This window comes from Chelonia mydas, chromosome 9 (assembly GCF_015237465.2).
Source record: "Chelonia mydas isolate rCheMyd1 chromosome 9, rCheMyd1.pri.v2, whole genome shotgun sequence".
Classification (NCBI taxonomy): domain Eukaryota; kingdom Metazoa; phylum Chordata; order Testudines; family Cheloniidae; genus Chelonia; species Chelonia mydas.
This window is the reverse complement of record NC_057855.1, coordinates 22,906,537-22,978,625: the sequence shown is the minus strand read 5'-3', so window position 1 is coordinate 22,978,625 and position 72,089 is coordinate 22,906,537. Positions and strand designations below refer to the sequence as shown.

The 72,089-nt window shown below is 40.8% G+C and overlaps 2 protein-coding genes across 4 annotated transcripts in view; both read left to right on the top strand.

The window, feature by feature from the left end:
- Positions 1-17,846, top strand: part of RSRC1 (arginine and serine rich coiled-coil 1) — a 348,720-nt gene extending 330,874 nt beyond the window's left edge. For both annotated transcript variants that reach the window (XM_037908129.2, XM_037908127.2), the window contains 3 exons: positions 6,471-6,577; positions 8,049-8,195; positions 14,172-17,846. In XM_037908129.2, the coding sequence (XP_037764057.1) occupies positions 6,471-6,577; positions 8,049-8,195; positions 14,172-14,264 (347 nt within the window). In that variant the 3' untranslated portion in view covers positions 14,265-17,846. The remainder of the gene's footprint in view (positions 1-6,470; positions 6,578-8,048; positions 8,196-14,171) is intronic.
- Positions 17,847-38,459: 20,613 nt separating this feature from the next.
- MLF1 (myeloid leukemia factor 1) lies at positions 38,460-71,732 on the top strand. 2 transcript variants are annotated; one of them, XM_037908834.2, is made up of 7 exons: positions 38,460-38,700; positions 55,387-55,549; positions 64,163-64,249; positions 66,159-66,287; positions 67,470-67,629; positions 67,990-68,122; positions 69,397-71,732. In XM_037908834.2, the coding sequence occupies exons 1-7, from the start codon at positions 38,648-38,650 to the stop codon at positions 69,506-69,508; spliced, it is 837 nt and encodes a 278-aa protein (XP_037764762.1). In that variant the 5' UTR covers positions 38,460-38,647; the 3' UTR covers positions 69,509-71,732. The 2 variants fall into 2 exon arrangements, with proteins under 2 accessions (XP_037764762.1, XP_043377581.1); XM_043521646.1 differs by lacking the exon at positions 38,460-38,700 and adding an exon at positions 39,632-39,783.
- The last annotated feature ends 357 nt before the right edge of the window (positions 71,733-72,089 follow it).

The following is a 72,089-nucleotide window of genomic DNA, read 5'->3' as shown; positions in this document are numbered from 1 at the left end:
ACATCAGTACTACCGTTGACACTTCATTCGGCACCAGAGCAACCAGTATGGACAAGATCTTTGTCCCCGTCCCCCCCGGTACCAACAGCAGCATCAAGTCAGTTGGCACTGCCAGAATTCTGACACTCTAGGGACCTCTGTGTATCGGACGTACCAGAGTCTCCTCCTGTTGGTGCCAGGACCTCCACACCAAGTGTTCAACCAGCATGGGAGTTTTTCCCACTGCCCTGTCATGCTTCCCTGCTCTCTAGTGAAGACTCAGATAGTGAACCTGAGAAGGTAGCATCACAGTACTCCTCTCAGGCTCCTTACTGTGCCCAGTATCAACAGGATCCTCAAGCATACCCTCAGATGGCCTCACCACCACCATCTTGGTACAGCTACCCTTGGGCACCACTGCCAACCTCTATGCCATCGTGGGGACCCCGGGGCTGCATTATCAACACCAGGCCTCTCAAGCTTCTAGCCCTACCCAAGAACTCTCAAGGCACACCCCTTTGGCTGCAGCGTCCAGAGCTTCAGAAACTTTGGAAAAAATTGTGGAGGAAAATGAGGGTGCAGTTGAGGCCCCTGAGGACCATATCCTCCTCCTCCCTGGATGAGCCTGTCATGCCTCCTCTGCCATTCCTGGCTGATGACTTTTGTCTCTTCTAGGACCTGGCAAAGAGTGTGGCGGACATGACCACGAGTGGAAGCTAGATCCAGCAGTACTTCACGATCTATTCAGGGGATTGGACAGACTTGTTTGCCACTCACCTGAACAAGAAATGTACATGCTACTGCTCCAAAGCAGGGATAGGACAACACTCCTTGGGAGATGCTCTCCTCCCATGAGACAGTGACCTTCTTTATGCTTTTCCTCCTTTTCCCCTGCTGTCAAGTGTCCTGCTGAAAATAAAAAGAGATGTCATTCTGATTGCCTCTACTTGGCCAAGACAGACCTGGTACCCTACCTGTCACAGCTTGCGATGTGCCCACTGATCTCTCTCCCAGTCACTCCGTACCTCCTCTCCCAGGACAGAGGACATATCCTACATCCCAGTTTGGTGGTTTTCCACCTAAAGGCATGGATCCTCTTGGTTCAAACACATAGAAAGCTCCTGTTCAAAGGAGGTGCAAGAGTTATTATTACACAGTAAAAAGTCCTCAACACAACATATCTACCTGCAAAAGTGCTCTAGGTTTCAGATTTGGTGTACTTCCCAACAAATCTCCCCGACATCCACGACTCTTACACTTTATCTTAGACTTATGCACTAGCCCTAAAAAGATCGGGGCTATCTTTAAGCGCTCTCAGAGTCCACCTAGTGGCTGTAATAGCCTTCCACCAACCAACAGAGGGATGCTTAGTGCTGTCACACCCGACTACTAAAAAGTTCCTCAAGGGTATAGCAAACCTCTTCCCACAACCTCGACTTCCTACTCTCACATGGGACCTAAACCTGGTACTGAAAGGACTGATTAGGCCTCCCTTTGAACCCATGGCCTTCCTGATAGCGATTACCTTGACTAGGAGAATAGGCGAAATAGCGACTCTAATGGAACACCCTCTCCCCCCATGTGTTATTCTTTTGGGATAAGGTTACACTTAGGTCATATCTAAAATTAATTCCTAAAGTAACCTCTCTGTTTCACATGAACCAAATTGATTCCTCTTCCACCCTTCTAACCCAAGCCTCACCGACTTGGTGACAACAGGGTGGCTATATTACACACACTGGATGTCAGGAGAGCCCTAGCCTTCTACGTGGACAGGATGAAGGTTTTCAGGAAGTCCCCCAAACTTTTCCTCTCCGTTTGCTCAGCAATATCAACCCAGGGAGGTCCAGAAAACCATTAAAGACCTTCCCTTCTTCCCTTCAATGAGACTCATCTGTTTAATCAGATGATGGATGAGTCCTTACACACTTCAGGAGACTCCACCCTCTTCTCCCTGGGAATACATTCAACTGACCTGAAGAGAAAAGTCTACTGGCAACAATAGAAGTCTAGACTGATGGCTCAACAGTTTTTCCACCAGAGACCTTATGACCACCTGGTAAGAGGCAGAGCACTCAGAAGACCTGTTTCCCCACACTTTCTGCAGCAAGGTTCCTCATTCCAATCCCAGCCCTTGCCTAAATATTTTGACTGCAGCTTGAGAGCTGAAAACCACTGAGTCCAACTCCTCCTGACTCCCACACACCCTTTGGGGGTTGTCTAGCACTCTTTTTCAACACCTGGAGTGCAATAACAGACAGATGAGTGCTCAGCATCATCCATTCTGGCTATACAATGGAGTTTGCATTTTTACCCTCTCCAAAAACCTCTTCTTCACCCCGTCTTGGGGTCCACCCTTGCAAGAATGTTCTCAATCAAGAAGAGGAATGTCTCTTACAGCACTGAATGATAAAGCAGGTGGTTCTTCAATTCCAAGGGAGTGGTTTTTACTCAACATATTTCCTAGTCCACAAAAAGAGAGGCAGTTGGAGACCCATTCTCAACCTCTGCCATCTCAACCACTTTTCAAATTTTTCATGATCATGTTGGCATCTATAATTCCATCCCTGCAGAAAGACATATAGTTCACAGCTCTCGACATGAAGGACATCTACATTCACCCAACTCACTGACGCTTTCTCAAATTCATAGTTTGCTCCAACCACTTCCAGTACAGAGTATGCCCTTTCAGCATTGCGGTTGCCCCCAGGGTCTTTACCAAGGTGTTTTCTGTAGTAGCAGCTTATATAGGATGCCGTGGTTTCACCATCTTCCCCTGCCTCAACGTTTGGCTCCTTGTCACCAGGTCATGTCAAGAGACTCAGGCGTCGACTTCAACAATGCTACAACTTCTCTCTGTGGGTCAACATAAATGCTGAAAAATCCGTTCTCACCCCTACACAGACTTTGGCTTTCATTGGGACATCCTTAAATTCCATCACGGAAAGGGTTACTTGCCAAGAGACAGGTTTCAGGCTATGAATGTTATTATAGACTAGATCATAAACCACCCCAGAGAATAGGGTTGCCAGACATCTGGTTTTCAACTGGAACGCCCAAAAAGGAATCCTGGCAGCTCCAGTCAGCACTGCTGACCAAGCCGCTAAAAGTCCGGTCAGCATCGCAATGGGGCTAAGGCAGGCTTCCTGCCTGCCCTGGCTCTGCATGGCTCCCGGAAACGACCAGCATGTCCGGCTCCTAGGTGTAGGGACAGCCAGGGGGCTCCACACACTGCCCCTGCTCCAAGTGCTGGCTCCGCAGTTCCCATTGGCTGGGAACCACACCCTCTCCCACACCCCAGCCCCCTGCCCAGCCCTGAGCCCCCTCCTACACCCAAACTCCCTCCGAAAGCCCGCACCCTCTTCTGCACTCTGAATGCCTCGGCACTACCCTGGAGCTCCTTCCTGAACCCCAAACTCCTCATCCCCACCCTGCACCCCAGAGTCTGCACCCCAAGCCAGAGCCCTCACCCCTTCCCACAACCCAACCCCCTGCCCAAGCCCGGTGAAAATGAGCGAGTGAGCAAGGGTGGGGGAGAGTGAGTGAGGGGGGATGGAGTCACCAGAGGGGGGCAGGACAGGGGCAGGGCAAGGGTGTTTGGTTTACAGCCCTACCAGAGAGCCTGTTGAGACCTCTCTCTCCCCCCACCAGGCCATGTGGCCTCATGCACTTGTCACACCTTTTCCAAGACTACACCTTTGTTGCCTACATGAGTGGCTTCAAACAGTGTACTTGCCAAACTGACAGTCCATGGCCACCACAGTGACTCTTCGCACCAAAGTGATATGGCCCCTGTCATGGTGAAAGAATCCCCATCGGGTTTGTGTCAGTATTCCCTTCCTTGCCTCTGCACCAGACAGGACAATCACTACTGACACATCTCTATTGGTTGCGGAGCTCGCATGGATAACAGTACACCTGGACACCTCGAGAGTCTAGGAAACACATCAATGTTCTAGAGCTACAAACAGTTCAAAGGGCTTGCAGAACCTTCCTCCCATTTATTTACCATGCCCTCATGATGTCAGACAAAATTACAACTGTCTTTTACATCAACAAACAAGGAGGAGTTAGATTCCACCCCACCTCCCTGTGCCCACAAGCACTCGGTCTGTGGAACTGGTGCATCAGCAATCAGATTACCCTGTCAGCAGTCAACCTCCCAGAAAACCAGAATGTGCTAGCGCTGAGTTTCCCAACCTTTTTGATACCAGGGACCAACTTGTTGCCTTCCTAAACTGTGTCAGGGAGATTTTAGGGACTAGTCGTTGAGAAACACTGTGCTAGCGGAGTCTCTCAGCAGACACTTTGCTGTCTATCACAAGCAGCAGCTTCAAGACTCTCTGGCAAACAATATTTTCACTCTTTGTGGGGGACCCCTGTTCACCTCCTTAGCAAACAGGAAGTGCAATCTATACTGTTCCAAAGGAGCCTGGGTCACCACTCACAGGGCGACACTCTATTCCTTCCATGGTCAGACCATCTGAACTATGCCTTACCTCCACTGCCACTCCTGCTTCAAGTTTTGTGCAAGATTCGGCAGGCCAGGGCATGAGTCATTCTCACTGCCCCCAAACGGCCCAGACAGTTATGGTTCCCAAACCTCCTACGCATGTCATCTTGGGCACCAATCATTATTCCTACATTTCCTGGTCTCGTGACTGAAGGGAATGGAAAGATCAGGCATCCTAACCCATGTCCACTTCATCTCAAAGCCTGGTTTTTGGATGGGCATTGTTCTCAGAGCAATTGTGTTCAGGAGCTGTACAGAACATCCTTTCTAATAGTAGGAAAGATTCCACTAGAAAATGTTACCTAGCCAAGTGGAAGTGTTACACTATGTGGATGCATCCAAGACATTTCTCCAGAAGCCACAGTTATTGCTTTCATTCTGGACTGTATTCTTTCCTTGAAGACTGCAGGTTTGTCTGTCAGTTCCTTTTGGGTCCACCTGGCAGCAGTCAGTGCATACCATCTGCCTTCACAGGACTACTCAATCTTTGCACACCCTCTGATGAGCAGATTCTGGAAAGCCCTAATCAGAACTTTTCTGCCTATTAAAAAAAAAAAAAAAAAAGCACCTATTCCTCCATGGGAATTTAACCTTGTTCTCTCCGTACTTACTAAGCCTCCTTTTGAACCATTAGCTTCTTGTTTCATGTGTTCCCTTTCAATGAAGGTCACATTTCCTGGTAGCCATCACCTCAGTTGGGAGGATTGATGAGCCTGGGCATTGATGGTGGATCCTCCTTAAGCTAGTCCATAAGGACAAGGTTTCATTGTGTTTACACCCTAAATTCACCCCCAAAATAGTCTGCGTTTCACCTGAACCAATCTATCCACTTACCTATGTTCATCTCAAAACCTCACACATCCTCAGAAGAAAGAAGGTTCCATTCCCTTGACATTCAGCAAGCCTTAGCCTTTTACCTGCAGAGAACGAACACAATAAGGAAATCCCCCTAGATTATTTGTTGCAGTAGTGAAAAGGGTCAGGCTATATCCTCTCAGAGAATCTCATAATGGATCTCGGTCTGTATTTTGCTCTGCTATCAGCTGTCTAATCTTCCCGCTCCTCCTTGGGTAAGAGCTCATTCCACAAGAGCACAAGCAACATCTATGGCATCATTTCAAGAGGTGCCTCTACTTGACATCTGCAAGCAGCTATGTGGAACTCAGTCCACACATTTGCTAGGCACTCACGCCTTGGTACAGGACTCCTCTGCTGATGCATCTGTTGGAACAGTGCTTTTGTTCGGCTCTGCCATTTATGACTTTGCATCCTCCTCCTATTTGAGTACTGTTTGTCAGTCACCCACACTGGACTTACATATAGGGACCAGCACTCGAAGAAGAGAGAATTACCTTATAGTAACTGGAGATCTATATTCCTATCTATATTCCACTACCCACCCTCCTTCTCTTCTGCTTCAGATCTTCTCTGATTCAAGGTGGAGAAGGAACTGGAGAGGTGGTTGGTCTGTCCTACCCTTTATCTCCTCAGTTAGAGGCATGAGGTGAACCAAGGTGCATCTGCAGACCAATGGACACTCCTTTCAAAATTCTTTGGCTCTGGGCGCATAGAGTATATGTATACCCATAGTGGAATACAGATAGGGACCACACATCTCAAAGAAGCTCCAGTTATTAAAAGGTAAGTAACTTTCTCTTTTAACGGACATTTGTTACAAATTCACACTATTCCAGAATCCCTGTTTTTTTCAATATATCCAAACACTGCAGTTCTGGCACTGTTAACGTGTAAGTAGCAAATTTTTATCTCAGCATCATGAATAAAGCAATTACAGCTTAATCACTCTTCTTGTTCTTAATAAAGCAGGAATGTTTCTTTGTAACAGAATATTTTAGCTTTCATTGAAGCTAGTACATATTTCATAAATAGTAAACTATCTAGAGATAGTATTGCTTAGGCACAGCACTGATCATAAGCTTACACTGAAATATACTGACATTATGACTCTCTTTTGTAGACCAAGCCACTTTGGTAGAACAAGTGAAACGAGTAAAAGAAATTGAAGCTATTGAAAGTGACTCTTTTGTTCCACAGACATTCAGATCAAGTAAAGAAGTCAAAAAGGTAAGTTGTCAATAGCCTATCTTTGTGTATAAGCCGCCTGGGGTGGCAGGTGGAAGCTGCAGCATTAATGCAATTTCCCTTGACACATCACATTGGCAATCCTCATTCCCAGTACCAGCGTTCAAACATGTCCATAGATACTTGAATTGATGCTGAAGTAAGGATGAGTGACAGGACTGGAAGTGCGTGAGAGCTTAGGATGAGGTGAAATACATTGTTGAAATGGCAAGATGGTCAAGGCCCTGCTTAGGAGTTTGGTTATTTTGAACATTTTTTTAAAAAGTCATTATGTCAGAACAGAAAGGTGTAAAGAAAAAGGGAGGGGCGAGGGCTAGACAAATCATCATGCAAAGGCAATAAAGTAGTTTATGTTCGTACTTATATAAAGGGTAAACAGTTTTAAAGCTAGACTCCTAAAAATATATGTATGCACCAAAATAAAAGTGGCCTGATATTCAGAGGGCTCCGCGACTCTGAAAGTCAGGCCACTTTTATTTCAGTGCCTAAATATGACTTAAGACATCCAGGTTTTAAAATTGTGACCTAACTCTGGCCATTGAAGCTATGTCTATACTACAAGTGCTACAGCGGCACAGCTGCAGCTATGCCTCTATAGCACATAGCGTAGATGGTTCCTACATCAAGGGGAAAACCCTGTCCATACTGAATCCACCTCTCTGAGAGGCGGTAGCTAGATCGACAGAAGAATTTTTCTGTCGACTTAACTGTCAACATTGGTGTTTATTTCAACCTAACTATGGTGCTCACAGTACAAAATTTTTCATAGCCCTACGCAACACAGGTCGATCTAATTTTTAAGTGTGGACCAGGCTTCTGTCTTTGTTCAGAAACCACACACTTTTCCCTTTATAAGAGGAAGTGCATAAGCAAATGAGTGTTCCATTGAGATAATGGAATGTTTTTAATTGTCACTGAGTGTTCCATTGAAAAGAGTAGCTCAGTGGCTTGAGCATTGGCCTGCTAAACCCAGGGTTGTGAGTTCAATCCTTGAGGGGGCCATTTAGGGATCTGGGGCAAAAATTGGGGATTGGTCCTGCTTTGAGCAGGGGGTTGGACTAGATGACCTCCTGAGGTCCCTTCCAACCCTAACCTTCTATGATTCTATGATTATTGTCGTTTCAAATATGTATTTACTTTAAAAGTTTCACACAATTTTTGAATAAGTGTGCTCTATGGAAAAAAACTGCGGCTCTGCTCTTTCACTTCCCTACTTGGCAGTGCTTCTCCCTCACTTCATATTACCAGTCTGACACGCACAGGCAGTTCCTGTTATCCATTTTGAAAAGTATGAAGATGATGATTATTGTTTTGTGGATTAGTTAGTTAATGGTTGTAATCTGAACATGTTAAGAAAGTTGAATACAAAGTTATATTACAATGCTTGGATGTTTATCAGGAATAATATTCTACATCCTTGATAGCATCCAAATGTGGGTTTTTTTCCTTTTAGTCAACAGAAGCTGGTGAACTAAAATGTGAACCTGCAACTGTCGGAGTGGGAACTGTCGATCTGTCTAATACTGAAAAAGAAATAGCGCCTGGCAACATTCCTACTGCCATAAAGTACCAAGATGATAACTCTTTAGCACATCCAAATGTAAGTGTGTTGATATTTATTGAACCCTTGAAATAACAAAGTCTACTAGGTGGAGTCAAGGTCACATGACCGAATACTTTTGCAGTGTTGCTTGTCAAAGATTCTAGGTTCCAAAGACTATTTACTGATGAGCTCACCATTGACTGGAAAAAGATTACACAACCCGCATAATCTAAAATAGTGAAGTGTTAGGAGATGGGCCCAACAAGGTTCTGAGTGAAAGTGAAATTTTAAAGTGAATGAGTGACAGTCTGCCCTAAAAAAAACAAAACATATCTTTTAACTTACCTTTATCCAGGATGTATATATTACTGTTGTGTTACATGAGATGCCTGAGCAGAGAATGGCAGAAGCTGCAGTAGCTTTAGAGAAAAAATCATAGAAAGGGTGTGATGAAAACATGGAAGTTTTAAGATTCCATAGAGAAAAGTATGACCCAATCCATTTGAAAAGTTACCGCTGTTGAATAATCTCAACCGGAATCTCTTTGGCCTGCTTCTTCATGAATCATTGATCATTTTTTTTAACCCATCAGATAATAATTATCCATTCTAAATTATGTGTCCAGTTAATATACAATATAAAATGAGAGCGAGAAATATACAGATTACACTGAATACAACCAATGGATGAATCAAATACTGTCCCGTAAAAATTCCTACATTTTCAGAGTTGTGTAGAGATTTCCTAAAGCCATTAATGCAATTTAAATCCCTGTGCAAATCTATGAAAAGTCAGTGGAAATTGTTTGCAAGTTTCTGTGGTTTGAGTTGGTGAACCAGTGTGATTCAGAGTATGCTTACACTGCAGTGTAACTCCAGCGTTAGTAGGACTAAAGTCCACAGACCCTGGGTTTGTAACCCCAGAGCTTGAGCATCTACATTAATTCTGACTCTAGGTTTACAATTTCTGGACCTGGGCCCCAAACTGGGCCCTCGCATCCACACTGCAGGACACAGACCCGAGTCAAACTACCATATTCCTGGCTTCCTTGTGACCTTTCCAACTGTGGCTGCTCTAGCCCTTGGTTCCTAGTGCAGTGTGGGAAAACTTGACTGTTCACCCTGCATGTTACAGAAAGCTGTCGCATCCCACCAACATCCCCTGCTGAGCCATCTTTTGAGTCTACATGCTCTCAGCAACCAGAACTAGCAACATGGAGGAGTCACCATTTGAAGAGCTTCTTTTGCTTGGGCTTTCACTCTTGTTTCGGGAAACTGGAAGAGCATCCATGAGATGCTAGTGGACATTCTGTGGACGTTTTCTGACTACTGAAGGCACCTGTTGGAAGAGGACGATGATACAGACATGGAAGTCTCAAACGGGCTGATGTTGCTCAGGACTCTTGGTATAGCTGCTGATCCCCCTACGTACACCTGTCTTTCTGGAGCAGGGCCACAAGTGCATACTGACATGGGATGACCAGTAGTGGCTCCCAAACTTTTGCATGAAGAAAGCTACATTTTTGGAGCTTTGTAAGTGGCTTGCTTTGATCTCCAGCATCAGGACACATACATGAGGGTGGCCATACTAGTCCAGAAGCAGGTTGCTATAACTCTCTGGGAGCTGGCTACTCCAGACTGCTAAAGATCAATTTGCTAACTGCGAACCAGTTTGGTGCTGGCAAGTCAACTGTGGATAAAGTGAGGGTGGAGGTTACTGAGGCAATGAGGCAAGTGATTTACCCAAAAGTGGTGTGTACAAACAATGTCCCTGAAGAAATTGCTGATTTTGAGAGAAAGGGGTTTTCAAACTGCATTGTGGCCATTAATTGGACTAGTGTGTCCATAGTTCACCCTCCTCAAGGAACACATGAGTACATAACCGCTAAGTGTACTACTCCATTGTTATGCAGGTCCTTGTGGACCACAGAGGCCGATTTATGGACACCAGTGTAGGCTGCACTGGAAAATTTCATGATGCCAGGGTTTTCTGCCTATCGGGAGTCTACCATCACGGACAGGCTGGGACACAATTCCCACCAATAGGGGGCATGTGGCAATAACTGTGGATTTACAGTATGGCTTGATGTAGATACAAGTTTTGAGATACAGTATTTGGATACGTCCCAGTTATCATGTGTCTATCTTTATTATTTGAAATACACTTTATATGATGTGATACAGTGATGGTAATAAACGTTGTTCACAAATAAAGGCTTTTATTTTATTAATGTGGATGTAAAAAAACCCAAAACCAATATTACACAGTTGCCAGGCAGACCAGCTACTATTAGCAAATCAAAGCACAGTAATAAACCAACACCAAAACCATTAATCAAACATAAGCCATGGATATAATGGTGAAAACAGTGAAAGCACTGCTAATAAATACATTCTCTTCTCTAATGTTGCATGTCTCCTGGGCCCCCGTTCTCCTTTTCCTTCCTTGCACATTTCGCTTGCATTGGCACTGCTGCACAGGATGGGGGCCTGCATGGGGTAGTTTTGGCCAGTCCACCCGCTGTTAAATTTCACTTCCATGGGCTACCCAAACCTGGAATTGTCTAAACTGTTCCTGGTTTGCAGCACATGATGCCATGGTGTACATGGGCACAGCAGGAGCCTGTCTTCTTACAGCCATAAGCAGTTTCTTGAACAGGTCTTTCTGCTGCATTGAATCTTCCTCTCATGGCAGAAGGTCCTGCTCCAGAAACTGAGCTGTGAGTCTCTCCTTGTGTGCTTCAATTCTGTCTTCTCGCTTTGCAGCCTGTCTGTGCCTTTCCACTTTGTGCAAATCCTTCTCCCCTTCTGGTATTGCACCTTCTTGTTGGCCCTGTCCAGAATATCCACCATAAGTTCCTCAATGAAATATACTGCTGCTTGGCCTGGTCTGTGTCAGATCTGAATTCCAAGGACCTGCTGGCATGTGCCTGTGCTGCCAAGGTGGAAAGACCAGCAAAGGTGGAAGGACCTAAAAATAAACATCAAACAGTGCTCCATTGTCTCAGCACTTCAAAACAAGTTCAGTGCCCCTGCAGGCAACTGTGCCTTGTGGAATCTCAAAGCCAGAAAATGATACTTTGTAAAACTGAACTTTAATATATTCTGAGAGGAATGCTTCAGTTCCGAGAAACTCTTTGGACACAACTGAGTTAATCATAGTGAAAAGACTGCTCAAACAATGAGAATTTACAATTGTTTTTTGTTTAAAAATTGTAAACCAGGTGGGCCTGGGTTTGTTTTTTTTAGCAGGCAGGGTGGGGTGCAGCTTACTACCTAAGCCTTCTCTATCCCCTCAGGTATTCCACATTCTGAATGACATTCTAGACAATTCTAGAGGTTCCACAATGGCAAAGGGACATTTTATTCTGAGCCACCAGTGGTAAGACAGCTGTGTATGCCACAGAGGTTTTCAAAGTTATGGTGACTGAGCAGCATACCTATGAGTGGAGTGGGCTGGTGAGGTGACAGTGGAAAATATGTCCTTTCCTGAAATTTGACTACCTTTCTGGAGTTCGTACTATAGGAAAAGTTTATCAGCACCTGGGATCAGGTCCAAATTCAGGGGGAAATCAACAGGATGCTGCATTAGCATATGCATGGATTACTGCACCTCCCTACAGCTCCATAAGGCTTCTGGTGCAGGCTGCTCTGAAGGCAACTATCCAAGGACTACATACAAACACAAATGATAATACGGACTCTCAGACAACAACAGTCTTCACCCCTCCTGGCCCACTTCTGGACTACATGCAACCCCCAGCTCTATTTCAGACATTGATTTTGTCACCCATGGACTACATTTAACCTCCCCTCACCCTGGACAGTTTACTAGTTACTGGCAGCTCATTACATTTTGGCATGGCCGATGTGTATTGCATGGCATACTAAAAGGGGGAGGGAATATAAGGTTCTTATTTTTAACACTCCAGCACAACTCCGTAAGAATGTGCGAGCATGTAGTAAAAATGTAATTATAAATACTTGTCTCGCTGTTGCATGCGCTTCCTGGTCTCCATTTTGAATTCCATGCGGTGATATGGGGAAGAGGGGGTGGCTCCAACGTGGATACATACTGCTGCCTGTGGCTTGTAATAAATAAATTTTGCATGGGGTCATAAACCAGAAATTCCTCCCATCCTTTTATTAATAACAACAGATGTGGAGCTAGAAACTTACCAGACTGAGGGGCTACTTCTGCTTGTGTTTCTGCTGCTGCTTCCACAGTGAGCTGCTCCTCTGGGGGGAAGTCATCAAAAAGCTCTTCCAAAGAGAGACCTAGGATTTGCTGCAGCTGCTCCAGCAGCAAAGCCTTCTTGGGAACCAGCGTGAGCACCAGAGTCACTCTGGCAGGTTGGTCCAGCACTTGCTGGCTCTTCTCCAGTCTGATACTGGATTCTGGGGTCAGAAGGTTGCCATACAGGTTGACTGGGCTGTTGTGAAGGACTATTGGCTCAGTGCTTGGTGCAGTACCCAGCACCCAGTCAAACTCCTTGTAAAAGAGGCAGGATGACAGTGAGTTCCCAGAGGTGTGATTCTTATCCCTGTCTGTTCAGTAGTCATTCTCGAGTCACTTAATCTGTTCCATAAACTGGTCACCAGCTTGGTGAATCCCCAGCACTGCCGGCTTCTTCGCTATTTTCTGGTACATGTAATCATTCCTGGAACTCTTGCTAAGTCAAATGTTTTGCTCACCTCAGACTAGAGATTAACCAAAATCTGACTGTGCTCTCATGACCAGGTAGCAGTGCTTGACAAAAGACTTCTTCCTGTCAGTAGCCATCACAAATGCAGGAGAAGGTTCACTCTGCTTGCAACTCAGTAGATAAAATGAAGCTTAAATGCCGAGCAGCTGTACTTGAATCGGGGGCTGTTTCCATTTCCTGGGAGTTAACTGGATAGTCTTGGGATAGGCAGGACAAAGGACACTTCCCATGGGATTGTGGGATAGTGTTGGCAGACTGTCAGTACCTGAGTCTGGGAGGGCCCAGACCCAAGCTGCATCCATGCTAAATGACGGAGAAGTTTGGGCTTGAGTCCTGTGGGACTCGAGCTCGAACCCAGCCCCCTTGCAGGTCTGGGCTAGAGGGTCTGATGGCCTGAGTCAGACAGAATTGTGTGTAGACAGAAATGGGGTTTGGGCTTGAGCCTAAGCCCAGGCTTATATTGCAGTATTGTGTTAACATACCCTCTGAATACCACACTCAAAAAACTCTAGGGGCTTATCTACATGAGCGAGTTGCACTGGTTTAAACTAAGGTGTGAATTTAAATCAATATAGCTAAACTGGTTCAAACTCCTGTGTGGAAACTTTTAAATGGAAATAAGAGTGTCCACACAAGAGTTTGAACCTGTTTAACTAAATTAGTTTAAAAACTAATTAAACCAGTACAACTTTCCCATGTGACCGGGCCTGACTTCTGGCTGTGGGAATTCTATCTGACCTCATGCACATTATAAAATCCCACCTCAATCCAAAATATCAAAGTGAAAGTTGGCTCACACATTTTATGCACTCCTAATTAAGTGGAATTTCATGTTTGTGCTTTTTAGCCCTGCTAATGGATATTTCCAAGGTTCTGCCATTATTTCAGCACACAGCTGTGGTTTTCTACTTCCATCCACGCCACAGGATGATTGTATTTAATTCAAAGAACTATATTAATGCAGTGTTTATATTTAAAATTTCAGTCATGTAGAAGTAAAGGAAACAAACTACAGCAACTAATTCAGATACATATGGGGCATTTATAGTATTTTGCTGTATTAGACTGCCTATGTTTAATATAGATGTACTAGCTGTACAATATGACAGAGCTGCAGTTGCTGTAGAAGCCATAACTTTAAATTTCCTGATTTCGTATGATTAAAATCTCAACCTTTTAACATAGATTTTGTATTTAATTTCCTTGTTTGGTTGCCTTTTTTGTTTTTGACAGCAGTGAAATATGCAATATCTGTATCAATACGATATTATCAAAACCCAATCAACAACAGAAGGTTAAAATTAGTTGTCTTCCCTCCCCCTCTACAGCTATTCATTGAGAAGGCAGAAGCAGAGGAAAAGTGGTTCCAGAGATTGGTTGCTCTTCGGCAAGAAAGGCTGATGGGCAGTCCTGTGGCTTGAGTGAATTACAGGGAACTTCAACCAGAATTTCTTCATGATGCTAAGAAAAATCTCCTGTAAAATTGTTTTACTGTTAACATCTCTTAAAAAGTAAATGTGAGTTGTAAGAAGAACACAAGCTTCATCTGAATGGAGATACATGCTTTACTCTCACTCATTATCCCCTTTTATTCATTGTGAGTTACATGTATTCAATATTCAGAATAATTTGTATACAGGTAGCACTTTAGGGATGAACGAAGACATGAGACTGTCAAAGAATGGGGAAAGGCTTAGGGCCAAATTTACTAGTGCTGCAGCAGGACGATATAAATTACATCTCCTGTGGTCATCAAGGCCTCCTGCTCCCCAAGAGGGATTCAGCTCAAAGTCGGGCCTGTGTTAGTGCTACTACTGTCTTCCCAGGGAGAAGCAGCTTTTAATCTGGGTTTCTGCATGCATCCTGCCAGCAGAGGCTGCTGAAGAGATGTGCTGAACTGTACATTCACCCATTGCCCTGGCCCTTACCCTGTTCCTCACCAGTACAACGCATGTCTCGGTCAGACAAACTAGAATGAAAATATATGAAGCTATATTTTTTAATAGAAAGAAACATTGGGTTTAACTCTACTTCTGCCTTTTCCCACTGCCATCATGCTCGTAAAGATTCAATAAGCATGTATGATAAATAGTACTGCTATCCCTTTTAAACTCAAACGTGCAGATTCTCAGCTGGTTTAAAGAAATGCATTTCATAAACAGTTTTAAAATGTTTGGCATTCTAGAGGGGTCAGCTCTGTGTATGACCTATTAATGGGAAATGATTCATATACTGTTGTGTGCACCTGTACAGCAGTATATTGAAGAAGACTAAAATGGTCTCTGCAGTTCTCAAAACTAGATGGAGAGAGTGTTTCAGAATATAAAGTTTTCAGTTATCCAAATTGCTCTTTAAAACACGTTGCTAATGAAAGATTAGTCACATCTGGGGTAGCATTCAATTTATGAACAAATTAAATCTAAAGTCATAATATTTTGGGGAGAATGAGGGAAAGCAGTACTAAAGTTTTGGTATCATTTTTTGTTCCCTCTAGTGAACACCAATTAGTGTATTTCAGAACAAAATCTGAATTTCCATTCATTGTCCAGCAACATACCAATCAGCTACATAATTAAATGCAAAAAAATGGCTCTTCTGAAGTACCTAACACATCTGTAGTGAAAATATTTGTGTTAAAGAAAGAGAAATGTAAACCTAACATCTATGGACAAATCACCTGGAAATAACCTGCATCAAGCCATGGGCAAATGCAGTCACTTTTTCAATATTACCTCTCAATAACCCAGACCTGTTCAAAAAGACGTTATAGAGATCTACCTTTGGGTAGATTATACATTTTATCAGGGGATTAAAATATGTTGAGATGCAGTTTCCATTTTTAACAACAGTGAGACTGGGACAAGTCTCACTGGGACAGGTTTAAAATAATTGTTTACTTTTAAACGTATCAAGTCTCCTGCAACTAAATGAAGAGAAACTGCATTAATTGTCAGAGAAGCAGTGGTCAAAATGAGTATTTTCAAAAGTTCTCTATTTGGCATTGTCCTCTTTCTAATTTACTGGCATGTCTTTTATAAATAATAATAATGTTCAATTTCCAAGCCATGTTCAGCCCAATATTACACAGTTCTATAACGTTGTTAATGTTTTTATTTTGAATTAGATTTATTTGTTTTATAATTGCATTTTGACAACTTCAGGGTATTTTGAAAAGTTATAAAACCATTCGGTAATGGAAAAAATGGGATGTACCTGTATAGGCAGGGCTCCTTTGCTACTGATGATCAATCTATAGTGAAATATCAACCGCAAAGTCCATGTTGAATCATAATAGGGAACTGGGTCTGGCAACTGAATGGGAATAGCTATCACTAAACCTGCAATAGAAGGAAAAGAAGTTGTTTAAAACCTTGTGCTGAAGTTCCCCAGACACCATTTGGGATGATGAGCGCATCATTCTACAGTTAGATTTTTATAGCACCATTTGCAGATTACTGATACAGGTAACCAACAAAATACAGTAATTGTACAAAATTCTATAGTTTTAAATGTACCCTGCTGAATAGCCCCAATAGCTAGGTGGAGAGGGCTTTAAATTAATTTAAATGGTATCTTCTTGTCCTTTAAGTCTTATGATGCAGTTAAATGTTAACAGTGCACTGGGTATCCTGCTGTGCCTGACTACTGGGAACATTCAAAACACCAAGCATTCTAAAGTTAATGGAACTTTGTAAAATTCCTGTGCCAGTCATCTTTAATGCTGTCAAAGGATGAGCCTGGCATATGGTTGCTGTATGGACATTTGGGAGTCCGCACCATTTTGGGATCTTGTCTACACAAGGAAACTTCATAGCCATAATTCACCAGTGCTATAGCTCCATTTGTAGCAACAGTGGAAGCTTAGTGTAAACAGGACTTGGGCATTTTTAGCACCTTAGACAATACAGTAAAAACACCCAAGTCCTGTTTACACTACAATTTCCACCATTACTACAATCAGTAGTGAATTACCAAGTCTGATATTAAGGCAGGGTCTTGGATGGTAGTGAACTCACTCTGCACACTGAGTCTGCTTCTAAATAGGCAAGTATAGTTTGCTTAAGGCCAGAGTCTGAATCCTTGGGGTCTTAATAGTTGAATATTGTGGACATGACTTAAGATAGACTGCATGATTGAGGTTGTGTAAACTCCCCATATCCTATTTGTTCTATGAATGATTAAATAAATTATTCATTTTCCTGTCAATGTAAGGCAGATACTTCAGCCAGCAGAAATAATACAGGAGGGCAGACAATAACATTAGAAAGAAATATTGGTCTATTACTAACCATGAAAGAATAAGGACAACTTTGCAAATCTTACTGATTAAAACCATTTTACAAGACTGGTCCCAATATAAATATACCCAAAATATATCTATATTCTACAAAAGTTTGGTTTGTGAGCCATTGTCAGCTGAGGGAGAAACTAAATATGCTTCCAAATCAGACAGGCTGGCTATGAATTCAGATGCACCATGCACAATGTGGGCATGAATATCAAATCAATGAACACAAATTAAGGTCTTTAATAGTCCAAAAAATAAGTTCTTGCTAACTAGCTCTCCCCATGTGCTTCTTTCTTTTCCTGCTGCCAGTCAGGTATCAGGTCATACCTATACCTGCCCCCATGACCTCACTTCCTTGAAATCCTAAAAGGCACTGTTCATCCTGAACCTTACAAATCTCCATTGAGAGCTTCAGTTTCCTTTATTGATCTACTTTCCTCTCTATTTTAGTTCCTTCATGCTGCTTTTGGAGGGTGGAATGGATTCTGGACTGAGAAAGGAAAAGAGAGAATTGTTTTTTAAATAATCCTAACTAAATTAAACCATAAGAATTCTTGGTGAATTGTAATGTCTCCTAACTCTTATCTTACATGCACTTCTGATGACTCTTTATCACCCATGATTTGTGACAATAGTTCATGTATGCTGGTCTGTACTTATTTTTTTCTCTTGTTCTGCCTTTTGGATACAATAAACAATGTGATGTGATTACATACATATAGTTTATATATGGTGTTTCACCTGTTTTAGAGAATGCACTGAAATAAACAGTGAATGAATTTAGGATTTGTGAAAGTTACCAGAGTGATGGCCCTGGAGAGAGAAGTCTTATATTTACTTACAAAGTGGCCATAGTATGGTGGGCAGCAGTCCAACATTCCTCACATTGTCAAACCCCAGAGTTCCTTAAACCTTACCTGGAGGAATTGCTTATACAGGGTGAGAGGATAGTTCAGTAACTTTATCCATTCAGACTCTGAGCTCTCTTCTGAGACTGCCAATAAAGTTATGATGCAGACATCTATCCCTAGGAACTACATTAACTAACTCATTTCACTTAAACAACAAGGAGTCCAGTGGCACCTTAAAGACTAACAGATTTATTTGAGCATAAGCTTTCGTGGGTAAAAACCCCACTTCTTCATTTCACTTAGGCTACCGAACAGCCATCATAAAATAGATTATTTCCATTATAATCCATCTTGGCTGAATTTGATTAGGTAATTTTTAGGTAAAATATTCACTATCCTATTGCCAATCTCCTGACTTATCTGGTGCCTCTATAGTTCACTTTTAAATAGGTAAATTGCATGAAAATTTACTAATAGCTATTATATTAGTTTTAGATAGAATTGCTAACATAACAATATTTTATTTCAGGAGGATTTATGATGGTGCAATATTGACATCTTTAAAACTGTTGTCAATGGGAAGCGGTTCAAATTCAATGGCCTGGCCCTTATTTCTAAGGCCCTGAATGGACTAGGACTGGGCTATTTTGAAGACAGTTTCTCCGACAGGAACTCACCAACAGAACTATAATCACAGGGGAGGATGAAGTTGTAAAGTTGCAGGAGGCAAAGTGAATTCAGTGAGGGGTCCTATCTTTTGAAAATCTGTCACAACAGAGTAGACTAAGCCCAAGCCTTGCTATATTCAGAACACAATGTAAGCACAACCTCTTCAAGCTGTAGCAGTAAAAATAATATCATTAAATGTTTATATTATTGCAGGCTCCCAAAAGCCCGAATCCGGATTATTGGGGTTCCCATTATGCAGAGATAGAAGAGAGAGAATCTCTCCCCAAGCTGACAACAGGGCCGCAGAGTATAGTCTCACAGGAAGAGAGAAGAGGGAAACTTTACAACAAATAAAACAATGGTAGAGAGCAGACTCTCACTTGGTAAAGTGTATCTGTAGTCCTTACATGCCTACATACCAAGGTGAATTGTGCACTTTATAAATACATAGCTAGACACAGACACTAAACTGCAGAAGAGACTGAAATGTTTTGTTACTGGAATAGTAATTTTTATGTAATAGTTAAGTCCATCTAAGCAATGATGATTTATAGGCCTATATCTGTCTTATCAACTTTTAAAAGCATGTTCAAAAAGTGTGTATATGTATTCTTTTTCTTGAATATCTAGCAAATGTGACAGCCATTTGAACTGTAGTTCAGCAGGGTTTCTTCTAGCTGCCTATACAGCTGTAAAGGTCAACAAGTCTGACTCTGGTTATCACTGCTGGCCTTAGTGCCCTTCCAGGTGGGATGCAGTTCATTAGACTGCAAGTCTCTCTAGTCAAGCCTTCCCCTGTGGAGAAAATTGGTTGCTCTAGATGGGTTCTTCAGACCTGTCCCCATCAATTATGTCCCCAATCTATGCCTAGCCCAACCCGTTCTCCCAAGCCCAGTCAATATGACTCTTTGAAAGCAACTAAATCATGTTAAGTTTTTTTAAAATTGCATTTCCCTATATAGATATAATTTAGTTTAGAAAAGCAATAAGGAGGACAAGGAGGGCTAGATGGCTCAGAGGACTGGTAATGGGATGAAGAGTCTTTCAGCTCTGGGTCACCAGTCTGAACACATACCAGAGTCGGTAGTAACCAAAAGTTACCATCTGGTGGCTGTTGAGTTGCCTACGTGAAATGTGGTTAACGGTCTCAGTCCCATCCCTAATAGATGAGTATCCATGTCTCCCTCACCAAACAATACAGTTAGCACTAACTAGGAACTTAGTTATAGTCTCAACAAAGAAGGCAATAGTGTGTATGCATGAAGACTGAACATGCCTTCTCAACCCTAAAGGTGATACCTGCTGATCAGATTTGAGGCAAGTTGTCAGGGCAGCATGGAGAAGTTTGCAGGTCATGTATCTAAGGGCTTTCTAGAGGACCCATCCTATAGAATCTAAGAGCTACCCAGGTAAATTTATATCTGAATGGTGCGGTTTCTAGTGGACTGAAAGAAATTCTCTGCTCTTCTCCCCTCCCTGTCCAAAGAGGCATCTCTAGAACTCTGATTCTATTGCCCATCAGAGCAGCACAAAGGAGGCACAGCCAAGAGCCAGTTTCTAGCACATTATTGGGAATGGAGTAGGGGAGAATCACCTTTCTCTGTAAACAGTAGGCGTTCACCACTTCTGGAGGCAACTTGTATATTCTCTTGTTATGCACTATGTAAGGCAGGCACGTAGTGAACTTTATTAATTTCTATTAATCAAGACAGAAATAAATACATCTTACGTTTGCAGGTATGTTGTTGTGTTTGAGGCCAGCTGAATAATAATTATTGGATAATTTTTTTAGTGAATTTTACAATATTTTTTCAAAAATATTACTTGCCTTTTTACCATTCCAGTTACAGAGTTGGGTGACTATATCTAAATTAATTATATTTTTGAATAAAATATAACTTTTGTCATTATTTGCTCAGCTCATGTTGCAGTTGGCATTTGACTTTCATGGTAGTTTATTATAAATTATTCATAAATGTATCTTCACGAAACACTGTGCATTTAAAACTCTAGAAAACTCATCACATCTCTAAAGCTGGCACTGTAAAAGCACTTAGATGTAAAAAAGGAGGAAGCAAGGATACCTCATTTTCACCAGTACACTTGAAATCTAAATAGTAACAGCTGAGTCCTTGTAAAACTGCATGGGAATTGGGCACTGTGCTCTCAAATTACCTTCAACCTTGACTCTGACATTGCTCCGTAGCAAGTGGGAATATGACAGAGTGGAACTGATCTGCAAATGCATCTAATCTTTTGTAACTAGCAGGTTTGCAGTGAATGTTCAGAAAAGCAACCTGTTTTATAATATATGTTAATTCTCAGTGTTTGAGCAATGTGCCTGTACTTCTCCAGACTCTTAGAAGTTGAAGGTCGCAACAAATACTATTAGAAAAGTAATCTTCCTTAGATGTGAAAAAATCCTTAGATTTTTATCCCTGTATGGACGGGAGTAACCCCCTGCTAGACTATTAAAATGTGAAAATCCTGCTCTCTGTCAGTGAAAACAGTTATTTTATATGGATTTGTACTGCCACAGAATGTAGTTGTGTGACTTTGATGTTAGGATGATCTGGTCATGCACACATTTCTTGAACGGCTAGTTTCACTGTAGTGTTATGATGGGGGTTAGGCAAGCACCACCACCACTTCGAAGCTTTTGGGAGTGACAGCCGCCTTCTTTCAGGCTAACTAAGGTAAAAATAAACAGTCAAATGGTGTAAACTAGGCACAGATATTTTCCTACCATACCGGGCACCTTTCTGATTTTCACCCCTGGAAGTCAGGTCCTTGTTCAGGAGCACATATGCACAACTATGAGAAGCCTCTGACTGGTCACATTGTGGATTTCACACAAATTTGACCAGACTTGGTGTAAACCACTTAGCTGTCAAGCCCCAAAAATAGTTTCTTTGTTTTGAACTGCCATGAAATTTGTATACACACATAGCTGACATGTAAATCAACTCTAGTTAGCCATTCAATCTGTATCCTATGGGGTGTGTGTTGATGTGCTTTTTTGTACTTTTGTTTTCTTGATATTACAGCTGAGGCAAAATCTTGCCCTGTGCTGCATTGGTACAAAAGAGGGGACAGTCAAATTCTCAGCTGAGCTTCAGTGGAGTCTCACCCATTTAAACCAACAGAGAATTTGGCCCAGGGAGTCTATGTTCCCCTCTCATGCCAATGCAAGCAGCACCGTAAGATCTCTACATAGCGCTAGGAGAAATAGCCTGCTACCATGCAGGCTTGTGTACAAAGTTCCCTTGGGGGGTCTGCTATTTTGTTGCAGGGGTTATGAGGATGTATAGCCTTCTGTGTGAGCTACTGCACATGCTGCTGCTAGCAAGAAGCATTAGTGAGAGGAGCATCAAAGTGATCCCCACAGGGCATTGCTCCCATCTTCAAAGAACAGTCCTTCGAGGTGTCAGGATGCCAGTAGAAGACTATGCATTGGCAGCATTTCTTCTCTGTCTCACAGTGCCAGCCAAGACAGGATTTAACTCTCAGTATTTAAGAAGTAAAATGTATCCACCCAGAGAAGACTTTCAAACGCAGCAACTTCTACACTTATTTTTAGAACACCAAAGGGAATGGCAAATGATCCAGCCGCTATTCAGTGAAATGAGTCATGAACTGAGTTCACCTCTCCTTCCTAATATCTTGATGTGTGGTGCCAAAGTTGTTTATAAATCAATAGCTATCTTAGACAAGTACAGTGGAGCCCATTTAAACAAATACTACTTTTGGATCAAAGCCTGGTTCCATTGAATTAAGTGGCAAACCCTTCCACTGCAACCAGGATTTGGCTTTTAAGAAATATTTTTTAGAAAGCTTACCTGTTTCAGTTTTCTCTCCACCAACCATAAATATATGCTATGCTGCAGTGCTGTAAAAACAAGAACAAAGGACAGAGCAAATGAAATTAAAAGGTAGAAAATTCAAAACTGACGCAAGGAAATACTTTTTCACACCAGGAGTAATTAAACTGTGGAACTCATTACCACAAGAAGTTGTTGAAGTCAAGAATTTAGCAGTATTCCAAAGGATTGTCTATTTATATTCAGAATTACAATAGTTAAGGATAACAAACATTTTTGAATAGATATAAAACCTCATACTTGGTCTTAAACCAATCTCTATTAAATATTAAACAGAGGAGAGCTTCATAGGGGTAGATTATCCTGCATCCACCTACTGTGGGGTTTCTTGCACTTTCCTCTAAAACATCTGGTACTAGTCTCTGTCAAAGACAGGATACGGAACTACATGAACACTGGGTCTTATCCACATTGACTATTCCTATGTTCTTATGTATTAAATTAATAGATTTTGGGCGGGGGGGGGGGGGTAAACTTTCATTGTACTTAGTTAATGTAGTCAACTAGTGACCTGAGGAAGGGAACAGATACTTTACACTGATGTTTTGGGGAAACCTAATAAAATATATGTATCAAAGATTTTTTAGATTAATATCAAATTTAATTTTGTTGCACCTTTCTTTTAATAGCTTGCTTTATGTAGTTGCAGCCTTATGGATGGCCTAAAAGATACATGTCACAAGCTGGTGACCTCTGGTGCAGTCTAAAGGACATTTGTTACCCTGACTGCAGTACATAAGCATTATTTGCTTCTTTGTAAATTATTGATAATACTCTAATTCATGTTTGATGGAAGGAAGTGCATCTGCAAGTGCGTTATTAGTGGAAAATCATCAAGAACTTGTAGAAATCAATGATGAATCTATCTATAGTTAGTCCCAGTGTATGTTCTGCTTCTGCAACGATGATTGATAACGGATCTGCTAATGGAGATATCCAAATGTTTCTTGTTTATCATGTAGGACTTGGAACCTCTTAAGATGTGTGTTTCTGTGGTACATGTAAAATATTCCATAAATTTATTTAATTTTTTTCTATCAGTTCCAAGGGAAAAAGCAGCAGTGTTTAAGAATATTTTACAATTGTATATACTGAGATTCCAAGATGACTCTCAAATGATCTAAGGTATTGTGCAGCAACTTCTGGGGTGGGAAAGGTACACAACACACTAAGGGAGAATGGGAGATTTTGGCTGCATACAAGGGCAAACATGTACCATTTTGTGAGTTCAATGGAGTTAGCCCTCACTTACGCTAGAGCAGAATCAGGCCCACTCATTAATCTGAAGACAGCAGGTTCATCTCACAGTGTGGATTAGATTACAACAGACGAGGCATAAAATCTTTTACTAATGGTCTCAGTGACTGTCTGTTCTCTGAAAGGCTTCACTCAGGTCCAGAAAGTGCTGCATTGTTCTGTTTGATCTGAAAGTAGTGTGGTACCTGATGGTGTGAGCTGAGTTTTGAGGGAGCAGAATTTTTTTTAACAGAAAGCCAATTAATGAAGAGAATCCTTACTCAAAACTCGCATTTAAATCCATAGGCATTTGCATGGAGTAAGAAGAAAATAAAAGCTGAGTAGGGACTTCAGCATAACTTTAGATAAAGTTATCAGGAGGGCTGAGTGAAACATTAATTACAATCATCAGACCAGGTGAAACTCTGCTAGTTTGGGAGTACAATACAGATTCAAGACTCAACTGACCCTTTGACCAAGACTGAGCCCTTTTCCAATGAACTTAAGCCAATTAATGGTTCCCCCTCAAAACCAGTTAAACTTTGAATCCCAGAAATGTAGGGCTGGATGAAAAGTCATCAAGTCCAGCCCCCTGCAGAGAGGCAAAACCAAGTAAACCTAGACCATCCCGGATAGGAGTTTGTCCAACCTGTTCTTAAAATCCCCAATGATGGGGATTCCACAACCTCCCTTGGAAGCCTGTTTCAGCGCTTAAATACCCTTATAGTTAGAAAGCTTTTCCTAATATCTCACCTAAATCTCCCTTGCTTCAGATTTAGCCCATTACTTCTTGTTTTACCTTCAGTGGAGAACAACTGATCATAGTCCTCTTTATAACAGCCCTTAACATATTTGAAGATTATCAGGTTCCCCCCTCAGTCTTCTTTTCTCAAGACTAAAGAGTGTTTTTAACCTTTTCTCATAGATTAGGTTTTCTAAACCTTTTATAACTTTTGTTGCTGTCCTCTGGACTCTCTCCAGTTTGTCCACATCTTTCGGAGAGTGTGATGCCAGTGCTCCAGCTGAGGCCTCACCAATGCTGAGTAGAGCAGAACACTTACCTCTCCTGCCTTCCATCTGACACTCCAGTTAATACACCCTAGGATATTAGCCTTTTTTGCAACTGCATCACATTGTAGACTCACATTCCACTTGTGATCCATTATAACTGCCAGATTTTTTTCAGCAGTACTACCACCTAGCCAGTTATTCCTCATTTTGTAGTTATGCATTTTACTTTTCCTTCCTAAGTGAAGTACTTTGCACTTGTCTTTCTTGAATTTCATCTTGTTGGTTTCAAACCAGTTCTCAGATTTGTCAAGGTTGTTTTGAATTTTAATCCTGTCCTCCAAAGTGCTTGCAACCCCACCCAGCTTGGTGTCATGTGCAAATTTTATAAGTATACTCTCCACTGCATTACCAAAGTCATCAATGAAAATACTGAATAGTACCAAACCCAGGACTGACCTCTGTGGAACCCCACTAGATAAATCCCACTAGTTACTTGAATCAGCACTTTCAATCTTTTTGTTCGTTTGACCCCAAATCTCAAAGTGAAATTCAGAGTACAAAGCCCACATGAATTAAAATAGAAAAAGGTTGATTTGAACCCCCTGTGAACAGAAACCACTGAGCTTCACAGAGCTCTAAGTATCAATTTATCTCAACAGTTCTTACATGAGATGTAAAGTCAAAAATGTTTAAAGTAAGTGATTTATCATGAATCATTTGTATGGCTGTGCTTACCTGTACACAAAGTTGAAGACACAGACATACCAAAATACAAGAAAGAAGATATAGAAAAGGCAAGTGGGTAAAGTCTTCCATAATTTTGGCTTAAGAAAATATATACTTGGGTACAATAAAACCCAAAACAACAGCAGTTCCATTTATCATGGTAATTCCATCTAGCACCAGAAGGTGGCCTTCAATAATTCTCTCTCTTAGGCTATGTCCACGGGGATCAATTTAGCGGGTCCAGTGAAGACCCGATAAATCGACGGCAAAGCGCTCTCCGGTCGACTCCAGTACTCCACCAGGAATTAGAGGAATAAGGTAAATCAAAGGGAGAGCATCTCCCGTCAACCCAGTGCAGTGTAGACACCCACAGTAAGTCAAGCTAAGCTACGTTATTCACGTAGCTGGAGTAGCATAACTTAGGTTGACTTACCGCAGTAGTGTAACATTCGTGTTTTAAATGGTTAGACTATATTATGCTGTACTTGTGACAGGAGAGTGATCGATATTTAAGATCCATTGTCTTTATTCTTGATGAAACAAGAAAAAGTGTAAATTAACTAAAATAATTCTATTCTAGCCAAGAATATTACTTTTGTAAAGTATGTTCCTAAAGCGGGTACTGGCTTCCATTCTCACAGCCCTGTTATATGCTGGAGCTTTGCCTAGTTAAATATGTATGTGTATCCAAGATCCGTAATGCAATTTTCACTTCTAAATCTAAAACATCCATGCTGGTTAAAACTAATCCTTGTAGAAAAATAGCAGCTGATGAGTGTGCAGACATACAATGAGCCATTGATATATTTCAGTGATTGCACAATGTACTTTTCAGACTTCTTTTAGTGTGTTTTTCTTACCTATGCAGTTCTATTTAACTTTGTGATTTTTTTAGCTTCACAGTTAATGATCTGTTTTCTGTGTGAAACAAAGATAATATATCCCAAAATGACATAGCTATTGACAAGTGTTGCACAGTATGTAGAACTAAGATGAACGGAGACGTTAGTAATAAATGTTTTGGGTAACAAACTAAACAAATACTTATGGAACCAAAAAAGAGAATAGAGTATTATAAATACCAACAAGATGTCAATATGGCAAAGTGGCCTTTTGTTGTAAACAAGTATATTCAACAAAGGTGCAGAGTCGGAATAAGATTTAAATAGTCCTATTACCAAAATGAATGAGAATTAAGAAGGTAAATTAATTCCTAAGGGAAATCAATGTAGATCTCATTAGTTTGGGGACAAGATACCGTAAAACTTTAATTAAAAGATAATATTTACTCCAAATGAATAAGAGTTGGCAGGTTTCTGCAGAATCTATAATCTCATTTATGCAAAGATTTCTTATATTAAGGCAGACATCATTAATCTCATTGGAGATGCCCTCCAGACTGACAGTCCTATAGCACTGAGGTGATTTCCTACAAAAGCCTTTTTATCTACACAAAAGAACTCTAACTCAAGCAGACACAAACCATAAAAAGGTCTGAGCAATTAGAGACATCACTTTGTGCAAATAGGGTACCGACTTTATCATATGAGTGATCCTCTCATAATGAGCTCATTTATAATAGAGCCCCTCTTTCCACTAACAACCAAAATAAATTAACAATAGCTAGAACTCATCTTCCTTATTTGTCTGTATGGAGAACTATGTCTAAGTCTTCTATGACTTGGGAAGAAAATCTATCTTTAGAGTCTGAGTTAGTCTTCATGAAATTAGATAGGCAACCCTTAGACTAAATAATCAGCAGTGAGCAGCAGTTGAAAGGCACCACAATTCCATTTCATAATTGTATGGAAGAAAATAACTGGTTTGTTCTTACATAATGAATTTCATAGTAAGGCGAGACTGTGTTCTAGCCTAATTTATAACTTGAAACTTTAGTCATAATCTATTAATGAACTTTGTATGAATTACAGTACTTATTTAGGGGAGAAGACTGCAAAATAGTATAATCAAGTTGAAACGCAAATTTCTACAGATAACTCACCTAAGAGGAGGCGAGTTTGTAGAGCTGTTGAACTGCTGCTGAACATGCCAGGTATGACCAAGTAAAACCTACTTGCTCTGCAGAAAAAAACAGATATGTGCTAACATGCCAGTACCCTGGATACCAGTGAAATAGTAATAAATAGCGCAAACATCTGCTGTAATGGATGAGGAGCTGCTTGTAGCAATCTAAGAATAATGATATGTAATCATTTTGTGATTTATGTGACCTGGTCAGATTTATGTGATTTTATGTGACCTGGTCAGTGAAGTGAAGTTATAGCATACTGGGTTAGAAATCTTTCCTGTCTGCATGTATTGATCGAGCTTGAGAGGGCTGTTGGAAAAGCAATCAAGAAAGCAACACAATAGTCCCAGACACACACATAAAAGACAACGGTCAAAATGTTACCTCTGAGGACCTTATATCCTGTCTCCAACCAAGTGACAAGCCCTGTTTTGGCAATGCTGGGACCCAGCAGATCAAGGGGCTATAAAGAGTTAAAAAGTGACTTGTTCTCTGGAAAGGAGGGTGATCAAAAGGACTAAGCACCTTTTAAAGAAGACTCTCCCTGAAGCAAGACGAGTGAACTATTTTGTGAGTTAAGGGAAGAGAGTGTGTGACCTAGACCCCAGCTCTCTTTGAGAGGGAAGAGGGTCTATAGGAAGCTTAAACGTACCAAGATCCCCATGTGGACCTTTGGTAAACTAGACATGCATATAGCCTGTTTTATGGTTTTAAAATCTGATTTCTCTGAAATGTTTCTGTCTCAGATAAATAATACTTTGCATTAAGAAAGTTATCTGGTCACTGGTTACCAGTATCATTGCTTCTGGAGGGAACAGAATTACAGGATCTGGACATAAAACAGACTTGTTAAAGTAATCATAGCTGACCTACCAGGATGCATGATTCGATCCTGACAAAGGTGATGGCTCTAGGCCTGAGACTGGAGAGGGTATGCACTTGAGGAGACCAGAATTAGTCAGAGATGCAGTTAACCCAGTAGCTTTGATTGACGCAATGGAGGACCAGCAGTGAAAAAGATAAGGGATTAGCAAATTCTAATTTCTCTGCACATTGTTGCGACTTTTTCCTTCTTTAACTTCTCTTTTGAGTTCTAATGCTCATAGGACTTATCTATGCTCCCATAAGGCCGTTTCTCAGGAGACTTCATTCCCTCCTTCCTAGGGGAAGGATAATCTTGTGGCTAACTCAGAGGAAGGCAGTCAGCAGACTATCATTCTATTCCTGGCTCTACCACAGACTTCCCATGTGGCCTTGGGCAGGTCAATTACTGAAAACTCTGTTTCTCAATGACAAAATGGGGACAATAATAATTCTTTACTTCCTGGGAAGATTGCAAGATATAACTTGAAAATACTTTGAGATCCATAAATTGAAGGGCTATAGAAGTGCAAAGTATGATATTATTACTATGATAATTTTTAATCACTTTTTTTCTGTTCAGAATCCAAGATGGATTTTGCTTCTGAGCAATGCAACTTAGTATAATGCCACAGTTGACACAAGTTTCTATATAAAAGAGCCTCATAGCTTTATAGTTACAGTTCTATGACTACAGAATCACAGCCCTGTTTTGTTTTTATTTGACAGTCTTTCACTAGAAATGTACAAACGATTCACAGACTTCACTTGAATAATCAGTGGGTAACCCTTCCTCTGTCAGGCCTACATGCCCACCAGTCAATCACTATACACCTTTTTCCAATAGCAACTGTTTCAACTCAGAGTGTATCCTAAGGCTGCAATATCACCACTTGCTTGATTTACAAAAAAGAGCACATCAGTGGACAGCAAAATCAATGCTCATCTGATTACAGATATTTTTCAAAAATATTGCTGGCTCAGTTCATTCATCTTTTATGTCAGTTTTCCACCTAAGGCCATATGCTGGCATGGTAGCTTCTGCAGTGTGGCTCTTAGCCAGAGCTGCATCACCCTGCCATCTTCCTCACTGCAGATGAGCTATGCCAATCCTGAAAGGTGACAGACCTTTTAGGATGGCCATGTAATTCCTATACTGCTGCCCAACCCTATTCCCACCCCAGGGTCACATTCTGTAACTCTGCCCTCTCTCACGGACACGTGTAACAATTGGGGCACTGAGGGAGGACATCAGGGCAAAGAATGCCTTCTCCATTTCCCACTAGAAGGTGCAGGATTTCCTCACCTGACTGACCACCAGGGAAACTGAATGGGTTAGCACAACCGAGAGGCTGACCGCATTGCAAAAGAATTGCCAGCAGGTCCGGACAGGCTTTGCAGCCATAGAACGTATTTTTCCCCCACTGGAATATAGCTCTCCCCATCCCGTAGTGAATAAAGGGAAAGAAGAGATTCCCACTCCACTGACTTCCTCATACCATCTTCTCCTCACACATATAACTGATTTGTTGGGGTTTTTACGTTCCACGGCCAAAATGGTGACACCCAGTACGACCCATTCCCAAACAGAAAATACAAACAATGTAACAAACTGAAAATGATACAAGGTTAGCTATCTACATATGTGCAGTGTCTTTCTGTCAAGATGTTTTTACATCACCAACCCCAACTGAATTTTATTCCCATCCAAGCCCCTGTGGGAGTTTTCACTTCCTCTTTCAACCACCAAAAGGGGCTTCTTTCAGCAGCTCCTGAGGAATGCCGGTTGTTTCTTTTGATTTTGCTGGCAGAACCTGCCCATTCTGTTCAAATGAGAGTTCACCTCTATAACAACTTTTCAAGCCTCAACTTCCATAGCTACAATCTCAGATTCTGGGGGAAGGAAGGGCTGCCAATCTGAAATCCTGGCCCCCAAACTGCAAGCATTAGCATCTGTGTCCAATATGAAAGGAGGTTTGAAATATGGATAAGCCAAGAGAAGAACAGTCCCAAAAGCCTTTTTCAACTCTGAAAATGCTAAATCACACTCTGCTGACCACTACAATGGTTTCCCTTTTTTACTATTTGCTGCCTGTCAGAAACATTCAATAAATGAACAAGGATCAATTATTATTTCAGATTCACAAGAGCTTAGGCAGCTAAGATTGCCCTGAGACACTGGGTTTCAACATAAGTTTCAACCACTCCCCATCTTTCTCATGTCAGAAGTCTACCACAGCATGTATCTGATATAATGGTTTCTGCCCCCAGGGACAGGACAATTGGATCACTGCAAACCAATTCCAAAAAACCATTTGTCTCACCTGGGCGATACCTTTAAAGGGAACTTCCACAGGCTGAATTTGAAAGACACCTTTCCTGGCACTGATTACACAGTTGTTAACTATAAAGAAATCCAAGCCCATTATTAGCTCATCTATTTCAGTCACCCAGACTTCTTCCTCAAGTTCCAAAGGGCCAATCTTCAAACCCAATTTTTGAATGGGTGCCCTTACCCCAATCAATGTCTCAATTTCAGTCCAGTTAGGTGGTTCAGTTTGGATACCTGATTCCCTAGACTTTTTTAGCATGTCTGGTTTAATAACTTATATTTGAGCCGGTCTCAATCACTGCTGTGCATTTTATAGATCCTATTACATGCTCAATAGCCAAGCTCCCATTGTTCTTCAGCTGCCCAGATCAATACAAAACGGTGGAGCTGCTCTTTGTGATTCTACCAAGTTTTGACCCTTCAGCTTTGTGCTCTCCATTTTCCCAAACTGGAAGACTGCCTTTCACAAGACACTTGTGGCAGTCTGTCTTGGCCTACTTTATGTTTATAACAATCCTTTCTTCTGTGGCCAGTTTTGTCACATTACTAGCATTTAACTGAACTGTTTCCTTTAATTTTTGCAGTATTGCAGCTTTGCCTTCTTTTGCAAACTGAATTTATCAGTTTTTTTAATCATTCAATAATGTCATGGATGAAATCAGAATCCCCTCTTTCATCAGACACAGAGCTCTACTTACAGGGCTCTTGGAGATCAGCTTAGTTGCTTCCTCTTCTGGTGCACTGCTGCAAGGAAAGATTCAAATTCTGTGGCAAATTCCATAGCCTCTTAGAGTGCCTTTTGCCTCCTTTTACTGATCTTGATCTGCAAGTTCAAGTCCAGCTTAGCATCTATAAATTGATCCATCACCAATTTATCCTGGAAGGCCTCATTGGTGTCTCGGTATGCCAGGAACACAAGCCTCCACAGGTGCTCTGCCAGTTGAGGTGGGGGTTCATATTTTCCTCTCCTAGCTCTCAGCTGTGCCCTGGCCAGCTCAGATTGATAGCTAGCTCCAAACTACATGTCAAAGGCTTGTACCAGGTCTGGATAACTTATTTTCTTTTCTGGGTGTGAGTTCTGCAGCAGCATCAAAGCTGCGCCACCGAAATTGGCTGCCCTTTTCTGTCTTTCTTCCCAGCCATTCGAATTACAATGTTGAATTGAGCCAAATAAGCCTCACAGGGAGTTTTCCCCTCAAAGATAGCAGGCTTTTGCATCATCTGAGCTGGGACAGCCTGACCTCTCCCCTCTGCGCCTCTATGGATTACAAACAGGGTAAAAAACTGTTGTAAATATCCAGTCTCACCCAAGTCCTCTAATTGGTCACTTCCACATCCAGACGGTTGCTTTCTACTTTGGTCTGTGACCCTTTAAGTTCCTTCTGGAGTTGAAATTTCAGCTCCTTAAGTCCTTGCAGCTCATCTTTCTTAGCAAGTTCCAAACTGGTCAAAGCCTGCTTGGTCTCCACTATTTCATGGAAAAACTTCTGTTCTGTGGCAGTCAGGTTGCTGGTTACCTCATCAAGCTATTTTACCATTCAGCCTCGCTGCATGGCAGTTGGTTTCCAGTTTGTCCAGGCACTTTGTCATTTCTGTTCCAAAAGGGATCTTATCTCAACCTACAAATCATCTCTGAGCTTTTTCTGGGAAATCTCCAGCTCTTGTTTTAGGTCCTCTGTTAATTCCTTTTGCAAAATCTCCAGCTCGTTTTAGGTCTCATTTTAATTCCTGCTGGCCATTTCTGATTTCTGCAAGTAATTCCATTATACATTCCTGTGACCCAGGGAGTCCCTCAGTGCTAACTAGTAGAGGGCACACCATACCACAACTTACATCAGACCTGACACACTCACTGCCCCAACACACTGTTGTCATAATCTGTATCTAAAAGGTGTCATGTCAGTTTTGAGGAAACTTGGGACTGGAAGGGCTTTTGGTGTCACTCTGCAAGGAGTAACTAGGTTGGTGGAATCCAGGGTGAGGCCCCTATGCTGTATGTTGCTGGGGTCATAGCTCCAGGTTAAACCTGCACAGCACAGACGCACCCAGGGTTACTAGACAGATGTGCCAGAACCTCTTACAGGTCTGGGTGGACCCCCAAAGCATCACAGTTCCATCTTGGTTCAACAGGAATACCAGCTCACAATCTCTCTCCTTGGAACCTGGATCCTACTGCTGACACCAGTGTTGCCCCTTTTTGATCTGAGTAGTTAGTCAAAGTTCAGTGCTCTGGGGATGTTCCAGCTGGAAGTAAAAATTGATGGAGTCTGGTCTTTTCTTTAATGCAATCTTATTTAAAATGATGTACTAAGTCCTGCTTCTCTGAACAGAAGAGAAACTAAGAACAAAAGAAGCAGTTTCTTAACTTATAGACTGAAGCCTCTTTACCTAATACCAAACCCAAAAGTGCTCTCTTTAGTGTTTCCAGGGTCACACACTGTGCTCAAAGGCTACTGCGTGGCTTTCTTGCTTTTTGTCTCTGCCTTACTTTCTGTTCTGTGTCTGCTTTCAGTTTGTGTGTTCTGTTTTCTCTCTCACACACACACCCCTGGTCCCAATACACAGTGGAATCCCCTGCCCACAGAGTACTGCTAGCTTCTGGGCAGAATCTATTAGTCCTTGTTTACAGTGTGGCCCCTTAAGTGTCTCTTACAAATATCCTGAATGAAGGGTGTGTTCACACATCAGTTTGAATGACTTTTTAACTCAACCCATAACAAGGTTTCACCCAGATCATAACAAATCACTTCCCTGATCTACTCTCGCCCCACCTCCTAAACATTCAGGCATGCAAAGATGCTGGGAGCCCTTGCAAAGCTGTGTTCCAGATCCTTGGGACTGGATGTTTGGTGTTCAGAGGAGCTCACATGGGAAGAACATAAAGATGGCTGATCCTCAGGCTGCAAATCAGGTCCCAAGAAACAAATTGCTGCTCTAAATTATGCCAGCTGACATTATCCACCAGGGACCATTCCAGCAGCTGCAGAAGTACACTCCAGTCATGCCATCTTTTCCCTAGCAACAGCCCCTACATTGTGACGCTACCTGTGCAGCCTAATTCCCACATACCAGTTAAGCTGGATCAAAGTTTGCTTTGCACCACAAAAGTTAATGGTATCACAAAAGCTGTCATTTTTTTAACAGTAGTTTAAATTCATCACTTCCAGAGACCTCCGTGACATCTTCCACTTCCGCACCGGGGCAGCTGGGCTGGAGCGTTAAGCCAGCAGGGCCCTGTAGCTCTCTGCTGCTGCAGGTGGCGAGCCCCCCATAACTCCCAGCCTCCAGCCCCAGAGCTCTGCAGCGGGGGGCCTGCTGCAGCTTCCAGCTGCCGCAGGCAGTGGGGAGACCTCACAGCTCCCAGCTACCATGGGGGGCAACCTCAGTACTCTCAGCCTCCACGGGCACCTGTGGACCCCAGAGCCACAGCAGCAGTGGGTGCTGGACACCCCCTCCCCCTCAATTTGTCACAATTATTTTTAGTCGAAGTCAGAAACTGGTCAAGGGCGTCCATGAATTTTTGTTTATTGCCCATGACCTGTCCATGACTTTTACTAAAAATAATCGTGACAAAAACTTAGCCTTATTTACTGTTTCATTGGTACCAATATGTTCTGTTCCTAAATAGTGATTTTTCTCTTACAAGATCTTTGCATTAGTATGTAGGGAATATTTAGAATCTGAGAGACAATCTTAGTAATGAAAAGTACATCACAAAATAATGGATCGAGATTTTAGAATCCCAGAGGACCCAAAAGCCTTATAGCAGCCTACAGAACTCACAGTACTTGTAGCTTGCAGCCAATAGCGAAACCCTACCATTGAAACACTGTATTCTCCCTCTCTCACCAGATAATGACATTTCAGAATCCTTTCTATGGAAAGAAAACTTGTATGGATGAACACACATAATTTAAAAAAAAAAAAAACTAATTTTATTACCTTTACCATATATTTACTAATCAGCTCCAAGTAGCAAAGAAATATTGAAGTCAAAGGCAGTTGAGGACACAGACAGATACTACCAATTTAGGGACAGATCCTGGACCCACCCTTCATACATATACAATGGACTGATGAATAGAGAACCTATGGTCAAGGATTTCACAACCCTGGCTAGCTGAGTGTACACATATCCTGTTGTGCAAGTTGTTACCAAGTAGATTTATTTGTATTTAGCTACAGAAAACCAGTACTCTAGTGCAGTGCTTGCCAAGTCTCACATTCTGAGACTCAGTGATTTGTCAGTGTTTGCCTCTGATTGCCCAATGGCGTGAATCTTCACTGTCCACTTGTTACATTTTCAGATACCTTCATCCTTTCTCCCAGGCTGCCCCACACACTTGGAAGGTGCTCTTGGTAAATATCCAAAAAGCCACCTCATTATCCCCCTTCAAATTCCTTAAAACTTTGGCATGATGCCTACATAAAACTTGACAACAGTTTGACTACTAGTGTGCAAGAGACTAGCCTGTCATGCGGACCAATATCATCTCATTGTTCCTGCTACTCCCACCATCTGTCTGTTTCCATCCGTAATGTCTTGTTTTACTTAGACCAGTGATGCTCAGACCTCAGTGGTTCAGGAGCCAAATTAGCAATCAACATTACCCAAAAGAGCCACAGTAGTATGAATTGTTTTATTTATTTTATATGTATATTATTCTCTCAGTAAAATGAATGACCAAGTATTATTATTTTATCAACTACAATTGGTTAATAACATAGTAAAAGCACCGAGTGGTTAACAATTTAGATTGGTTAATAATTAAATCACACAGTGTTTTAATATCAGGTGCTACAAAGAGCTGCAGGAGACACATTAAAGAGCCACTGTCTGAGTATCACTGATGTAGACTGGTTTCAGAGTGGTAGCCATGTTAGTCTGTACCAGCAAAAATAACGAGGAGTCCTTGTGGCACCTTAGAGACTAACAAATTTATCTGAGCGTAAGCTTTTGTGGGTTAGAACCCACTTGATCAGATGCATGGAGTGAAAATACAGGAGCAGGTATAAATACATGAAAGGATGGGGGTTGCTTTACCAAGTGTGAGGTCAGTCTAATGAGATAAATCAATTAACAACAGGATACCAAGGGAGGAAAAATAACTTTTGAAGTGGTAAGAGAGTGGCCCATTACAGACAGTGGACAAGAAGGTGTGAGTAACAGTAGGGAGAAATTAGTATTGGGGAAATTAAGTTTAGGTTTTGTAATGACCCAACCACTTCCAGTCTCTATTCAGGCCTAATCTGATGGTTTGCAAATTAATTCCAGTTCTGCAGCTTCACGTTGGAGTCTGCTTTTGAAGTTTTTTTGTTGAAGAATTGCCACTTTTAGGTCTGTTACTGAGTGACCAGAGAGATTGAAGTGTTCTCCTACCAGTTTTTGAATGTTATGATTCTTGATGTCAGATTTGTGTCCATTTATTCTTTTGCATAGAGACTGTCCAGTTTGGCCAATGTACATGGCAGAGGGGCATTGCTGGCACATGATGGCATATATCACATTGGCAGATGTGCAGTTGAACGAGCCCTTGATGGGGTGGCTGATGTGGTTAGGTCCTATGATGGTGTCCCTTGAATAGATATGAGGACAGAGTTGGCAACAGGCTTTGTAGCAGGGTTTGGTTCCTGGGTTGGTATTTTTGTTGTGTGGTGTGTGGTTGCTGGTGAGTATTTGCTTCAGGTTGGGGGGCTGTCCGTAAGCGAGGACTGGCCTGTCTCCCAAGGTCTGTGAGAGTGAGAGATTGTCCTTCAGGATAGGTTGTATATCCTTGATGATGTGCTGAAGAGATTTTAGTTGGGGGCTGAAGGTGACGGCTAGTGGCATTCTGTTACTTTCTTTGTTGGGCCTGTCTTGTAGTAGGTGACTTCTGGGTACCCTTCTGGCTCCATCAATCTGTTTCTTAACTTCACCAGGTGGGTATTTCAGTTTTAAGAATGCTTGATAGAGATCCTGTAGGTGCTTGTCTCTGTCTGAGGGATCGAAGCAAATGTGATTGTATCTTAGAGCTTGGCTGTAGACAATGGATCGTGTGATGTGGTCTGGATGAAAGCTGGAGGCATGTCATTAAGTAGAGCAGTCAGTAGGTTTCCAGTATAGGGTGGTGTTTATGTGACCATCGCTTATTAGCACTGTAGTGTGTAGGAAGTGGACCTCTTGTGTGGACTGGTCCAGGCTGAGGCTGATGGTTGGGTGGAAATCGTTGAAATCATGGTGGAGTTCCTCAAGGGCCTCCTTCCCATGGGTCCAGATGATGATGATGTCATCAATGTAGCGCAAGTAGAGTAGGGGTGTAAGGGGACGAGAGCTGAGGAAGCGTTGTTCTAAGTCAGCCATAAAAATGTTGGCATACTGAGGGGCCATGCAGGTACCCATAGTTGTCCCACTGACCTGAAGGTACAAATTGTCCCCAAATCTGAAATAGTTGTGGGTGAGGACAAAGTCACAAAGTTCAGCCACCAGGTTTGCCGTGATGGTATCGGGGATGCTATTCCTGATGGCTTGTAGTCCATTTTTGTGTGGAATGTTGGTGTAGAGGGCTTCTACATCCATAGTGGCCAGGATGGTGTTTTCTGGAAGATCACCAAAGGATTGTAGTTTCCTCAGGAAGTCAGTGGTGTCTCAAAGATAGCTGGGAGTGCGGGTAGCCTAGGGCCTGAGGAGAGAATCTACACAGCCAGACAATCCTGCTGTCAGGGTGCCAATGCCTGAGACGATGGGGCGTCCGGATTCCCAGGTTTATGGATTTTAGGTAGCAGATAGAATACCCCTGGTCAGGGCTCCAGGGGTGTGTCAGTGTAGATTTGTTCCTGTTCCATCTGCTCAAGAAACTCCCTAAAGAAGCACAGGAACAAATCTACACTGACTTGTATTTAGACTGTAAGCCTTGGGGGCCAGGGACAGTCTTTTTGGTCTGCATTTCAAAGGGCCTAACACTCAGGGATCCTGGTCTATGACTAAGGCTCCTAGGGTTAGAGTAAAACAAATAATGAATAATTTGAAAGTGGAAAGAAGGGAAATTGTTCCCATCTCCACTTCCTACACAAATTCTGTTCCTTGTCTCTAAATAGACTATTACATCCTAGCTACAGAATATATTTTTCCAAGTCTCTGCTATTTTTCATTGTTTCATTGTCTTACAGTGCACTGTTTGCTTTGGCCCCTTGCCCCTGGACTTTTCTTTGGCCCATGGCACTGGGGACCCTGTATAATAGTGCTCCATTTTGGGTGCTGGAAACCCCACATCCTGTAGCCTAGACTTACTATATTCCATAGGTCTGTGCTTCCACCCAAGAAGAGGCCCTAGGCGGCCATATGGTTATTTAGTGCCCCTGCACCATAGTTTTCTCTGGAGCTGCTCTCTGAGGTAACCGTCCCTCAGGCCCCTCTAATTCATGGTTTTCCATCCCTATGCTCTGGTCCCCCTAATATTTTGGTGCTGCGTGTCCAAGTACTCATGCTGCAACCTACTTTATTGTGCTGCTGTGTCTAGTCCTGTGCCTTGTCCTTCGGGCTCCCCTCCCCCCTGTCATGGTGCCCTGCCCGGTCCCCCCGTCCGTAGGGGCTCCCCTCCTGCTGTCATGGTGCTGTCCGCCCCCGTAACCTGCTGCCCTTGAGGCTCCAGCCGAGCCAGAAGCTTCTCGACCTGGCCAGCAGCCCAAGCCCAGGCCTTGTGTTGAAAGCGGTTGCCAGGGCAGCCGCCCCACCACGACACCCGCCCACTCCGTTCCCCCACCCTATTGGGAGGCAGCCAAGGCCAGTGGCAGCCAATGGGACGTGAGCGGCGCCTCACGTGAGCTTGGTGGGCGGCGGGCGCGGCGGGCGGCGGGGAGCCGACGGGCTCGCCGCCTGCGCTGGGGCTGCAGCTGCAGTGCCCCGGCGAGTCGGGAGGGAGGCGGAGGAGTGGAGTCGCAGCCATGTTTGGGGCCGGCGGGCTGAGGGACCTCTTCGAGGAAGACCCCTTCTTCCGGTGAGTGGCCGGCGGGGCGAGGCACCTGGCGGGGGTGTGGGGAGGGCGGCGGCGGCAGCGGCAGCGACCCCTGCGCGTGGACAGTTTCCACCCGCCCGAGGCTTGGGGGGGCTGCACCGGCCGGCCTGATGTGTGCGGCTCTCTCTGCCTTGCCTGCCTCATCCTCCACCCAGAGCGGCCTGGAGCCGGCTCCTCAGCTTCGTCTCCTCGGTCTCCTGCCCGGGGCCGTCAGAGCCGAGCGCTGGCGGCGGCCCAGCGGCGTTTGCGCTTCAGCCCTTGCCGGGCAGGTAGGTGAGGTGGCTGAGCGTGATGCGCGCTGGAGAGACATGGAGGGGAGGGGCCCGAATCGGAACCGGGATCTTCGGCCCCCTTAAATACTAGCCAGAAAAACTGTAGAAAGCAGAAAGATGGTGAAGGCGCCTGGCTGTGAGTGTCCTGCTCCGCGCCTTTCAGCTGGGGAGGAAACCTAACAGAGAGCCACTTGGGGAAGACTTTGGGTCAGGGACTTAGGCTGCAGCTCTGCCCACAGCGCCTGCATTGCTCGCAGCGGGGGGAGTGGGCTGGCTTTTTTTATCCTCGTGTTCTCGAGATCTGCCGGTGGCGGGTGGTCAGGCCAGTACATGTGAACCATATGAAGCATTGGCGTTCACAGTTGCATAACTGTCGTCCAGATGGCAGAGCGTGAGCTGTAGCTCACCAAAGCTTATGCTCAAATAAATTGGTTAGTCTCTAAGGTGCCACAAGTACTCCTTTTCTTTTTGCGAATACAGACTAACACGGCTGCTAGTCTGAAACCTGTCTTTGTGGCTGTGTTTAATGCCTTTACCTTTCTCTGTGTTAGATATAGATAGATTTCTTGGTTTACAGTATGTTCCAGTAAACACTGGGTTAATACATCTCGTATTTTAATCTCAAGGAGATGACAGGTAAGGAAAGCATGAATTGATTTCCAGAACCATCATACTGGTGCTCTTCTCGTCTCCCTGTTTCTCCCACTTTCCCCACTCAAGGCTACCCTACAAAGAATTCAGTGTTGCGTGATGGATATTATCACATCCTAGTTGGTGAACGGTCATATCAGAGGTAACTGCCAGTCATCATACTCTCACATTGTTGCACAATTCATTTGTATATTGCAGTCCTATTGGCTAAAATGCCCATATCTTATATTTTAAAAAAAGATTTAATCCATATTTTTATGATTTCTTAACTGCAGAAAATGTGGGTTGCCTGATGCTTCAGTTGATCCAATGCAGAGGTGGGCAAACTTTTTGGCCTGAGGGCCACATCGGGGTTCTAAAATTATATAGAGGGCTGGGTAGGAAAAGCTGTGCATCCCCAAACAGCCTGGCCACAGCCCCCTATCCTCCCACTTCCCGTCCCCTAACTGCCCCCCTCAGAATTCCCGACCCATCCAACCCCCCTACTCTTTGTCCCCTGACCGCCCCCTCCCCCCAGGACCCCCCTGACCCTAACTGCCCCCCCCCCTCCCCCCAGGACCTCACTCCCTATCCAACCCACCCTGTTACGCGTCCCCTGACTGCCCCCCCGAACCTCCACCCCATCCAACTGCTCCCTGTCTCCTGACTGCCCCCCCCCCCGAACTCCCAGCCCCTTATCCAACCCCACCATTCCTCACCCCCTTACCATGCCGCTCAGAGCAGCATGTTTGGCAGCCATGCTGCCACGTTGCCTGGCAGGAGCTTACAGCCACGCGCCGGCATGGTGAGCTGAGGCTGCAGGGAAGGGGGGACAGCAGGGGAGGGGCCGGGGGCTAGCCTCCCTGGCTGGGAGCTCAAGAGCTGGGCCGGTTGTGGCCTGTGGGCCATAGTTTGCCCACCTCTGATCCAATGGGACTGTAAAGACAACATGCTACAAAAAGTGGTTTATGATTATACAACTTAAATACTATGCAGAGCACAGGTATTATGAAAAATCTACTAGGTTTTTTTCTTATGTACTGTACCTAAAGAAACTTTTTAGTTAAGGATCACAGTCTGAGAAGATTGTGCATCAATAAGAACATAAGAATGGCCATACTGGGTCAGACCAGTGGTCCATCTAGTCCAGTAACCTGTCTTCTGACAGTGGCTGGTGCCAGATGCTTCAGAGGTAGTGAACAGAACTGGGCAGTTTCATCAGGTGAACCCTCCCCTGTTCTAGCAGTGAGAGGTTAGGGACACTCAAAGCATTGGGTTGTATCCCTGATCATCTTGGATAATACCCATTGATGGACCTATCCTCCATGAACTTATCTGATTCTTTTTTGAACCCATTTGTACTTTTAGCTTCCACAGCATCCTCTGGTAACGAGTTCCACAAGTTGACTGTGCATTGTGTGAAGAAGTTGTTTATTTTAAACCTGCTCCCTATTAATTTGATTGGGTGAGCCTTGATTTGTGTATTAAGTGGAGGGGTAAATAACACTTCCTTATACGCTTTCTCCCCACCATTCATGATTTTTATAGATCTCTAGCATAGCTCCCTTTAGTTGTCTCTTTTCCAAGATGAATAGTCCCAGTCTTTTTAATTTTTTCTCATATGGGAACTGTTCCATACCCCCAATCATTTTTGTTGCCCTTTTCTGTATTTTTTCCAATTCTATTATATCTTTCTTGAAATGGGGTGACCCAGAACTGCACACAGTATTCCAGGTATATAAAATACCGTGTATTTTATATAGTGGCATTATGATATTTTCTGTCTTACTCCCTTTCCTAATGGTTCCAAACTATCTGTTAACTTTTTTGGCTGCTTCTGAACATTGAGCAGAGGATTTCAGAGAACTATCCACAATGACTTTTAAATTTTGTCTGTATAGTTGGGAGTATGTCTTCCAATGTGCATTACTTTGCATTTATCAAGATTGAATTTCATCTGCCTTTTTCTTGCCCAGTCACCCAGTTTTGTGAGATCCCTTTGTAATTCTTCGCAGTCTACTTTGGACTCAACTAAAGCAAAAACACTTGCCAAAACAATCCAAATCACATCACTCCATGTAATTTCTCCCATTCCCTTCTTCACCCACTCCTTTTAGGTCTCTAATCTAGATTATAAATTCTAAACTCTATAGAATAGATATGTATTCTTACAAGTCTAAAGCACACACCCATCAATGGTGCTGTAGAATAATATCTGAAAGAAGAACTTGGCCCTACATCATCACCAATTAGGAACAGAATATTCATTATTACATTTATTGACACTTGTAAGGATTCAATTATCAATAAATATCTTTAGTAAAGCTGGTCAGGATGTTTTTTTTTTTGGTCTGAAACTGACTGTTCACGAGAAAGGGTTGACCTTGATCTAATTCTCAGTTTGTCTAAATTTTTTCTTCAAGAATTCTTCAGTGTCCATGTCCCATTTTGATATTTCTGAGATAAAAATGTCTGGGTTTTTTGTTCCAAACAAATTTTTATTTTGCAATTTAAACTAGTAAAATAGAAAGGATCAAAAATCAAAACATTTTGAAAATGTTAAAACATTTCAATTGTCCCAACTAAATTATTTATTTAAATCCCCCTCCCCCCCCCCCCCCCCCCCCCATTGTCAGTTCACAAATGTTTTTGAGATTGGTTTTTTTATCTGGGTTCAGGGCAGGAAATTTTTTCAAAATCTCTAAAAATGGCCCAGGATGGGACCACCATTTTCCACCCAGCTCTAATAATGTCTTTATAACATGATTCCATACTGGGAATTGCTGAGTGAAAGAAAAGGAAATACATAGAAACATAGAATATCAGGGTTGGAAGGGACCTCAGGAGGTCATTTAGTCCAACACCCTGCTCAAAGCAGGACCAATCCCTAATTTTTGCCCCCAATCCCTAAATGGCCCCCTCAGGGATTGAACTCACAACCCTGGGTTTAGCAGGCCAATGCTCAAACCACTGAGCTATCCCTCACCACATGAACTTTATGAATCAGAACAACCACTAGCCTCTATATACTCCCCCCACAACTCCCCCTTAAAAAGGCCTCCCATACAGAAAAAAATCCAAATATTGCTGCTACTTTTGAGGCTTCCAGTAGCAAGTTCATGCTGCCCCAGTACTTGTTAAGGTTACTCTTTGCCCTTGTGTGTGTGTTTTTTTTTTTCTGTAAGATTTTTTTTTCCAGTTACACATGACACCACAGGCTATATTTTGAACATCCATCATATCAGCTGTCTCAGTTCTCTCTTCAATGCTTGCCTACTACATGGAAGTACCTTTACTTCAAAAGTAAGCAGTCAAGGCAGGAACCTTTAACATCTCTGGATTTCCCCATCATTAGGGCCCTACAAAATTCATGTCCATTTTGGTCAATTTCATGGTCAAAGGATTTTAAAAATCGTAAATTTCAAGGTTTCAGATATTTAAATCTGAACTGTCAGTGTGTTGTAATCATGGGGGTCCCAACCCAAAAGAGTCATGCATGGTGGGGTCGCAAGGCTATTTTAGGGGGGAGGGTACCACAATATTGTCACCCTTACTTCTGTACCGCTGCTGACTGTGGCATTGCCTTCACAGCTGGGCACCTTGCCAGCAGTTGTCACTCTCTGGCCACCCAGCTCTGAAAGCAGCAGCGCAGAGGTAAGGGTGACATGGTATGGTATTGTCACCCTTCTGCGCTGCTGCTGGCAGCGGTGCAGAAGTAAGGTTAGCAATACTATACCATGCCGCCCTCACTTCTCTGCTGCTGCTGTTGGTGGTGCTGGCTTCAGAGCTGGGCTCCCAGCCAGCAGCTGATCTCGGCTGCCCAGCTCTGAAGGCAGCGCCACCACCACCAGCAGCACACAAGTATGAGTGGTAATAGAATACAACAGCCAGATTTCATGGGGGAGATCAGATTTCATGGTCTATGACATGTTTTTCATGCCCGTGAATTTGGTAGGGTCTTACCCATCATGCTAGAAAGGGTGTTTATTTTAGACATTGGGCAAGCCATGCTTCTGCTAAAAAATGAAGATGCCTATGCGAGTTGGAACTTATACTATAGGTTAAATATGCAAGTATACTATAACCAAAGAGCCACTGGTGCTCACTTATCGTGTACATAAAACAGGAGTTGGTTGGCTGAAGGGCTGACATACCAGGTTGAAACTAGTCAAAACAAGCATTATTTCTAAGAGGTAATCTCTAAACTCAGAGAACACAGTTTAGCATTCTATTTATGTTTCTCCTGAGTTGCAGAGACAGGGTTGCACAATTTTAACATGAGGAGACAGCCAGTGTTACATTTGGCAAATGTATCTGCAGCAGGAGTTCAGAGAAACTAGAGTGGAGTAGAGCAAAGAAGAAACAGCAACCACCATCCATTCTTCCAAAAAGACAAGAAGCTATAACCAGTGTAGCTATTTCTCTTTGGTACGTATCACTGTGAAATTGCCTCATGGGTGATCTGTGCAAGATGGGATGACATAACAGTGCTAACAATACCTTGAGGGAAGTGTTTATTGCACAGAAGAGGTTCTTACGGGAAGGACTATTCAAGGACTAACATGGTTTACAACAATTTTGGCTGAGTACATAGTTCATTAGATAAAACTGGCCGTGAACAAAACCAAAACAAACATTAAACCCTGTACTGCACTAATAAATGCTGTTCAACATATTAATAAATGATCTGGAAAAAGGGGTGAGCAGTAAGATGGCAAAGTTTGCAGACCATACTAAATTACTCAAGTTAGTTAATTCTGAAGTAGACCGGGAAGAGTTACAAAGGGATCTCACAAAACTGGGTGATTAGGCAAAAAAATGGCAGACGAAATTCAGTCTTGATAAATGCAAAGTAACGCACATTGGAAAACATAATCCCAACTATACAGACAAATTAATGGGATTTAAATTAGCTATTGCCACATAAGACGGATCTTGGAGTCATTTTGGATAGTTCTCTGAGAACATCTGCTCACAGTGCTGCAGCAGTGTAAAAAAAAAACACTAAGTTAGCAACCATTAGGAAAGGGATAGATAATAAGACAGAAAATATCACAGTGCCACTATATAAATCCATGGCTTGCCACGCCTTGAATACTATGTGCAGTTCTGGTTGCTCCATCTGAAAAAAATAAATACAGAATTGGAAAAAGTACAGAGAAGGGCAACAAAAATGATTAGGGGCATGGAACAGCTTCCATATGAGGAGAGATTAAAAAGACTGGGACTATTCATCTTAAAAAAGAGATGACTAAATGGGGAATGCTAGCATAGAATATGCTACCATAAAATCATGAATGGTGTGGAGAAAGTGAATATAAGTGTTATTTACCCTTTCACATAACACATGAAACCAGGGTCAACCAATGAAATTAATAGGCAGCAGGTTTAAAACAAACATAAGGAAGTGCTTCACAAAATGCACAGTCAGCCTGTGGAACTCGATGCCAGGGGATATTGTGAAGGCCAAAAGTGTAACCGGTTTCAAAAAAGAATTAGATTAGCCATTGATGGACCTGTCCTCCATGAACTTTTACCCAAGATGGTCAGGGATGCAACCCAATGCTCTGGGTGTCCTAAACTCTGGCTGCTAGAATCTGGGACTGGAAGACAGGAGATGGATCACTTGATAAATTGCCCTGTTCTGTTCACTCTCTCTGAAGCATTTGCCATTGTCCACTGACAGGATACTGGGCTAGATGGACCACTGATCTAGCCCACTATGGCCGTTCCTATGTTGCATATGCACACCTGAGAGCATGCTCTGGGCCTTATCTCAAGAAGAATATTCTTACCTGTGGAGTTAACTTTCTGTAGTCCTCAGGCTTTCATACATTTATACTTGATTGGTACCATTGACCTCTAGAAATGGTCATACGATATTGTGGCAACTAGATGTACACGGTTTTACAGGAACGACAAAATTTCCCCTAACAAGGATTCCCACATGAAAGCCACAATTGCTGGTAATTGTCCCATTTAGAAACTTTTCATTTATATATAAAAGGAATGGAAAGATGAAAAATATAAAGTCTTGTTTATCGTAGGTCATGTGTTTAAAGGATAGTGGAAACACCACTGTACTTTTAACTGTCGGCATTCCTCCTTTTTTCTTAGTGTGGCTCCAGTGCTGCTCTAGTGGATGGGGGATTGTTTGCAAGGGAAAAAAAACTTTAGATTGTGTGTGTGAGAGAGAGAGAGAGAGAGAGAGATACTGACTGCTGGAACAGTTCTTGCAGAGCTGTTTTACATACAGCTACGGGGATCAGCTTACTTCTTCAGCCAATGACTAGATTCACTGCCAAATTAGTATAATAAAGGCTTCCACTGCCTAACAAGGAGAGATCTTTGACTGATGAATTGTAAATAGTGTCTCGGTTAAGAGTAATATAAATGTCTCTATCTCTAGAGAACTGGCCCTAGGAAGCACTAGTTGATCTTGGTCAAAATGCTTCCAGGATCTAGCTGAATTTCCTTCTGAATAGCTCAGGCAAGTGCAGAAGCTAGATCTCTTCTGTTGTTTTTAACTTGTCAATGTGTTATATCACTCCAGCTGTTATCTTCAGTGTGACTTTCTGCTGCTTCTGACTTCTCATTCCAAATCAGAACTAATGTAATTTTATTTTAAAATAGTGAATTAATTAAATAATTTAATTCCAAGTATGATCTTCCAGGGTGGATTTGATTTAAATCACTAGTCAGGAAGACTCGATTTAATCATGAATTTCTACATTAAAGTGCATTCTTGTTGGTTGTTATAACCTTAATACATATTCTTCACAACTCAGAGATAGATGTAGGTTTCATTTTTAGAAGGTACACACTTATATGTTTTTAAAGTGATTTATTTTGGAAACTTTTCAGATTAATTTTACAGCTATATCAGAAAATGAATGATTGTTTGGTTATTTCATTTACTAACGGTAATTGAAGCAGATATTTATGAAGTCACTGGAAGGTGAACTATCTCCAGTTCAACAGGTTAATCATTTATATTTGGAGGATTTTCTTGCCATGCTGTATTAGGAGGAGAACGTCACCAGACAGATATTTAAATTGTTTTATATAACTAAAACAACAACGTTATGTATTCTGGATTTTTTTTCTTCAACAACAAACATGTAATATTTTAACAAAACAACCATATGAATTTTTGAATTTAGTTAAACATCCAAGTTTTTTTTAAATCAGGTGTGTTTTTGTTAAAATTGTTTTTAACTAAAGTAGTTAAATGAAATATTTTTAAAAAAATTAAATGGACTATGTCAGCCAGGTCAACATGAGAAACTTAAAATATTGGCTTCTGCAGCTATCTCAGTTGTCTTCACTTTCATTTTCCTGTTTGTTCATAATCTGGAAAAGAGAAACAAGCTTTCCTGCTTTTTCAGGTCCCAAACGATTTCTCAATTTGGAATGAATTAGTCCAAAGAAAGAAAATATTCTTTCTATGCCAGCAGAAGAAGCTACTGCTGTTAAAAGTGAGATTATCACTTCAACAGTCTCTGAATCCAAGTGCTTAAGTGACTTCCACCAGTTCACTGGTGTGACTTTCTTTAAAACATCATCTGCAAACATATATTTCTTGAATGGTTCACCCTTAGCTCTGAAGTTTATTATAGTTGGCATTATGAAGGGATGATTGCTGGATGTCCATGTCATAGCCACCTCCTCTTCAGCAGTTAAGGTTTGACCCTAGTACCGAGTATTGAGGATATTTGCAAGAAAATGAGCTGGAGATAGTGCTTGTCCCATTTGTTTTTCTAATGTTTGTAGTTTAACTCTGTCATTGCATATTTCTCTTTTTAAGATCTCATTCAGTTCCCTCCAAATTTCAACAGCGTCAGCAATAAAACAGCAATTTCCCTGCATTTAGTTCAAGGCTACAGAAATAGGCTTCAGGGTACTCAGCATGTGTTCAACATTTCTCTTAAACCCAATGTTGAGAACTTTGGCTGTGACAGTGCCATCTATTTTGTTCACAAACTGTCATCAGATTAGGCCACTTCTTGATATTGTGTTCAAAACAGTCCACTACTGAGTTCCATCTCAAGTCTTGTGGGAGAGTTAGCTTGGTTCTTCCCACTTTTTTTTTTGAGCAGCTGCTGCAAAGCAGTTGTTACGGAAGTATTTTGCAATTTCAACAACATTAGCCTTTATTTCTGGAACACTGAAGTCTTTGGCTAGGAGGTACATCAAATGAGCACTGCAACCGTATGTTATTAGCTTGGGACTCTCTTCTAAATAATTTCTTCTCCTCCTTGATACATTTGCAGCATTGTCTGTGACCAAGCTGCATACTAGACATTTGAATTTTTTTTCCACAGTTTGTTATAGCTTTTACTGCTACTTCTTGTAAGTATTCTGCTGTGTGTGCATTTCCTAATGTTTCTATAATGTTTCTGCAATTGTTTCTGTAAGAAAGACATTCCCTTCTTCTGTTGTCACACAAGCACATGCAACAGGATCATTGTGGACATTGCTCCACCCATCAAGACTCAGGTTAACAATTTCCCCCTCTAGACTTTTTGCACACTGCTCAATTTCTCTTTCATACCCTTTATCCAGCAATTTGCCTGCAACATCTGCTCTGTTGTGTGGACTGTATCCTGGTCGTAATGACTGAACCATGTTCATGAAGTGTGGGTTCTCAATCATATGGAAAGGAGAGTTTGTGCATAAACAAACCAGGCAATTTTTTCATCAATTACCTCTTTTTGTAATTTGCTGGTTCTTATCACAAGCTTATCTATGGTTGTTTCCGGATGATGGAGATTTTTTTTCTTTTTGCTGCAGGTGATATACTGTGGCTATGTGACATACATGATGAGACTGAAACACTATCATTGGCAGATAACTCTAAAACTATAGGTTTCAAAGTGGTAGCCTTGTTAGTCTGTATCGACAAAAATAATGAGGAGTCCTTGTGTCACCTTAGAGACTAACAAATATATTTGGGTATAAGCTTTCATGGGCTAGAACCCACTTCAGCAGATGCATGTAGTGGAAAATACAGTAGCAGGTATAAATACATGAAAGGATGGAGGTTGTCTTACCAAGTGTGAGGTCAGTCTAACGAGATAAATCAATTAACAGCAGGATACTACCGGAGGAAAAATAACTTTTGAAGTGGTAATGAGAGTGGCCCATTACAGACAGTTGACAAAAAGGTGTGAGTAACAGTAGGGAGAAATTAGTATTGGGGAAATTAGGTTTAGGTTTTGTTATGACCCAACCACTCCCAAAAACTCGTTGTTTTTTCTAAAACTGTAGAAAATGATGGTGATCTTGAAGGTGGATAGTCTTCAGAATCCTATATGTTGAGGATGGATTCTCCTAAACAAAATAAGTCAATGCAGTTGTTTAATTATTATTACCATACTGCTCATTTAGTAGTACTCATTGCATTCACTGACACTCAGTACTACTTTAAAGGTGAAATTGTAAAAGGAGGATCTGCCCATTTCAGCTATTTATTTTTTATCACAACTGCATCTAAAATGATAGTACCATAGAGTAACAGCTACATTTTTTGCTCAAACATGAGAATTCAAGAGTAGGTCAGAAGGAAGACAGGCAGTCCTTAAGAGAGAAGTATGAAATCAAAAAGTTTACCAACCTGAAGATCCTGCATGTTCAGACCTGTTCCTTTCATCATCTTCAACGCAGCTTCCTCCTGAGAAAGAACACTTCTCATGATGTTGTTTCATTCGGGCAACCAGGCCTTGCATTTCTTTGTTGTACTGTTTGCATTTTGCGCGCATGCCTGTCTTACCCACAGGTAGAGGAACTTCATTAAAATATTCCCAAACTGGATCTCTTTTACAGCCTGCTGCCATTATAGGTTTTCCCATCTAGTGAGAGAATGGTATGGTAGATCTCAAATCAATGAAGGCTACACTCAGAAATCTTATACTTACAAGAAGCACACGGGATCTTTATAGGGAAGAAGGCAGCACGCCGCATTTATTGAGAATACAACAGTTAGCATATGCTTTTCAATCTCCCCCCCGCCCCCCCCCCCCCCCCCCCCCCCCCCCCCGGCCAGTTGATGTTCATAGTTACCAGTCCAGAGTCTGGATCAATCTAGTGGCCAGCCAGATTGGTCGCAGAGGGGAGCAGGGCACTGTTGGTCGCGATCTGATGCTCCTGGAGTGTGGCAAGACGAACCCAAAGTCCCATGGCAAAGCACCCTGTTCTTATATTCCTTTTTCTCTGTTGAAGTCTATAGATTTTGCTGGTTACTCATCGATTGGTGTTAACATTCCAAAACACCTCTGAGAGGTTCATTCTGTCCTGATTTCGATTTAATCAGTTGTCTTAAGGGGTGCCAGCCTTCACCTCAGGGTGGTCAATTTGCTCTTCCTCAATCATGGATACGTGTTGATGGTTCTTTGGCGTCAACAAATCTCAATAAGTGTCTTCGCTTCTCCTTTCTTGACCATCTGGTTAACAATGGCCTTCACATCTTATCTTTTCCTGATGCATGCATTCCTCATTCACACAAGCAGTCTTTTACAGAGACTTTGAGAATACAAACAGTAGTATTTTATATCGAGCAAAAAGGCATTGCAAATTAAACCTTGCTAAGTTTTAGTCAATAACCAAAACAATTTACATTGGGACCCAGGCCTTCAACGTTCCTCTAATCTACTTAACATAGACACAATACAGAATATTGTCTCTTACTAACTAAACCTTAAAACAAAGAACTAAAGAGGGCCCAATTTGTAATGCATATGGGAAAACAGAATCTCATAGTCCCAGAGGGTCATTCCTTTCTGCTATTCACATGGGGTGGCTAGCAGGATGAAATCAAATTATACATTAATTCTTATAGTGCAGTTCTAAAATCCTGCCCCTACAGAAAGACCTCAAGACTTCTGGAATATGCTGCTCAAACAGTTTCACTTTTGTTTCTGCTGCCCGTCCCTCCCGTCTCACATTTGTCTCCAGACTTCTTCTCCTTGTCCGGATCTATTCCACCCCCAACAATCTACTATTCATTGAACTTTTTGAAATTTTGCACTTTTAGAGAGAAGTAAGGGATTGACTCTGTGTACATAAATTTGCAGAGGGACAATAGGGTTGAGGTCTGTTATTTCTCACAACTATATATATATATATATATATGTTGCTATATATATTTATTTTAAATAAATATATATTTATTTAAAAACATTTTTGCTGTTAGCAAGAATGTTATCTCTGGAGACACAAATCCACAGTTTGAGAACTGCAAAACTAAGCATCTCTGATGCTGAGTCCCATTGGGTAGATAGAAAGATTAACCTAAATAATCTATACTGAAGCCCCTGGAACCCCCAAAAATTGGGTCCCTAATCCATGAACTATTGGAACTCATTTACAAAATTTTTCTTAAACATTACATGAATATATTATCTCATACTATAGAATTAGAAATTATAATCTATTACATGATCTCTCATCATGGATCTTAATTAAAACTATCTTTAGATATGTTTTTTCCCTCAAAAAGCATTTTATCAAAAAAATCTGATTTAAATAAAAAAATCCGATTTTTTTTTTTAATTTAAAAAAGGAATCATTTATTTTTATCCACCCTGTGATCTTCTAAAGTAATAAAAATATGGTTATTCGGTTGAATACACATCTCAGAATAAAAATTGTGTGATAAAATAAAGAGTAGCAATAATATTTTTGTTACCATTTTCTGAGAACATTGTTGTTTTCAACTGGGAACGAGGAGCACTTGAATTTAGGAACTTCAGCCTTTGTCCTGCAAATACGTTGCCTTCATGTGTAAGCATCTCAGTGAAGTTACTCACAAGAGTAAAGTTACTTGCTTGCATAAGTGTTTGCAGTATCTGGCTTTTCATTTTTAAAATGATTTATATTTTGTCTTGCTGTAGTGATTATGAATTATACCTGATTAATAGTTCAGATGACTGGAGCCTCTTCCATTCACAGAACATACACAGTTCAGGCAGTAACAAGGGCTATCTTTCCTATCAACTACACCAGTTCCTGAATTGGAGGGCCTGCCTGTAGAAGTGAGACAAAAGTTCAGTTCTCAGACCCGCCGAATCCTTAGCTTCTCTACTGCAACTGTCACAAGGATTTTGTGATATGAACATTTGTCTGAGAGGTGAACTGACACCAATACAAAATCACTTCACATAATCCCCTTAGCCATCAGATTGAAGAAACTTTGGATTACTATTGATATGGATGGAGTATGAACTGGTGCCTCAGATGAGAAAGGTTCTATATCCCATTACTGATCCTCTCAAAGTCTTAATTTGACCTTTACTGAGAATTTATCTACCGATTAGATCATAATGCAAATGTAATTACTGCACAACAGTGGAACAACAAATTTGCCTTGCTATCAGAGTTGTCAGTGCTTCCATTATAAATTTAGTTATAGTGGCTTATAACTTTTTTTAACATGTGAAGGACAGAAGCTTGGTGTGCAAGATGCTTTAAAAAGAATTTTTTTTCTTGAGAAAGTCAGTCAATTTTGTAGTACAGGGGTACAAAACATGCAGGAACCTCATGCGCTTAATGGCGTCAACTCTCCTCGCCATTACTTCATCTTCTTTCTCCCCTCCCACCCCCCAAATACCCACACTCAGACTTGAGCAACAAATGAGTTATAAATATTAAAGAATCAACACCTTCTTTCCATGACGGGTTGTTAAACTTAAATGGGCTTCTCCATCTCTTACTGTCTGATAATGCCACTGACCAGACTGTACCACTGCAAATCTTGTATGTCCTGCTAGGACCAACAATGGGCTGGAGTCAAATTTAAAAAACAAAACCCAAAGCTAACTCTTTATCCCTGTAATTATGATTTGAGTTGTGATCTTCAGAGATGTAACAGTAGTCAACTGAACATGTTGTGTGCCCCAGAACAAAGAGTTGTTAGCTTTCCATTTCTGTCTTGTTGGTTATTAGCAAACCTGGAAGTTTTGTAAGATTGTACCAGCAGCTCCCGTTTAGCCACATCCCAAAACAAGATCCTGTGCATAAGTTACTAGACTGGGAGTTGGGAGATCTCTGTTTTATTTGTGGGTCTGCCACTGACTCATTGTGTGGCCTTTGACAAAACACTTAACCTCTCTGTGTCTGTTTCCTAGACTGTAAAATGTGGGCGTAGGTACTATCTCAACTTTGTAAAGCACTTCGAGATCCTTAAATGAAAAGTGCTTTAAGTGCTATGTATGAAATATTTCAAAGATTCTTAGAATGCATTGCTGTTATATGCACATGCTCTTGCAGAAATATTGGAGGAATGATGTTTAGAGTAAAAATGTTCAACAATTCCCACAAGGTAAGGACCTCAGGTTTTTTCATGTTTCTTTGACTTGCTTCGTTTGTAACTACAGAGGTAAAACCTTTACCAATTGCCAAATACTAGTAGTTTTGGTTTTTAAAAACAAGCCTTTTGTTGTACCACATTTAACTACTGCATTTTTCATAACATGTTTTCTCCTGAAAGTTATACCCACACGGGATGGAATGGAATGCAACTTGCTAGACTAACTGTACTTTTAATTAAAGTAAAACTAATATAAGTCCTGTATGTTCTTGGGCTTGGCATACTGAGCATATTTCATTTGGTGCTTAATAGGGAATGAGACCTGTCCTTTGTCTGGGAAGGAGAGGATGGATAAAGCCTTCAGATAGTTTTGCTATGTATTAAATTATTTAAGAAATGGTATATGCATTTTGTATTTTGGTATCTAAACGTATTTAAAGTCTGTGGAGTAGGAGGCGGCTTTATGGAAGTGTATGTATGCAATTATAAATTGTGGTGGCACTCCTATGCTTTATGGTTTTGAGAACAGGGTTGTACAGGTGATAACTTGCTTGTGCTTATATTTCTCACACTGTGAGTAAGGCATTTATCCTGTGAATAACTGCTAAGACACTTGCTGCCTTATAGTTGCTTAACTGAAGCTAAAACTAGGAATCATGTGGGTAGGGTAGGGACTGCTTTTGACAGTGGAAAAACTACTTCTAGACATGGAATTGCTTGTCTACACGGACATGGATGTAAAGTATATGAATAGCTTAAAGAGACACTATTTGGTTAAAAATTATGTTTTTAATAAACAAATGTCTTCACCCAATATTACAAATATAACTCTAGATTTTAATATAAATCTTACGTAGCCAGTTTTAAAAATGAACAAATAAACAAAAAACTCCCGTACACTATAGGGCCTAGTGAGATATATAGCTATGGGGGAAGGAGAAAAGTTAAGGGTGGCAACATGGCTATAAGCTTGGGATGTAGGAACAACATACCCTCATATCTCAATGTCTGTACTTTGACCCGTCAACCTTTTACCCCCAATCAGGAATATTATAGATTATGTATTCGTTATGCCATCCAATCCTAAACCAAACTTCACACCCCTTGGTAATCTGTACGTTATTCCCTGATAACAAGTAACTTATATGTTTCAACTCTGTACCATTCACTTTTTTAAAATATCATCTTAATAAAATTTTTAATGGAGAGTGGTAAGGAAAGAAATTAGCTTTCAGTGAGTATGAGGAGATGATTGGATGTCGGAGACGACATGCCTATGTGGCTAGGAAGGTGTTTTGGGACTAATTCACACAGAGGCAGTTAACACCATGGGATGGGTTAAGGTTTCCTAGAGCCAAAAGGAGGGACTGAAGACAGAAGCCGAATGGACACACATGAAAAGGATGAGGGGAAGGATTAAGATGTATCCCTTTAATTAAGCTAAAAGGAGAGGTGTAGCTACCTTGTTCAGTGTAGTAGAGGAAGGCAGAAACTGGAGTGGAGGGGATCTGGAGGAGGTTAAAAGGAAGAGTTCACTGTTCTTAAGGAATGTGGAGATACAGATTTGGAACTTATGGGGAAAAACAAGATTAAATTTAGAGAGGTAAGTGAGGGGTGATGGGAGGAGAAAGGAGAGAAAATTCTTTCCAAGATGGAGAGGGGGATAAAAGGGCATATTTGGAGGGAAAGAGAGAAAAGTTGGGGTGAGCAGAGAGCTTACAATAAGGGAGAATGAGCCAGGAATGGATTTAGTGAATGGTATGGGCCTCAAAGGAGGTGGGGAAAAAACAAACGTAGGAGGGATGGAAACAACCAAAGGAGAGGCGAAGAACTAAGCCTAATACGAAGATAGGAGTATTCAAGTTTTAGAAATCAGGCTTTTGGTTAACATATGGAGCAACTGGGAGACAAAAGTGGAGTGGGGTGATGCTCTTAATACTGAGAGGGAATTCCAGATGTAGCAGGTGAAAGGAAGGGGAAGTGTGGCAACATATATAAAGTTAATGGTATTAAAGCCTGGCAGGCAGAAAAGTTATGAGGTTGGGTTGAAGAGTAGATGGATTTGAAGCATGTGAGACATCAGTAAAGGTGATGAGGAAGAAAATGAAATGTGGAGGGTTGAGAGCCAGAGGGGTTGATGATGGGGAGGATGAGGCAAAAGAGCTATGGGGAATAGAAGACAGAAATACATGGGAAATGAACGGCAGGGTGGAGGGAATAAGTGGAAATCTCTGCCTCCCTAGGGTTTATTACAATGGAGCTGTCCGCTGAAAAGTTTTTGCTATCAAGGTGATGAGGTGTCTGGAGACCAATGTGTGTCGTGGCTTTAAGTGGAGTTCTGGCTATTGCTAGTCAGGCCTGGCCTACTTCATAATAATTTTACATAGTTTGGAATTGGACACGTTAACTTTCTAAAACAATATTTATGAGTTTTCTTTGTTTCTTTCTCCTCCTCCCCAGGGAGCCTTTTGCTGCGCAGCATCAATACATGCGTCAAATGCTGAGAAGCTTTTCTGATCCTTTTGGACGAGATCCATTTCTCAGTATTACGGAGGGCGGCGAAAGAGCTCGAGATCAAAGAGGATACCGTGATTCTCAGGTTGCTTTGAGAGGAAATCAGAGAGTAAGTCCTTTCATAATCTCAGGATTTTTTTCCTTTACCAGTAATTAATTATTTCAGGTATCTGGCATAACACTTCGATTTTAGACTCTAACCTGGTCTAATGGATGGGACACTGGTCTGGAAATAGGAGATCAAAGTTAAATTCCTGGCCTTACGGTTAGCCTATGTGATGTTGGTCTAGTTACTTAATCTCTCTGAGCTTCCATTTCCCTATCCCTAAAATGGGGATAATGATACTTGCCTTCCTGTTGTAAAGTGCTTTATGATCTCTGAATGAAAAGCACGATAGAAGAGTTTTACTTAACAGCTACAAATGAGTTTTTATGTTAGAACTGGTCATGAAGTAAACACTTGTGCGTGTTTAAATAGCAGGAAATAAAATTTTCCAATGGAAGAGTTTTCCCTAAACTTCTCTTTATTTTTACATATGAATTTTCTTTATTTCATAATGTTAAAGGAAATATTTTTTTAAAGTGGGTATCTAAGTTATGCCTTTAATTTATAAACTCATCTCTTGGGCCTACGTAATTATACACACAAATGTAGTCAAGAATTTATGCATTTAATTACTAGGATCAGTATGAGGGTGCATAAATGTTGTTCCAGTTGAAAATCTGCCCCTAAATGTGTATGGCAGATTAAATCAGCAAAGTTGGGTGATTCATGGCTAGCCACTATCAATGTCCTTTAGCTGTCTGAAGCTACTGGCCTGCAAAGCCTCCACAAGCTATCTGGAGGCTGCAGTCTGTAGAAGAAGACCTATAATGCTGTGGGCCCTAAGTTTTTAGTTTTCCATTTAATTTACTTACTTACCAACATCAAATGATGTTGGCCTCAGAATAGTTGTGGGTCTTGCTTTCTCCATAATTAATTCAGTTATGTCTGAGCCTAAGTATTGTAATGGCTTGTCATTAACTTTGAATTTCCACCTTCATGGGTGTAAAACGCACTTGAAACCTAGACATCTAAAACTGTTGGAATAATGTTAAGCCTTTTTCAATTTCTTTACTTTGAATTGATGCTTCATATTCTACATTCAGCCTGATCCTTAAATGTCTTGCCTCCAGTTATATGGCTGTAACAATTAAGGAGGATCAGGTGAATGATATGAAATCTAATAATCCTTGAGGCTGTCTGCAAAAGAGAAGAAAATTGGCAACAGTCTGTCTTATATAAAGTACACTTTCAACTGATGGGTCGTGCAGTGACAATTATGGCAATGTTTCTGTTTCTAAATCTAATCTGATTTCTTGGTTTAGAAAGGATATATGTTTTTAAATAACATGACAAATATATTTTATGTTCAAAGCATTTGGACTTTGTTTTAAATTAGATATGAACCACTGGCATTTAGTTCAAGGATAACACAACTACAGGGGGTTGTGGAACTTTGCCAGAATCAGTCACTGTAATTCAAACTTATATATTTGGAGCTTAATAAACATAGCTGGAGCACAAGCTGTCACCTGCAGGTCAAAAGGGTAACTGCCAGATTCTTTCCCCTATGCTTATAAACTGAAAGTTAGTTTAAACTATAGATAGAGTTGGACCCACTTGGGGTCTGATTCTGCTTCCATTAAAGTCCGTGGGAGGAGTAGGCTCTCGGGCTTCAGTTCAGCAAATGCTTAAATATGGGCTTGACCTTATTTTAAAAAAACAGCAAACAAAAACACAGTGGGATTTCTCACTGTCTAATCTCAACAAATCTGGGGCACAGAGGAATATGAGTTGTGGTTGGGAGGAGCTTAGTGTTTGGGGACACTGAAGTATTTTGAAAGAGCACCAAGAAAAATACATCTGCCTGGTCTTGGTGCCTAAAGTCACGCCAATATCCTTTTTAAAAAAAAAAAAAAAAATCCTTGTGGTTGCCCTAAAACAGTGGCCAAGTTACACAGAAAACTTAGAGCTGGATTCTGTGACCTGATGGTGGTTCCTTAGCTGTTGTATAGAGACATATCAGTGTCTTTATTACAGATTTAAATTACACACTTTGAGAAGAATTAATTTATTTAAAAGCTTCAAAACTTTTTTGTCTGATTTCATGCTGGTAAATTATCCAGTCATTAATGAAAGTATAATTCCTACTGTATTTAAGTAAATTATAGTGCCTAAGCTTCATTTTAAAAAGGAATAAAATGTACGTTGCAACAATCTGGGAGTAATCGCATTTGTTGTTTTATGATTTTAACTGTTCTTCCAGGTTTGTTTGAACACTGTTTTCTAAACAGATCACAAAGCTTGTTTAACTTTATTTGGTGGGGGTGAGGGTGGTGGAAGAATACAGTGCATTAACACCTGCAGTAATTCTCTGATTTCTTAAGTTGTCTTCAGTGTGTCTGATTCGAGCTGTATCTTTTCATATTTATGAATTTTTAGTTTCTTTTAATAAACAGTTGGATTTTGGTTACCACAGCTATTAAGTAGAACTGGTTGAGAAGAGTTCCAAAAAATTCAAAATTGCTATAGAAAAAACTCCAAAGTACTGAATTTCTTTTTCCATTTTCCAACCTGCTCTACTGCTGAGCAAGCCACCTTCATGAATCGTCTTCAGATTTGGCTCTCTGTATGTCCAGTCATAGTGCAATAAGAGCTTTTTTATGGATTTAAACTATTAGGCAAATATTAAATGGTTTTACATTTTTATTATAAAATTAAGGATATTTAATTTATAATTGACCATGATCAAAAACTAAATTGTTTAGATATGAAAGGAAGTCGTGACAGTTACTTGTGCATTTTTCCCCAATACTAGCCATCAGCCTTAGCTGCAATGTATATGGCTCCATACAGTGTATAATATTCTGCAATCAGATATTGTATTCCATTTTGAACTTGCATTATTAGAAAGTGTTATACCCTTATGAGCTATGCACATTTATTTAGGTGGCTGTGTGTGTGTGTGTGTGTGTGTGTGTAAATTTAACATCTCATCCTTATTTTGTGGAAATTTAAATTTGTTTTCCAGCATTTGAACTGTTCTCTCAGACAGGGATATTCAAGACCAACTAGTCAGTTTTACAGGCACTGTATCTGATGGTGTTCATAGCTGCATCTATTTATGCATCTGTATAAGAATATATTTATGCACTGTGGATTTATTAGTCTTCAGACTGTTCTGAATGTGACGATAGATATACTTAGAACTTCTTTGCAATGACCTTTGAAACTGCTGACATGGTAGAGTAGATTTGGTTTATCCTGAAGGATCTGAATATTTTAGAGAATATGTGTATATTTCATTTTTAAGTCTACGTTAATTTCTTGCATTACATAAAATGAGAGCTTATGAGTAGATCAGATGCATCACTTACTTCAATTTTTCTGCCGTAAAATTTATGCCAGCCTTTTGTAATTTAGTTATGTAAATTTGTATGTCGAGTAGAAACAGACTTGTTGGTTTTAATTAACCTCTCTGTAACTGCCTCTACTACATAAGCAGAATTAGGAGTGTGTGGGGAAGCAAGGGACGTTTGAAGTACACCTTATGTTTTAATTACCTTTGGTATAAAGGTTGCTATGATACACAGATGTTTCTTCTATTATATTTGTGTAAATATGATTTATTCAGCATGAGTGCAGTCATCTTTTTTTATCTGGAAATAATTGTACTCCTGTGTCTACAGAAAACTGCTTCGTGTTATGTTGTTTTATCATATTATAAATCACTGAGGTCCCCTTAAATGACATTTTTAAAAAATTTTACCAAAAACCTATTATTTCAGTTGCTGTATGTGAAAGTGCACTGGATTTTTCTTAAACATGATGCATAACAGGTACAAAACTTAAAGGAACTGGTACTTTTCTTTCAGGGAGTGAGCTGCTCCCTCATGCCCTTTGGCAGTTTTGGTAGCATGGTTAGTATCCTGAGAGAAATAGCCCTTGTAACTTTTGCTAACGTCTATGTATTGTCTTTCTAACTGAAACAGGAATAAATCATAGCTACATGGTGCTTGCTAACTACTGTAGTTGCTTGTTAGAAATGCTGAGTGGTATAACTAAGGAATGTTTTTACCTAGTGGGAATGTTTGTTTTTATCTAGTAAAAATGCTGAGGTTGAGTAGAATATTCCACTCATATCAAGTTTGATACTGCTGCTGAAATTTTATTTTCAAAGTAGCTTGATTTGCCCTATTAAAAATTGATATACTTTTGTTTAATCTACAAAACTTTTGGGGGAAAGATAATTTCTTTTGCTAGTATTACTAGCAGGGCAATATTGGCTCTAGGACCAGAACTTCAATTGTGCCAGTGTTTTTAGTTTGTTGAGGAATGTCCTCAATAGCTTGGGGAGGGGGGGTGGACATAGCTGGAAAAAAATTTTTTTTTACATTCCTTGAGCACAAATATCTACACTCAAAAATCCACAGTAGTTTCTAAATATTTATGCTTTGAAATGTTGAACTCATCTGTTCCTCTATCAAATACATTTCTATTTCATCTGAATTCTTCATTCTTGCCTCTCTAACACTTATAATTGGAGCAAACAAACACACGGAACCACCATTTTTTACAAACTCTCAGCCCCGTATCACTGTCATTCTTTGGCCCTTGTAGCCAACTCAGAAACAACATAGAACAACTCTAACAAATGGAGACGTTTTCCACAATGATTGTGCCTCTGACACAATTATTGCAGGATGGGTGGAGAGTACAGTACAGAAGAAAATGGGAATACTGAGTGCTTTGACAGGAACATGCACACTAGCTTGTGGTGTGGTTGGAAGTCAGCATTCTGATATAAGACGTTCAAATGATACACAAGCTCCTTGCTGCTTTGCAATTAAATAGTTGATGAGGAAATGTTTCCATAGCTATACCATGTTCCTGCTGATATCAATGATACTGGTTCTCCAAAAGAAAAGTAGACAGATGTAGTGTCATTAGCTTCTTCATTGATGGTGAAAGAAAATAACACTGTCAAGAACCTTCTAAGCAATAATATCTCCTGTATATGCGAGTGAATGTGAAAGTCATGGCCACCATTAGACTTTCTGGATGAAAGAAGAGAGTAGAGAACTTGTGGTACCCAAAAACATTGATAACATCTCCTTTGACAAGGAAAATCTATCTCACTCTAAAGTGTGCACTAGTCTGATCTGCCTGTTGCACTCTTAATGAAACAGTCATGATTTTCAAATCAAATTCAAAAATGGAATTTTGGTGACGATGTATTTACCATATGTGTAAGTGTTTAAATTGGCTTTGGGATGGACATCCTTAAATTAAATTTACTCAGCCAGCATAATTGTATGTTTTGAAGTATATTTTAGGGAGCAGTATAGTAACAATCTGTAATTTCTTCCCTGTCAGGACAGAGATAGATGCTAAACTTAACTTAACCTGAACAAGCCTATATCACTGGATTTTCTTCAGACCCTTGACAATAATTACACCATTTGCAAAGGCTCACTTTTCTCCTTCAGGTCGTCCCTTTTGATATGGACATGTTTTCTCATAAGGAGATTTTGTGCCGCACTGGGATTAGCCGCTCACTTTATAGTTTTGCATTTTAATTCTGAGTCATTTGTCAGTGATGTGCAAAGATTTCCTTCCCATCCCTACTCCAGGAAATGAAAATCATTTTTCCATAGTGCTTTCCTGAAACAATATGTTGTGAATTATGCAATTAACTTTTAAACTGTGAAGAAATGCTTACTTATGCAGTACGTATGAAACAACTAAAGCCTCCAGTAGTTCATTAGGTTAACCCAATGTGGTGCATGCTAGTCAGAAAGGGGTCACTCATATACCTCCTGCTTCTCTTAGGTCCGCTGTCTGCTTTATCCAAAGGAGATATAATGCATTTGATGTGTAAATGTAGGTCTTGTGACTGAGAATTATAAAAATTGGAGGCTACTCAAAGGTCTGTCACGCAAATGTGTTTCTTGATATGTCTGTTTCTGATCAGAACACTGTTCCACACCTATTTCTGGCTAATGAAGTTTAGCCATGAGTAACAAATATTGGTATGTCATTAAAGAAATGTGATCTAGATGAAATTACTATAGGGTGGGAACACAACTGGTTGAAAGACCATATCCAAAGAATTATCAATGGTTAGCTGTCATACTGGGAGGAAGTATCTAGTGGAACCCTGTAGGGGTCTTTCCTGATCTACTGCTGTTTAATGCTTTCATTAATTACTTGGATTATGAAGTGGAGAGAATAGTTATAAAATTTGCAGATGACACCAAGCTGGAAGGGATTGCAAGCACTTTGGAGGACAGGATTAGAATTCAAAATGACATTGAACTTGTCGTTTTTAAATTTCGTCTTGTTTTCAGACCAATTCATGAATTTGTCAAAGTATTACATTTTAGAAAGGGAAAAATCAAATGCACAACAACCAAATGGGGAATAACTGACTAGGTGGCAGTTGAAAAGGATCGATGTGGATCATAAATTGAATGCGAGTTAACAAAGTGACACAGCTGTGAAAAAGGCTAATATCACTCTGGGGTGTACTAACAGGAGTGACATATGTAAGACATGGGAGATAATTGTCCTTCTCTACTGAGCACTGGTGAGGCCTAGCTGAAGTTCTGGGCACCACCCCCTCAGAAAGATATGGACAAACTGAGTCTGGAGGAGAGTGACAAAAATGATAAAAAGGTTTAGAAAACTTGACCTATGGAGAGAGGATAAAATACTGGGCATGTTTAGTCTTTAAGAGAGCACTGAAGGGGGATCTGATAAGTCTTCAGATATATTATAGGCTGTTATAAAGAGGACGGTGGTCAGTTTTTCTCCTTGTCTACTGTTAGAAATAATGGGTTTAATCTGCAGGAACGGAGATTTAGGTGAGATATTAGAAAAGTTCTCATAACTATAAGTGTAGTTAAGCTTTGGAACAGTCTCCACAACCTCCTCTGAAAATCCCTATCATCTCTGGAAGTTTTTAAAAGCAGGTTGGACAAACACCTGCCAGGGATGGTCTAGGTTTATATGGTCCAGCTCCAGCACAGGGGGCTGAACTTGGTGGCTTCTTGAGGTTCCTTCTAGTCTTATATTTCTATGATTCTATAAGGAATTAAATACATTTCCTGCATATTTTAAATGAGATTATGAATTTATTGTAAATTTCAGTTTGAAAATTGATCTGGTTTTGAAACCTCCTCCCCCCCCACCTCTTTGTTTTCTCATTGCCCTCTGCTTTCCTTTTGAAAAATAACTCAGTGTTTCATAATACACATAGATGAGATGACTACAGCTTGTCCACTACAGCTTGTTTTGGTTATGCATCTTGGTAAGTAAACAGGTCTATTCAAGGATTGATTTCATGTACTGCTAGATATAAAACAAAATAACTTTTTTTTTCCACTAGAATTGTTCATGAATTAGGTATATAGAGTCTCGTTTTCAAACTTGGTTGCCTTAGTTTGTAGTGAAGGAAATGTCTTGGCTCAAAAAAATTTTGTGGATGTCTAAAGCTTTAGTAAATTATCCTATTGTGGATTTCAGATTTTCCTATATTAAAGAGCTATGATAGTATTAAAAATATACTGTTTGTTTTGTTTTATTGAAAATGCCTCTAGAGTGTCTCTTTCTGTCTTTCACTCCCTCTGTGGCAGGGGTGAGCAAACTTTTTGGCATGAGGGCTACATCTGGGAATAGAAATTGTATGGCGGGCCATGAATGTTCACAAAATTGGGGTTGGGGTCCGGGAGGGACGAGGTGCAGCTGGAAATGAGTTCAGGGAGCGGGAGGGGGCAGGGGGTTGGAGTGCAAGAAGGGGTGCAGGCTCCAGCTGGGGGTGTGGGCTCTGGGTGGGGATGGAGATGAGAGGTTTGGGGTGCAGGAGGATGCTCCAGGATGGGATCAAGGGGTTTGGAGGGCAGGAGGGGGATCAGGGTTGGGGCATGGGGATAGGCTCAGGGATGCAGGCTCAGAGAGGCGCTTACCTCAAGCGGCTCCCAGAAGCAGCGGCATGTCCCTTCTCCACCTCCCGTGCGAAGGCACGGTCACGGGGCTCTGCACACTGCCCCATCTGCAGGCACCGCTTCTGCAGCTCCTATTGGAGCACCAGAGGGAGCCACTGGAGGACATAGGAGCTAGAGGGAGCCATGACGCAGCTTCCAGGAGTCACGTGGAGCAGCCCCCTACCCTGCTCCGCTGCTGGAGTGCCAGAGCGGGGCCATGCCGCAGCTTCTGGGAGCCGCATGATGTGGCCCCCAACCTTGCACCCTGGCTAGCGCACCGAAGCAGGGAAAGCCCCAGACCCCGCTCCCCAACGGGTCTGGCCCGCGGGCTGTAGTTTTCCCACACCTGCTCTATGGAGTTCATAGCACTACCTAATGAGACATTTGCTGAACAACTGCTTACAATGACTGAAGAATTTCACTGATTACATTTGGAGTCCACTCTAGATCCTCATTCATGTCCTTTCCTGGCTGACTGCTTTATGTTTATGAATGCAACCAGTGAGATTTGCACATTAGAGATGCTCTGTCTACCTTGGGGTTCTAAGGGATGGAGAGGCATATTGCATTTCTAGTTTGTTTGATTCTCTGAATTGATTCACCAGAATTGACAGTCACCAAAGAGAGGTTTAAAGGTACAGAGACCCCAAACAATAGTTTTCCCCTGTAGCTAATAATTTCTCTCCTCCAACAGAATTCAGATTTCAAGGATCCTTTCTTTGCAATGGACAGAACTATATCAAACATGAGAAACAGTATGCTAGAACTGCAAAGAAATTTTGTAAGTACATTTCAAAAATTCAGTCTTAAAAGTATTATTTATATTGAACAATGTGACGTTGCACTCTATATGATTTTATGAAAATATGCTAATGAGTGTGAACATAATGTAACTGGAATATGCTTCATGCAAAAGGCCTCTTATACGGTATCATTACAAAGCTTATAATCTACTGAGTGTGTTCATCCTATTTGTATAAATGTATCACTCTTGTATCTGAAACTAGAAAGATGAAATATAACCCTGAGGTGCTATTGTAATTATGCAAAGTGTGGGCCATTAATGGTGGTTTGGAATCTTGATGGCTCCCATCAACCAGGACTACTGACTATGGATGGCTCTATTTGCTTGCAGGCCTTCCTGTGAGTCAGGCTGGGAGGAATGAGGGCTTGGAGTCTTACAGTGACATATGATCATGTCACCTGAACTGAAATCCATCTTTAACCTGGTGCTTTTCCGTTTAGAAGGATGGGTGGGAACCCGGTGAGGGACAAAGGATTCCCGCCTTGTGCAAAACACATATAAGGGGGAGGAACAGAACAAAGGGGGTGCAATCATGAGAAGTCCCCTGGCTACCATCTGAGCTGGAACAAGGGCTGTACCAGGGGAAAGGATTGTGCCCAGACTAGGAAGGCGTCCAGTCTGTGAAAGAAACTTATTGAAACATCTCTGAGTGTGAGATTTTATCTGTATCCAGTTTTCTTACTGTATTAGGCATAGCCTTGCATGCTTTGTTTTATTTTGTTTGGTAATTTACTTTGTTCTGTCATTACTTGGAACCACTTAAACCCTACTTTTTGTATTTAATAAAATCACTTTTTACTTATTAATTAACCCAGAGTATGCATTAATCCTGGGGAGGCGGCAAACAGCGGGGCATCTCTCTCTATCAGTGTTATAGAGGGTGAACAATTTTATGAGTTTATCCTGTATAAGCTTTATACAGGGTAAAATGGATTTATTTGGGGTTTGGACCCCACTGGGAGCTGGGCATCTGCGTGCTAGAGACAGGAACGCTTCTTAAGCTGTTTTCAGTTAAGCCCACAGCTTTTAGGGGACGTGGTTCAGACGTGGGTCTGGGTTTGCAGCAGGCTAGCATGTCTAGCTCAAACCAGTTAGGGCACTGAAGTCCCAAGCTGACCGGGGAAACAGGCTCAGGGGTAGTCTCAGCACATCAGCTGGCAGTCCCAAAGGGTTTCCTATGATCCAACCCGTCACAAACAGAATAATAGTGTTCAAAACAGTTATTCGGGAAGTCCTATAAAAAGCCATATTATGATTCCCTATGGAGTGCAGAGAGAAAATGTGTGGGGTTTTTTTTTTGTTGTTTTTTTTGCCCAGAAAGTATTTGTTTTAATTCTTTATACTATCAGTTGTATTCCAGTTATGTCTATATACTGGAGTAGAATGTGGTCAAATGTGTTTAATTTATTAAAGTGCTCTGGTAAAACAGTTTTGGCATTATCAGTACTGAAGACAATAGAACACAAAAACATTTTGATATCCTTATCTTCCCAAATACATTACATGACCTTTTTATTATTTAAGTGCAGACTGCGTGCTTTGTTCTGTATATGACACACACGCAAAGTCAGTTCCTTCCTTTCTGAAGTACCAGTCCTGCAATAAACTCTACAAACGCACATCCCATTGAAGTCAGTAGGGCTATATGTGGGCAGAGGGGTCCCTTTGTGTGGATAGTCTGCGTGCTCGGGGCTTAAAGCAAGATTCACTGGCAAATACAGAGGATATTGCAAACTCAGGCTCTTTTCCCCCTATTTTTTCCTGATATAATTCCTCAAAAGTAATATTGAGATGGAGAAGGTGTCTAATGTGGGATACTGTTCTTTCTTCTTAAGTTATCTGTCAGCTTTAATATTTTTATTAATTTGAAGTATATCAATTTCAGGATCATCTCTCACTCAATCCAGATGCACACTCATTCAGTTCTTCTTCTGTGATGACCTATTCCAAGATAGGTGATGAACCACCAAAGGTTTTCCAAGCTTCAGCTCAGACTCGCACAGCTCCAGGAGGTGTAAGTATTCTTGAGACATGGCTGAAGAGTGTTGTTAAATTGTCAGACTGTATATTAATGTAGACTCAAGTTCAGTCTCCTTTAAAATGCTTACAGGGGTAAATCATTTCCATAATTCAGAAAGATATACACTCTATTACACCATTGCTATATCTTAGAGTAGATACTGTTTGAAAATACTCTTTAAGGCATTATATCCTGTGCTATCCCGCCCACTAAAGCTACTTTTATACCCATTTTCTCAAAAGCTGAATAGGTGAGTGATACTGCTACCAGTTCTGCATTTGCTGCTTTTTGAGCCAGTGTATAATGTTATATTCCTTTTGCCTATTGGGGTATATTTACACCTAAATATTTGCAATCGTAAGATACTAAAAAAGTCTGCATTTATACACGACTTTACCTCAAATCACTTTATGTACCCATAATAGTGCAAAATAGCTAATTCGAATTATCTGTTGAGCCTAAGTACTTGACTTTTAAATGCTTACATAATGCTTCAGATGAAGATGCCCTCTCATTACCTTCGTTGCAGCTGTTGTGCATCTAATTCTGCTAAGAAATTCAAATTTAAATTTGAACCCTCGAGCAATGTTCATGAAAGATTATATGCAAGCAGTATGAGTCTGTTGAAAATATCCCACAGCCAATCATGTCAGAGCTCAAGCCAGCACTTAGTTATCAGAAAGGCTCTAATAATATACCTATGAACACAGTGATAAGCAGTGGACAAGAGATTTCAGACCAGTCAACGTGACAGCCTCGTAATTAGTTGCCCTTTCATGTAGAGAATACCAACACATACTTATCTGTTCTGTTGTCAAGGAGAATGTTTAAGACTCTCTGCAGGGGTTATATTTAGGCTGGGCTCTGACAGATTTTGAAACAATTAATAATAACCTGCATGCATATTCTCTTCTTAAAAGACGTTGGGTGGTAATATTATCTTTCCTGTCTGCTAACAGTGAGATGAGTATTGTTTGCTCGATACTTTGTTTGAGCTATCAGTCTTTCAGCCAGTGCAACAAAAATAGATTCAATAGGAAGCATCTGTTTTTTTCATAAACTTCATTTTAAAGCAAATTTATTTTGAGTTTAAAATAAAACTCTGAAAACTAATTTGGATAATCCGCTTTTTCAATTGAAGTAGCAATTACAATATAATTTCCCTTCTTTGAGCAGATCAGAGAGACTAGAAAAGCACTTAAAGATTCTGAAAGTGGGCTGGAAAAAATGGCTATTGGTCATCACATTCATGATCGTGCCCATGTAATTAAAAAATCAAAGAACAACAAAACTGGTGATCGAGAACTGAATCAAGAATTTATCAACTTGGATGAATGTAAGTCTTCCAGCACACACCTGATTTTTTAGAAAGTGCTGATTTGTTGATCTGGCCCCTTCAGTGGGTGTCAAGTTGGACACCTAAAACATGAGGATCCCAAAATCATCAGTCACTTTTGAAAATACTATTCGGGGGCGGGGCAGCGGCAGCGGTGTTTGGTCATACTTGAGTGTAATCTGAGTGGTAGTGTTTTATGGTTTTGAATGGACATTAATATATTAAATTATATAAAAATTCCAGTTACAAAACTTCGTGTTTTAATGCAATTGCTTTGGTTAGTGATGTAGCAATTGTAGCTAAATACTCTCTTCTGTGTTTTCATCAAGTTTAAACAAAAATGTTTGTAACTGTTTGCAGCTGAGGCCCACATATTTGATGAGGAATGGCAGAAGGAGATTATGAAGTTTGGAACATCTGGAGCTAGATGCAATTTAGAAGCTCCAAAATACAGAAGTAACCGTCATATAAGCAGGGAAGATGCATCAAGGAGGTAGAAATGATTTCTCTAATGGCTCTAATTGTGCTGATACGCTCATTTTCTTCTAAGAAAAAGGAAAGACTATGCCCTATTTCATTAATAAGAACTTCCTGTTAGGAGCCTTGAGAAGAAATAATATACTTACTCTCTGCTTCAGAGATTATATAGCTGAAGTGTAATTCAGAGTAGTATTTTGATATAACTAAAATTTGAGGAAATACTAGGTGTGGCTTTCAGAAGTTTTGACTATTTAACCTATTTGGTTATATTTCGACTTGTAAATTTTACAATTTTATTTTTTTAGATAAGTATGTTTTTATCTCAAACAATGAGAGAGAGAGAGAACTGATAACATGCAAATTGGGTTCACTGCATTAAGGTTGAATCCTTAACTCTTTACTCAGAGGTGGATTGGTCCATCCCCCCTGAGGAAAAGAGCAGGAGAAGGCAGAAAATTGCTGTATTCCTCTCCTGGCAGTATCCCCTGTGGTGAGATGCACAGGTTCAGGAGGAGACAAGGCCATCCAACCCCAGAGACCAGGGAATCTGTTGGGAGGAGCATGCCCCATATCTATGGATGCAGGTGTCTGTCCTGCATAGATTGTTTTCCCCATGCTGCTCTTTTGGTCTTTTCTTATCAGCATAACTCTAGTAGGAGGTATGCTGCCTTTGTCAGCTGCTTGGTATCGACCATGGAGGATATGCAGCAAGAGTTAATGTTGGCTCAAACTAATTTCTGGAGTGAGTAGGGAATACTGTGGTAAGAAGCACTAGTCCTAGCTACACCTTTTCCCAAACCGTGCAGAGTGCTTTCCATGTGTCACTTCTGCATAGTCCTAAAAGGGAAACACTGCCAAACTGCAGAGGCTGCATTTGCCCTTCCTGCAGTATTCCATGGGCAAGTTGTGCTCATGTAAACTGAGACAAATCCAGCCCTTGATTACTGCTCAGTTTTTAATCAGGCACAGCTCCCATTCACTTCAGTGAGTTCTGCCTACATACCATTTCGCAGCTGTCTCTTATCAAATACATAGGTACACAATAAACTCAACAAAAAGCCAAAGCTGCTAAAGTTTCTCATTCACTGAAACATGTTAGTAGTTTTACCAGCAGAGGATGTTTCTAAGTTGTAAAATAGCTAAAATACATATAATAAAGGCTTACCTAAAAATAACTAGATTATCCATTATGTGTTTTGTAAATGGTGAACAATATGATGCATTAGCCAGGTTTTTTTTCCAAGTATCATACAATGGTTTTGATTGTGTTTTGGTTTTTTGTTTCAGGGAGAAACCCCACCCAAAACCACTGATTGCAGGATCCAGAAAACCCGAAGTTTCTGTGGAGAACCTCAATGTGAAAGGATCGCATGTCCCAATCAAAACCAGCAAAAGATAAATGGCTTGTATAATGATTTGGATGGGTTTTTTGTTTTGGTGGTGGTTTTTTTTCAGAGAAGATAATGGTGCTGGATCGTATGTATAAGACCAATCCCTGGTTTTTAAGTGTTAGTGGGCCTTGCTCGTCTAGTCATTTGACCGCTGAATGTTCTTGAAGACACCATCTCTTTGGCTACTACATCTGGGTCTGAGCAGTAAAAGAAAATATTTACCACTGAAAAGCACTTTATTGCATTATCACTTTCCTGTATACTGTAAACTATAATATTTTACCTTCCAAGGCTTTTTTCCTACAATTATGCTAATCTCTTAAACTTTTCAGCAGGCTTGGTGGTGAAACTACATCTATTACCCATGCAATACAGCTTACACAGGAACTCAATTCACTTTTTGTAAAATTATTTTTTGTGGCTGAAGCAATACCGGTGTGGTTTTGGTGAAATTAGATTTAAAATTACACTTTAAAATTATTAACTAGCATGTAATTTACATGCTATTGTACAGTCGCCAGATTCATGGTGATTGCCCTGACTTTAGAATGTTAACAGAGTCTAAAAATAAGTGGTCAAGTAACTTGTTTTTAAGTAAAATTTAAGTTTATCGACATTCTTATTTATCACTTTTGGATAGTTGATTTTCGGTACATAGTTCATTAATTTCAATGGCTTTATATTGTATCTCCTAAGTGGTTCTACATCCTTTGTGTGTTTCCACTGAAGGTGTGACCCATTATTTTTCACCATTGCAGATTCTCTATACTAGGGCTAAAGTTAAGTAGCATGATGGGTTTTCTATTTTCTGTGGCAATATACTGCAGTTCCCTTGTATGGACAATAGGTATGACTGTTGGCATTCTTAACCAGATTGGTTTGGGAATCAGATTTGATTCAACAGACTGTAAAAGTATATGAACTAAATGCTGAATAATTACACCATTCCCTCTGTAAATGATAGTTTTAAAAACATATGTGCAGGAAATGCTACTTGTAGTCATTCTTATTCTTCTATCAGCTAAGTTTGTGGCTGTGTTGTATCATTTTGTGTCCTGATTTTTAATTTAAAGGAATCCAGGATCTGGTAAAGGTAAAAATTGTTGAGCTCCCTTGAAAATTTTACTATTTCAAAGTTCTTCCCTTGTTTGTACTTTTTGTTTTCTTTTTTAAAAGTTTCCTTGGCTTAAAATTATTAGGCGAAAACAGTCTGAATGACTTATTGGGAAAAGTAAACCTCTTAATGTATGTTATCTGTGTCAAAGTTCATGCACCATTTTGTTACTTGGAAGGAATTGTAGATGATATATAAATATAAGCCTGAACAATGAATCTATTAGTATTTTTAAGTTACAACGTTTGACTTCTCATGGCCAAGATGTACACTTTTTTAATCATATCAACCTCCGAGGTGTCTTTAAAACATGTTTACTCTTAAACCATATTGATTTTTTTCCCCTGCAGATCCCTAAATTATTTAATATTATTATTCTTACACATAACATGCCCTGTTTAATTGTATTTTTGGAATGGAAGACTCCGTTTTTTCCTCTCTGCTTGCTTAATGCAATAAGTTTTCTTCAAGTATTATAGTAAAATCCAGTGTCTATGGTTTAATGTTACTAAGACCCATATGTAGTTCATACATCTTACAGTCAGATCAGACTTATTTACAGATAATAGTTCTTAATCTGAAAATGTACTGTCCTTATATACTAACCAGTGTACAAATTTGAGGCCTGATCCTGCTTTCATTGAAGGTAATGGGGATCTTGCCATTGATTTCATTTAGAGCAAGATTAGGCTTTTAATGTATGTTTGTTTTGTCACCGAGATTCTCTAATAACAAGCAATGTAACCGAATGCTTGTACATTAGAATTGTAATGTAATATTAAAATTAAATCAGAAGGAAATCTTCTGTTTAGGAGATTCTGTAACTTCATAAAAAAATTTCTACATCTGTTACAGCCCTATACTTGACCTTTTCTTTTTACATCTTTTCTGTGTGTACTTGAAGAAGAAACATTACAGACACATACATAAAGTACTTCATTCTTTATTAAATAAGCAGATACTTTGATTGTAAAGAAACAGTGGAGGACTAATACACATGGCTGAATTTGATGTAATGTTAAATAATAATCTAAAAGTTAATGCAGGAAAAGTTGTTTCTAAAGGTATAAAAATATAATTCTTTGGTTAATAAAGAGTTGTTTATTCTTTAACCTTTAGTTTGTACCACAATGTGCATTGTGTTTGGTTTGGGCTGTTATAAATACTTTTTCATACAGCAATATTCTGGAGGGAAGTAAATATGCTGGCTGTTAAAAGAAAAACATGCAGCTAAAAAAATGCAACAAGGAAAAGATAGGAAAACTATTCTTAATATCTCTGTGCAATGACTAGAATGGATTTCAGACAGATGATTCTTTCAGTTGGTAGAGTACTCCTCGTTAGTATCACTGACAAATGCGTGTCACCACAGAAAAGATTCAGATTCAAGCTGTCCAGTGTTACACAGTTCTTTGCCTAAGTCAAGGTAAGTGAAACATCTTCTGTATTCAGCTTAGTTTCTCACCTGGCTGGGT

What these genes read in the sequence shown, in the direction of transcription:
- MLF1 (XM_037908834.2), top strand. Translation starts at nt 38,648, where the DNA reads ATGTTTGGGGCCGGCGGGCTGAGGGACCTCTTCGAGGAAGACCCCTTC. An exon ending in GAGGAAGACCCCTTCTTCCG is followed by an intron (nt 38,701 to 55,386) that starts GTGAGTGGCCGG and finishes CCTCCTCCCCAG; the next exon opens with GGAGCCTTTTGCTGCGCAGC. An exon ending in AGGGAAGATGCATCAAGGAG is followed by an intron (nt 68,123 to 69,396) that starts GTAGAAATGATT and finishes TTTTTGTTTCAG; the next exon opens with GGAGAAACCCCACCCAAAAC.